The sequence below is a fragment of the Acomys russatus genome, chromosome 26, assembly GCF_903995435.1.
Source record: "Acomys russatus chromosome 26, mAcoRus1.1, whole genome shotgun sequence".
NCBI classification, from domain to species: Eukaryota; Metazoa; Chordata; class Mammalia; order Rodentia; family Muridae; genus Acomys; species Acomys russatus.
The window spans coordinates 53,237,827-53,309,915 of NC_067162.1; the positions used below are offsets into that span (position 1 = coordinate 53,237,827).

At 39.9% G+C, this 72,089-nt stretch overlaps 1 protein-coding gene, 2 non-coding genes and 1 pseudogene across 3 annotated transcripts; 2 read left to right on the plus strand and 2 right to left on the minus strand.

Moving 5' to 3' along the window:
- Nucleotides 1–17,293: 17,293 nt before the first annotated feature.
- On the minus strand, nucleotides 17,294–46,285 carry Ccdc7 (coiled-coil domain containing 7). The gene is made up of 12 exons (XM_051168877.1): nucleotides 46,013–46,285; nucleotides 44,704–44,796; nucleotides 39,560–39,643; nucleotides 34,790–34,810; nucleotides 34,499–34,531; nucleotides 33,722–33,867; nucleotides 30,292–30,353; nucleotides 28,571–28,627; nucleotides 24,089–24,164; nucleotides 19,677–19,707; nucleotides 19,220–19,309; nucleotides 17,294–17,362 (listed from the first exon to the last, which is right to left on the minus strand). Exons 1-12 carry the CDS (start codon nucleotides 46,283–46,285, stop codon nucleotides 17,294–17,296), a joined length of 1,035 nt encoding a protein of 344 aa, XP_051024834.1.
- On the plus strand, nucleotides 32,234–32,364 carry LOC127209726 (small nucleolar RNA SNORA17). The gene has a single exon (XR_007833237.1). It is a non-coding gene; the product is annotated as a small nucleolar RNA SNORA17 (small nucleolar RNA).
- Nucleotides 42,016–42,120, plus strand: LOC127209687 (small nucleolar RNA U13). Its single transcript, XR_007833204.1, has one exon. It is a non-coding gene; the product is annotated as a small nucleolar RNA U13 (small nucleolar RNA).
- A 20,544-nt stretch (nucleotides 46,286–66,829) lies between the features above and the next one.
- Nucleotides 66,830–67,148, minus strand: LOC127209024 (tumor suppressor candidate 2-like; annotated as a pseudogene).
- Between the last annotated feature and the right edge of the window lie 4,941 nt (nucleotides 67,149–72,089).

The window sequence follows — 72,089 nt, forward strand, 5'->3', positions numbered from 1 at the left end:
GTGGGAATCTCTTCTAAGTTAGTCACTCCAGAAAATGGAGCATTAACATATGTGTTTATCAGGTGTGCACATGTCTGTCTCTGAGGGATGGCTGGAGCATATGTCAAGGGAAACAATAAATGTGGGGTTTTTTTTCCCAAATAGGAACAGACACCCAAAGCATCTCTCTGTGGCTAGCCAAGAGTGTGAGAGTTCGCATGACCCTGGATGCCCACTCTCACCTAACCCACCTGATGGTTGATATTTTCTAGTCTATTGATCAATACTATAGAAACCAGCCTGTTCAAGACCAGGTCACAGACAGAGGTAATGGAGAGACTTGTGGCAATGAGACTCTAGTGCAACGGGAAGACACAGCAGAGGTAGCTCTTTATCTGTAGGTGGAACAGGTGGCTCTCTTACTTTCTCTTATGACTGGGAAGAGATGATCTCCCAGGAGTACTCAGTGGGTATCATGTGTATACTGCTCCACTTCATCTTTGCTTTCATAACAAGGCCACTTCCCTGACCAGGAAGCTCTCCCCTGTATGTGGCTGATTAAGTATTCACTATTCTCTTCAAATTCCTCTATCATTTGGTTAAATGGTACCTGAAGAGGGGTCCCTCTCTGGAACACTTTCAATGGTGAATCCAGATGTGCTGCCCAGTTTATGAGCATTTCCCCATAGAATGATACCTTCCTTGACAATATTTTCACCTCTGCTTCTTCGTGTATTTAGGTTTCCTTTAGAAAACCTACCTTATGCACGTCACTAGTGATAGATTCCCATGTAAAAGGCAACAGTTAACTGAGTGAATTAGGAAGTATCCTCTGGTGTTCATAATGGTAACATAAGATTCCATTTATAGATGTGTACCCTGATAAAATTGGGGGAAACATATTTAAACAGCTTCTTCCATAATTATGTCTAAATTATCCTTCCCTATGACAGTTGGTGCCTGGTTTGGAAGGAAGTGGGTCTCTGAGGCTGAGTTCCGGGCCCAGCCACCATGCTTGCTCCCACTGTATCACTGTAGGCTCTTCTTCCCTTAGGCTGTTTGGTCATAGTGACAGGAATGAAACAAATAAAAGATTTTTTTTTATTATTTTCACTTTCTATTCTATTCTAAAGTCATCACTTGTATGTGTTTGTTTTCTTTTGTTTTTCTGTCCATCTCCTGTTCAAATGTGGACATAAGAAAGGGGGCTTCATCTGTTTTTTTGTGCATGAACTCTATAACTAGAAAATACTTGGCATCTGAGTGAAAAAATATGTGCTGAGTGAATGATAAATGAATAAAGTAAACCTAGTCGCTAATAATTTATGAAGGAAAACCAACATAGATTAACTTTTTCTTTTTTGGTATTTTGTAATTTATAATAAGCCTGTGTAGTATTTGGGACCAAAAGTTTCTGTGACAATATTCATAATTATGAAGGTTGGATGTGTAACTCTTAAAAATGAAACACCAAGAAATAGTTAACATTTTCATATCTTGAACATGTGAGTATCAATGTAAAACATTTTAGAAAAGCTAATAATGCATATATGTGAGACAATAAACTATTAAAATCTGTAGTCTGATTAAATATATGTCACTAACTCATTCCTTAAGCCAAAATAAACTGCTAATCATGCCAAGTGCAGAAGAATGTTCTTTATTGCAAGCAATGCCATTATGTCTGCTGAGGTGGGATCTCCTTTCGCTCCCATCCAATCTCAGAAGGTCGGGGGCTTCCAAAGTATTTCACAAATTCTATTTGGATCTAAGGAGTAACCCAAAATGAAGGCTGGTGAATAATATTGTTTGCCATATGCTTAAAAGTTTGAATTTTAAACATATTTAGCAATATCTAAAATATAGCTGTTAATTGGAAATTCTATAGCATATAATAAGCAAAAATGACCTATTTCCTGTTTTATTTCTCACTATTGCCTTTAGTTTAGATCCCTAACAAAACACATCTCTGAGCTTTTCCTTGAGCTCCTTATGCAGATTCTAAACAAGTGCGTGTAGGCCTCATGATCTATACATATGGAAGCATGTTTTATTATATTGTGCAGTAAAGATCAACCCCATTCCCTTGGAAACTAAGTATCATATAATTCTCAGTCTTGCTAAGCTTGCTTCCTAGTCATCTTCTCTGATGTGCCACGCCCTACGCAGCTTCTCCTGCATCCGTCACATCTACCTTACTCTGCTGCGCACGCAGCGAGGACAAGGCTGTGGATTTGTTGCCCTTTTACACACCTTGAACTTCAACAGAGTTTTTGCATGGCACGGAGAGTTTCTACAACATAAGACAAACTGAATGGAAATGAATTAAAATAATCTTCTGGCAATTATGCAATATATTCTTCCCTGATAATATGCTTCATATTACCTAGCAGCTCCGGTGATCTCTTGTTTCACTGGCTAGTCTCTATTATGAGTCTCATTTCTGACTCACTGATAAAACTGAATCAGAGTGTAACATCTAAGAAATTATTTAAAGGTATATAGCAAGAGATTAAGATTTTCTTTTTAAATTTTATTTATTTATTTATTTGAGACAGGATCTCACTCTGTAGCCCTGGATGGCTTGGAACTCCCTATATTGACCAGCCTGACCTTGAACTCACAGAAATCCCTTTGCCTCTCCCTTCTGAGAGCTAGTATTAAAGGCACGGACCATTATGCCCAGCCTCAGACTTAATGCCTTTACTGAGGCTAGAGAGCTGCTATGAGAAATATTTGTTAAATTCAATGTCTCTGTTTTCTGAGATGTGTTTTACCAAGGTAGTTTATGGATTTATTAACAGCAACTCAAAGTTTACTAAGGCAATACTAAATATCACAATTTTTAAAAGTGACCGATGCAGACAGTCCAGTATTTCCAAAGCCTACACTCCATGTTTCCTTAAAGAAACCGCACAACTGTGGTGCGCTCACCACTATCTGAGCATGACCATGACAGCGCCCTGATCTATTTCTCTTTCCACACAGTTCTAAAGATGGTTAGCATCCCACAAGGAGTTTAATTATCAGTTCTTTTTCATATGACCTGACAATGTTTATAATGCTGACCATGCAATTTAAAATTTAAAGGGACATGCTAGAAGCAAGGGAAAAGGAAAAGTAATGTCTAATGTTCTCTGAAATAGAAAAATCACACACTTTAAAGGTACATATATTTTTTAAAAGCACAAACATTAAAAATGGGACACAATACTTGGTAATTGACCTGGTTCTCCGAACTAGAAAATATAAAATGGTAATAAAGCATAGACCCATACACTGCCAGGCATTCTCCTATTCCATGCAAGGCAATCAAAGTAAAAACTGTAAGTACGAGGCTTTGTATAATGCAGAAGTAAAGGCAGCTTGTTTAGATTCAGGAGCAGCTGAAGTCTCTGAAATAATCTGCGGCCCCACAAGCACCTGCCCCGGGAGCTCTGTCCCTTGACTGAGCAGGTCTGGTAATAATCACAATATGCTAATCAAAGAGACTCAAGAGGAAAAATTGTGAGATTTATTTTGATGAATCAAGCAACTCAAATAGTTTCATGTTCCTGTATGAACCAAGACATGAGTGGCTAGGATAATGAAAGACAGACCTTACTGTTCATAGATCTAATCCATTTAATATTTATTGCTTTCTTCAAAATTATAGTTTTTACGTATTACTACTTTACCTAAAGTCTTTTCACAGCTCCTCCTGTTGAGTATTTTATAAAAGCAATAGTTTAACAGCTTTATAATTAAAAATAAAAGTTTAAAAAATTCCACCTCTGAGGGTAAATTTTAATCCCCATGCATACAATCACATACATTTTGGTATCTAAATTAAAAATAAGATTCAGCTTATCACTTTAGAAATCTAATCATACTTTAAATCTGATTCTTAATTTAAAGTTATTTCAGAGTTTTGAGTTTTTGATCGCCCCTAATTTTCAACTTTTGAAATCTAAAACTCCAAACCTTTTCTACTTAAAGTTAGTTGTCCTAAGTAATAACACAAGAACACGTGACGAAATAAAGATTCAGTTTGCTATTTTTACATGTAGGTATATAAACTGATAAAATTATGAAAAGACAGAACAAACAAAAACCGTTTTACCTTTCACCAACTAACCTTTTACTTTGTTCAGTTGAGATCTGTAATAAAGATAAAATTAAATTTACACATAACAAATATGTATAGGCAATGTTCACATTGAGTCACTTAGAAAAAAATGTTCAAAATAATTTTCCTAATCCTACCCTGCCTTAGTGTTGAAACAAGTTCTCATTATGTAACCTGGGCTAGCCTGGAGCTTACTATGTAGACCAAGCTAGTCTTGAATTCAAGAGGTCTTCCTGCCTTTGCCTCTTTAAGTGATGGGATTAGAGATTGCATCATCACACCAGGCATCAAAATAGTTTTCTTAATATAACAATCATATAAGTCAAATATGCTACAAAGGCTAAGAAATTATATTTTGGCATAGGAAGAGATTATGGAAGAGCTGACCCTAAAACTGTATTTCTTTATTTTTAAAAACGATTTATTTGTTTATTTAGTTTTATTTATATGAGTGCTCTATCTGCATATATGCCTGCATGCCAGAAAAGGGCACCAGATCTTGTTATAGATGGTTCTGAGTCACGATCTGGTTGCTGGGAATTGAACTCAGGACCTCTGGAAGAGCAGACAGTGCTCTTGACAACTGAGCCATCTCTCCAGCCCAGAGCTGTATTTCTTAATTAAAAGTCTATAGCTTTTAAAAGGTAATTTTAGTAAATAAAAGTTATTTTAAATGTATCTCTTACTACATGGTTTGTTTATCATGCTAATGTAATAACATAATGCTTCTTTTAAATTTTATTTTATTTTAAATGTATATTGAGAATGCATACTGCAATATTTATTGAGGTATCTGATCAAACTGAAACCTGTGCCCCAACAAGTGGGATTTTATTAATAGATGAATTCCTTTGAGCAATAATGGGAATTTTTCTGCAACATAGATTTGATGTTAAGTTTTACTCTAGGCCTGAATACCACCTAATTTTGCTTCTCTCATATGAACATTTTTACTCACCTGTAGCAAGACTTCTGACCATTCACCAAACTGGCTTACTTTTTTTATTAGACACTTTGTTAGCTTGCTTCTCTCAAGTTTTCTTCAAGTTAAATGTGACAAATGGAAAGTTCCTCAAGTCAGTCCTAAGTGCTGAGGCTGAATGCTGTACCCAAAGCCACTCCCCTTGCACCTATGCGCACCACCACACCTTTAATCTCAGCACTTGGGGAGGCAGGCAGATCTCGGAGAATTCAAGGCCAGCCTGGTCTACAAAATGAGTCCAAGACAGCCAAGGCTACACAGAGAAACCCTGTCTACAAGCAAGCAAGCAAGCAAACAAAAGATTCCATATGCCAGGACACATGAATGACAGCAGATAAGTCTCTCCAACAGACACTGGCCCTGGTTTACTGTCAGTGATGCCCTGGTATGACCAAGCTATTTCACACTTAGTGTCTGTTGTAAGAGTCAAGCAGGACACTAATAGGACACAATGGTTTTCATACAGCCATTTACAGATTATGGCCAAGCTAAAAAGCACCAGCAAACCCATGCAGTACAGTGCTACACAGTGCTCACAACATACATAAGCAGTTTGTGAACACTCTGCCACTTTATACTCACTAATTCTTTAAAGTGTTACTATATCCCATTAACAGATTGGCAGATAATTGTTTTGAGTTCCTGACAGAAATAATGGCAATCCTGGCCCCTTACTTAATTTAAACACTATAAATTTTTATACATTACACTTTTACCTAAAATCTTTTTGTGGCTCCTCCTGTTGAGTATTGGAAGCCAAACTACTAAACTTGGTGCTCAATTCAATCTACTTTCAGCATGCTGCCTCTCAACAGATGACTGTGCTCTCAGCCTGGTATTCATACCAGTGATGGACTCTTCTCATGTCTTGGTATGGTCTTGCCATAACCAACAAGGCATTAAAGAATGAAGCTTTTCTAATGCAGGGTTATGGTAAGATTGAGCACATGCCACTTCCAAGATCTAGCATGTCTCAGTGTCTCACATCTCTCTGACTTTGCCTTTGCATTGTTGCTGCTTTTTCAGAATTTGTGAAGCTGTGAAGAAAGTGTTTTAAGGATGGCCTTCTGTGATATTTTCCTGGCACTCTCACAACCTCCAGGAGTATGTACATACATTATCTCTCAACTTTGAAAAGCGGAGTTAATCCACTTGGTAAAACAATAGTTTAATAGTTTTATAATTAAAATTAAAAGTTATAAAAATTCCACCTCTGAGGACAATTTTTAATTCCAATGCATTTCTCTAAACTGCTGGTGTTTTAGGCTCTAGTTGTATAGAAAAAAACATAAAAACTAGTAGATCTACGGTATTAGAAGGGTATACTGGAAACAGGACAATTAATACCATAATATCAAAGAATGAGAGGAAGTGTAGAAAATCCATTTATTTCTTAAATGAAAATTTAAGGCTTTTAACTAGAAATAATATAACAAATTTCATAAAATCTCACCACACAGAGAAAAATTAGTTAACATTTTTATGTATTAACTTTGAAATTATTTCTAAATATACATAATAGTGCATACAATACATTCATACCTTTATCTTCCTTAGGGAAGGCTCTGATCTTTAAGTGCCAAGGCTTGTGGCACTAACAAGTCCATGTGGGTCCTAAGGCTAGAGCAGCTAAGGCTGACACTGTGACTGTACTAAACCTTAAATATAGTCAGAACCAGGAGACCCAGCTAAGGCATACCTGGATCCAGGCCCACAAATTTGAGATAATTGTGTATGCTGTTTGGGCATACACAATTCTGTGGGAATTTATTATGTAGCCAACGATAACTAACCGAAATTGTACTTTTCTTTCTACATCTCTCTCTATAACTAGAAAATTTTTAGAAAATAAGGGAGAAACAGCACAAGGAGCAAACTAGGAAAGCCTGAGCATGATAGAATATGTAGCATTTTCTGCTGACCTAGAGGCAGTCTGTGTGGCTACAGCGGAAGGTACACTTTAGTGTACAGATGTGAGCATCGTCATGAGAGTTATGCACAAAGACCTGCAGGCCAGTCAAAGAAAAGCTCAGACCCTGGGAAAGGGTCAGACTCAAGCAAGCCAGAACAAAGCTCAAGAAAATGTTTTAGTGTCAGAGATGAGAGCAAAGCTTCTGAATCCATAGTGCAGCAGAAACAAAATAAAATATTCTTTAGAATTCTTCCTTATAATTTTGCAATTATATCGAATTTTATCCATTTTAAACAGATTATCTTTAGTTTTAAAACCTTATTTTCTTCCTGTTCTCAAACAAAAGCTTAAATCATCATCCAAAATTAACTTAAAGATGGTATTTAAAATTGACAATAAATCCACATATCAAAACTCCAAATAAATAAAAGCAATTTATGCAAATATAGTAAGAAAGAATATGAAAGTAAATGCACCATACACTGACTGACTGTTGGGTCAGTTTCCCCTCACCTGGTCTCGGGTCTGCCTTTGTCCACCTGACTGCGTGACTCTGCCTGTTGGTTGGGTATGTTTGGGATCCTCACCCGTAGCCTTTGGTTTACTGACAACCCCTTCTGACTTTGTTTTACTCTTCCCTTCTTTAGACATCTCCGTGTCTTGATGTAGGACATTGCTGAGTTGATTCTTATTTCTTTCAGCTTCCTGTTTGTGAGAAAGCAGTTTGCCATATTTCAGTCACATCTCCCCCACCAAAGCACATACTTCAGGAATCTACACAACATTCTCTAACTGATTCGAGGAGGTTAGGTTAAACAGTCTAGTATAATTAATCTAGTCAGTCTAGCATGATTAACAAAAGCTATTTGTAGGTTGGAACAAAAAAAAATTTTAAAGGTCTTCTAATTTTATCTTATTAAAACAAAGCCCAGGTATTTTCCCAAGTTGCTATTTTCAAGACCATGATTGGCACCCCAGAAAGACTTTGAATGAGGGGTGCTTACAACACCAACTATCAGAATTTCTTCTACAAAGAAAAATATTTAAACAAAACTCAGGCCAAAAAAAACCCCTCTAATTACATAGAAAATCACTCAACATTTACGTGTTCTTATAGATATACATTTTAATTTTACATATATAAACATATAATATGGTTTTTTCATTAAAGTGTCATATTCTTACAATAAAATATATATTCACAAAAATAGGTAACAGAATATATTTAGTAAAATGACATTATTTAATTCGCAAATATTTTACCAGTGAACATTTTGGTCATTTCACACTTTTTTTCTATTAAAATTCATTCCTCCTTAGCTGGGCGTGGTGGCACACACCTTTAATCCCAGCACTCGGGAAGCAGAGGCAGGTGAATCAATGTGAGTTCGAGGCCAGCCTGGTCTACAAAGTGAGTCCAGGACAGCCAAGGCTACACAGAGAGACCTTGTCTCAAAAAAACAAAAAAAAATTTTTTTTTCATTCCTCCTTAATTGAAAATTTCTGTGCCTTTTTAAAGATAAAACTCTATATTTGAACTTGATAAATAAAACAATTACATTTCCCTAAGACCTTCACTGTATATTTTCTTCCAAAATAGCAACAATTCATGCTAATATAATAGAAGTATGGGAAAGATTGTATATTTTGGCATATATCCACAAATATTAGTTATTTTTGTTACTAAAGTTTTAGCAAAATTGTAGAAGAAGAATATCTATTGTTAAAGTGAAATTCAATAGTCAGTGACATTGACACTTTTGTTTCTGTGTGTTTTTTTTTTTGTTTGTTTGTTTGTTTGTTTTTTCGAGACAGGGTTTCTCTGTGTAGCCTTGGCCATCCTGGACTCACTTTGTAGACCAGGCTGGCCTCGAACTCACAGCAATCCGCCTGCCTCTGCCTCCTGAGTGCTGGGATTAAAGGCGTGCGCCACCATGCCCGGCTTGTTTCTGTGTTTTATTAAGCATGTTTGTTTCTGAATCACAAATGGCTTATGTTTCTTGTGTATTTCAAGGAAGTTTATAAAATATCTTCATATAAAATTTTGATACTGTCTATATCCTATGTTTACCTAGACAAGATTCCCGTGTTTATGGCTTTCAGTTCAGGAGTATGCTCCTTCCTGAGCAACACAGAGCAACTAATATTCACAATAGACTTACAAACCAGAGAACAAGACTGAGGACAACTCAGGTCACAATTTACAACCTAAAAGTTGTAAACTTAGGGGAGGCTGGAGAGATGGCTGAGTAGTTAGGAGCCATGGGTCCCTTTCTAAAGGCCTCAGGTTCAAATTCTGTTTCACCACTGACTCTGACTCCAGGGCACCTGGCATCCTTCTTTGCCCTCTGAGGGCACTGCATGCACACGACACTCAGACATACACACAGACAAAATACCCATACGCACAAAGTAAATAAAATAAAACAATCTAATAGGTGAAAACTTAGTAGACTCAAATTCATTAACAATTTGCTTTTGGGCAATAATGCTTAGAAAGGTTTGCTTTAGCAGAGTGTCTAACTTTTTGACAGTGTGATATTTAGTTTTTGTCATTTTCACACAAACTAGAGTCTGAGAAAGAACCTTAGCTGAGGAAATGCCTCTGTCAGATTGGCCTGTGGGCATTCCTATGGGACATTTTCTGGATTGATGATTGATACAATAGGGCTCAGCCCACTGTAAGTGATGTCACCCCTAAGTAGGTGATCCAAGGAAGCTAGCTGATCAAAAGCATCATGCAAGACAGTGAGACGCTTCCCTCTGTGGCTCCTGCCTCTGCTCCTGCGTGAGTGTCTACTCTGACTTCCCTCAATGATCAGAACGTATAAGCCAAATAAATCTTTTCCTTTCCAGATTGCTTTTGGTTAGTGTTTTATCGCAGCAATGGAAAGCAAATTAGGAAAGATACTGACATGATGTTGTCATCACAGTCACAGCTATACTGGGATGCATGCAACCCACACAGGACACTCCTGTGGCTAGACAGTAATACTATCATTAATGTTTATTTGTAAATTTGATACTTTAAAATAATAAGTACTGTATTTAGCCATTTTCTCTAAATTCTTACCCTGGGCAACTATTATATTCTTCTATAAGAACTTTTAGTACTAAAAATTATTAAGTACTATATTATCATTAATTTGAATGTGTACCTGTTTTACATTCAACACTAGAAGTGGAAATGCTTTCATCACTGAAATCTTACATTCATGTTGGATGAGGGTCATCTCCTTAATTGTTCATCTTTTTTTTTTTTTCATAATTTGGGTTTTTGTCCCTTACATCTTCTAGCAGTTTTCTTATGCTCAAAAATAACTGCATCTACCCAAGGCATTGGTGCAGGCCTTTAATCCCAGTGCTCTGGGAGGTTAAGGCAGAGTTCAATACCAGACTGGTCTACAGAGTGAGTTCTAAGACATCCAGAGCTACGTAGAGACCCTGTCTCAAATAAACAAACAATATATGTAAGAAAAATAATTGCATTTTCATCCATGAGCTGATTTCTTTATGCTTCTGTGTTAATTTCGGAAATATGGTAAATTAAAATACTGATAATACAGAACTTTCAGATTGGAAAATTTCTGTTTCTTCACTCTTCATCTATGACCCTTCATGAAATATTACCTGTGCTTCTGTTCAATGTTATCCTAAATCATTCTGATTTTTTGCATTACATTTTCTGAATGAGGTAATTGATAAATATCTTGGGGGAAATCTGTCACTTCCTTAATTACTATTTTATTCTAAAATCCAGTCTCTTTGTTCTTAGCTACTCTTTAAATTATATAATAAATGGATTTTCTTATATTTTAAAATAAAACATCATACAGAATATAAATACTTATACTTTGTGTGTCCATTTATGAAATGTTTATATCTCATTTCAATTTTTATTCAGCTAGAATTTGAGAAAAAGCAGAAAGAGAAAATATACTCATTTTATTAAACTTAATTGGAGTGGCAGGAGTCAGTCTTTCCTTCCTTCCTTTCTTATGGTCATCTGAGTGTGGGTGTGTACACATTTGTGTGCAGTTGCCTGTGGAGTCCAGTAGGTAGTGCTATATCCCCTGGAGCTGGAGTTAAAAACTGTTGTGAGCTATCTGGCATGGGCTGGGAACCAAGCACCAGTATTTTACAAGAGCAGTATGCACTTGTGTGTGTGTGTGTGTGTGTGTGTGTGTGTGTGTGTGTGTGTGTGTGTGTGTGTCTGTGTGTGTGTGTGTCTGTGTGTGTGTGTGTTTCTCTTTTTATTATTTATTTATTTTACATCCCAATTGCAGCTTCCCCTCCCTCCTATCCTCCGTCATGCCCACCCCTCCTCCTCTTCACCTCCGAAAAGGGAGACCACCCATGGATATCAACCAGCCTTGGCATATCAAGTTGCAATGAAACTAGGCATATCTTCTTCGTTAAGGCTAGACAAGGCATTCCAATTAGAGGAAAGGGATCTAAAGGCAGGCAGTGTAGTCAGAGGCAGCACCCTTAACCACTGGGCCATCTCAGAGGAGTAGATTTTACCTTCAGACAAATTGTGTATCAGCAGTTTAAAAGAGATTGCTTTCTTCATGAAGAAAGACTTATTTTCTTTCTGGATTGCTGTTTTAGATATGAATGAACATTATGGTCTATTAATACATTTGCATGCATAAATGATCATGTGCAGCAATGTATTACGTGTAGTGCTGTGTGTGTGTACATATCTATGCATACAGACACACGCTCAGTTTATAAAATCAAAGCACTCATTTAGAAATTCCCTTTAGGCATTCTCTTAGCTTTTTCTGTTGAGAGGTGCACCCCTCACCTCTAAAGCCCATTTCAGTTGTTTCTGAAGGGCTTTCTTCTCCATCTTCAGCTCTTCTGCTTCTTTCTAGGAGGTAAAAAGAGAGAAAAATATTCATTTGAGTACTTTTCAGATTTAATTTTTGTGATTATTATATGTCTCAAATACACAGATTGCCAATATGATGATCTAAGCACATCTCCCTGCGAAGTTCTCCTGTGTGGTGGTGGGTGTCCTTGGAGCTACAGCTTCCTATGGATTTTCCATGCACAAAATTACCATGAATCTTGTAACTTAGAATTATTATGAATGAAACATTTCATTTCTCATTTTCTTTAGGTCTGAAATATTTAAGAAGGATCTCTAATTTTAGCATCAGAAACAGTTCAGGCTTTAGCAGAAATGAATAAGTTACACACTCTGGAAACATACAGTGGATGATGGTTTGAGTACCATACCTAAGGCCCTATGCATGTTTTTGTATGTCATATCAAGATTGGGGGCAATATGTGCCACATCTAACCTGCACACCACATGAACAGAGCCACCAGCACCGATGTGCAACAAGGGTAAGTGACCCACAGATGAAAAGATGGCCTAGGTAGGATTTCTGACTTCATGGCTTTCAGTTTGGGAGTAAAGTTACTGAAGTCATATGAGGCACTCCGAAGCTTACAGGAAGCCACTGTCTTATAATGGATAAGCAAAGGCAACGTCTGGGGCAACCCTAACCATGGAAAGACTCAGTGAAGTCACACAAAGAAGGAAACTGAAGACAATAGCCCAATAATTTTGTATAAAATCTGTCTAAACCTCCCTCTAATTTCTAAACTACATACACAAAATAAGACTCAAAACAACCTTGCAAAAACTAAAAGAAGTAAAATAAGTGGCTGGATAGAGACATAGTTTCCACTCACTAGTCATCAAAAGGACATAGTAGATGCCAGAGTTTTAACACCACACTACTATCAATATCCATAAAACAATTAGGAAAAACTGAAAATGGATTTACTATTAAGACAAAAGAAACCAAAAAAGAGATCCCAAGACACCACTGACTTTAAAATTAGTAAAGAACATTTTTTAAAGCAGACATCGTGACACTCATATGTCTAAGAGTGAATTGACACATATCTCATCAAACAGAAACTATAATAGATGGCCAAATGTCAACAACTGTAGTATTAACAATTATATCATGGTTTAAAAAATGAATGTGTGGATAGAAAAACAAGTTGGCTAGGATAATGAAAAGCGGAAACCACGTAGACCTATCACTGTAAAATATGTAAATACAGAAATAAACCTTTTACAGACATACAAGGAAATGTAGAATGACATCAGATTTCTGCTAACTGCATTTCCCTATAGGTACAGAAAGTGGCAGAAGTATATTTGAAACCTTGGCAAAAATTACATAGTCAAGATGCTATGCATACCCAAACAGTATATTAATAACAGTCAAATTACAATGAATTTAAAAAAGAACAGTCATGTACCCATGACACTAAACCAAACTGTTGAAAAGCCATAAAAAAGAGAAAAGAATAAAGAAAATACCCAAACATCACACAGGAAATAAACAATTTGAAGGCTGTATCTCACCAGAAACACAGAAGTCAAATAAAAATACAAAACCTTCTTTGAAGTGTAAAACGCTTATAAATTTTCTTTAATAAAGCAAGTGTAAGAAAACATTAGAAATCTATAATATTCTTCTTATTGAAGTCGGAGAGGAAACAATATCTATTTAAACAAAACCAAAGTAACAAAGAAGACAAAAAACAAACCTCTAATAACCAACCAGTAGGACCTGGAAACTGGAAAAAATGCATGGCAAAGAGCCAGAATTATAATCAGGTTGCTGATGGGACCCGGCCACCTCAGCAGAGTAGAGTTCCAAAAGGACATGTGAGCCATCAAAATGAAGCCCCTGTGAGGCAAGTCAGAAGTGACAGGCAGAAGATAATTTTGTGTGAATTATTACAGAAATAGAGAAAACATATCTTACTTGGATTTGAAGCATTTCTTCATATGTTTTAAGTTCTTGACTGGGAGATATCTTCCTGTAATTAAGAATAGTTTCTTTTTTTTAATCATGATATTTGAAAACACATAATGTCTTTGCTTTTCCAAGGAATTTAGACCTCTTCTGGCATGCAGGTGTGCATGTAGGTAGAGCATTTATATACATAAAATAAATATTTTTTAAAAAGTAATAGTATTGACCCTCTTACCCCCTTGCTCCCTTTCTCTGTCTCTGTCTCTGTCTCTGTCTCTGTCTCTGTCTCTGTCTCTCTCTCTCTCTCTGTCTGTCTGTCTCTCTCTCTCTCTCTCTCTCTCTCTCTCTCTCTCTCTCTCTCTCTGGGGTACCCCTCCCCCTTTCCTTCTCTCTTCATGCTCAGTTAATAAACCTCATATAATATAATGTCCACTATCTGGTATCTTATTATCTTATTGTCTTATTTCTTATTATTAAATACAAAATTGGTGCCTCATATATTCTAACATCTGTTGCCTTGGTTTCTTATTGTCTCTTATTATCTTACTTTTTATTATTAATTATAAAGTTGGTGCCTGAAACTGGAGATACAAAATCCAACGGGCCAAATTCCTTTCTCTAAGTACTGTTCTCCCATTTCCCACTGCCACAGCCACCTAGCTGTGCTTACCCGGAGCCACCTGTGAGTAAGTCTTCTCGACCAGATTGTCAAGACTGCCACTGAGACCACAATTCTAAGCTGAGATAAATTTCTGCTCTACATTCTAAAACTGGCTCTCCCTGTGCTCACTGTTCAATCCAAAGCTAGGTAAACTACCTGGAAATCTCAACCCCTACCCTTCCTTTCTCTGGGGATACCGTGCACAGCTCTTCCCTTTCTCGGGCTGGGTTACCAAGCACTCCAGGATGCATGTGTACAGCTGCTGCCTTAATTCCCAGAGAGGCCAATCCCACCTAGGGTCAAATGCTGAGCCCCCAGTGGGTCCCGAGGCGCCCTGACCTGCCACTCTCAGTGGCCCAGATTACTGGGCTGGCTGCATTCCACCAGCCTCATGCAGGTGCACACACACACACACACACACACACACACACACACACACACACACACACACACATATACACACACACCCTACCCCCTGGCAGGTCTCAGGGGTTGCTCCATGCCATCCTTAAGGTCAATCACGTGGCTAGCTGCCATCTTTAAGGACAACCACATGGCTGACGCCTGCTTTTTCAGGACTGAGGCTGGTCTTTTTCGCTGACCTACGACTAGGACCGTTCCATCTGGTAAGCGGTCAGATGTAGCTTCTTTCCCGCCGCTGCCGCCGCTGCCATCGCTGACAATCCAACTCATCTGGCAAGCGGTGCTCCTTTGGTCTCTGGTCAGTGCTGATGAGCTACCAAGCAGTCTGTCTTTTTGAGTCACTATCCGTTTTGGGGAATGCCATAAAAGATTACTGGCTTCACCTTCCCATGGAAAATGTCCAGATGTCTGTTCCTCTTAGAACACCTTTGGGATGCCTTCTGGAGAATTTCAAATCCCAACGGCCCCGTTAAGGGCTACATGCCTCTACAACCAAACTTGGACAGATCCAAAACTAACGCTTTTTAACTATTGCCAACAATTGGGTAAAATGGGAAGGAGCTCCTTACATCCAAGCCTTTTCTCTGCTCTCCCAAGAGTTTCGTGTAAGCACCTAGGGTAAAACGGAAGGAAGTCTCCCACGTTCAAACTCTTCTTTGTGCTCCCAAAAATTTGGAGCATTGTCAGCATTGTCTCTCTCTTTATTTTCCAGCCTTTTCTCTTTGCTCTCCCAAGAGTTTCAAATGTACACCTGAAGGAAATTTTCGCCCTAACCTACTAACTTTGTCTTCTGTTCATATATATCTTCCAGTATTCTGCCAGACTTCCTACATCGTCAAAGCAGCTACCCACAGTTGCTCCAGTCCAACCTCACAGACCATGTCAGCTGGATCTACATTGCTCCTCCTACCTGCAGATATTCTTAGACCCTAGACAGCAAATACAACAGCCTGTTCTTCTGGAACCTGGCCAACACTTCAGCCTTTCAACCCCCTGTCACCGCCCTACTGTCAGCAGGAAGTTGTTAAGATGATAACTTCATGCCTTATGAAATGGTGTGCTCCAGACAAACAGCTCCAGGTTCCCCCAGCACCCCTCGGTCACTGTCTGCTACAGGACACCCTGAACTTTCAGGACACAGCTTTTCCTTCCTCTTCACCATATCATCTGCACATTTTGTTGCTGTTGCTTTTTTCGCTCTCTTTTCTCCCTTACCTACATTTATATATTTCAACTTACCTTATATAAGAACATTCCAATGTTTCTCATTTTTAATTACAAGAAAAGGGAGGAATGTTAGAATTCTGCTTCAGTCTGCCTACCTGTGATGTTATTACCTACTGGCCATGGGGGCGTGGCCCTGCCCAGTATATAAAAGGACAGACCTACCTCACCTCTCTACCCTCTTATCTCCTTACTTCCTTTCTCTCTTCCTCTCTCTCTCTCTTCTTCTTCTCTCTCTTCCTCTCTCTCTCTCTTCCTCTCTCTCTCTCATTCATACCCATTCTCTCTTTCCTTCTCTCCCCATGCTCATTTAGTAAACCTCATATAATATTTTTAAAATGTAATAGTATCTTTTATTTCAAAAGAGTCAGTTCTTTGCTTTTATCTTGTGTTTGAGGCAAGCTCTCTTGTTTCTTTCACTGTACTGCATACATGACCTGTTCCTGTCTCCTATCTGTGCCATAAAAGCATTGGGATTACAGACAGGAACAACACTGTGTCTTTTATATGGTTTCCAGGGACCAAACTCAGGTTCTCAGACTTATACAGCAAGGACTTTTAAAAAATTTATTTATTTATTTATTTATTCATATTACATCTCAATTGTTATCCCATCCCTTCTATCCTTCCTCCCTCCCACTTTCACCCTATTCCCCTCCTCTATGACTGTGACTGAGGGACACCTCCTCCCACAAACAGCAAGGACTTTTACATGCTGAGCCACCTCCACAGCCCCTCATACATTAAAATAGCCATTAGACCCATTTGGCTTAAGTGATAAACAAATGAGTAACTTTTCTCAAACTTTGAACTTTGTTTAAAGATTTCATTTTGCTTCTCTAACCTCTAACCTGTTCTGCGTCACTCTCCACCTATAATTCTGTAACAGCTCCTTGTCATTTCCCTTTTGTCTTTTCCCAGTCATATCCTTATTATAAACCTATATATTTGTTAATTTTATTTTTTATTTATTTATAATTTTTTGTTTTGTTTTTTGAGGCAGGGTTTCTCTGTGTAGTTTTGGCTATCCTGAACTCACTTTGTAGACCAGGCTGGCCTTGAACTCACAGCGATCTGCCTGCCTCTGCCTCCCAAGTGCTGGGATTAAAGGTGTGTGCCACAATGCCCGGCTGTTTATTTTATTTTTTAAAACTGTGACTAAGTACATTTTTGCCACCTTAGGAAGGAAAAGATCATATATCTTTATGCCTTACCTTTCTGAATCTTTATCTTTTTTCTTTTCTGATTTTGCGGGTTTCTTGCTTGGAAGCTTTGGTTTCTACAATTTTGAACAAGTTAAAATAAGGGTAGCATAAGTTATAAAAGATGCATGGTAAAATATGCTGTTGAGATTTCCCCTTTACCCTGGGAATAACTCTACTGCTTCAGGGGGAAATTATCTGAATAGAAACAAAGAAAAACTAGTGACATACATGTGCTGTTTCTATTTGCACTTTAAAGGGGGATGGGGGCACTTGCACATATATGCAAGTGTAGAGGTCAGAGGTTTTCCTCTATTGCTCTTCATCTTCATTTTTAAGACTGAGTCTCTCATTTAACGTGGGCTTCGCCATTTTAACTAGACTGGCTGGCCAGCAAGCTCCTGGGATCTGGCCATCACTGCTCCCCAGTGCTGGGGATACAGGTGCACCACTGCACCAATCTTCTAATTTGAATTCTGGGGGTCCATGTTCAGGACGCTTGTGCAGAAAGCACACTCACTAATGATCTCTCTCCATCCTCTGTATACACACATATGCACAGAGTAATTTCATACCCTGAAATAATTAATTTCCTCTGACCATTTTACGGCTCTGCTGTGGTGTGAAAGTCACCTCACTGTGCCACACATAGTGCAGAGTCAGCAGCACACGGGGAAATACGTTAGGGTGACAGCATACAGAAATTCCATTCAGTGACACTTTTAACAACTGAAGTGAATGACTCAGAATACAGAAGTGTATTGAAAAGATACAGCCTTTGTCTTGAAAGAAACCTGAAAACCCCTGTGTAGAGGTTGAACCTGAAGTGAAAACAGGTTTACCTGAAACTAGATGTGACTTGTATGAGATTGTTTGTTGAGAACCATTGAGCTGGTTGTGATGGCTTCAATAGGAATGGCCCTCACGGACTCATGTGTTTGAATGCTTGGCCCATAGTGGCGGCACTATTAGGAAGTGTGGCCTTGTTGGAGGAAGTGTGTCACTGTGGGAGTGGGCTTTGAGGTTTCATGCTCAAGCTATGCCCAGTGTGGCACACAGTCGCCTTCTGCTGCCTGGGGATCGATGTAGAACTCTCAGCTCCTTCTCCAGCACCATGTCTGTCTGTATGCTGCCACAATTACCACCATGATGATGATAAATTAAACCTCGGAAAATGTAAGCCAGCCCCAAATAAATGTTTTTATTTATAAGAATTGCTGCAATCATGGTGTCTCATTACAGCAGTAAAACCCTAAATAAGATTCTGTCAAAGCTGCATTCAACTTGTGTTTGTTCCAATAAAATGACACACAGAGAGGAGTGAAATTCAAAACATGCAACACAGTTGGAACAAATTTGCATCTAAAACCATCATATCATTACTGAACACATGTTTTTAAATTTATTATAAGTAATTCACATTACATCCCAATTGTTATCCCCTCACTCATATCTTCCGGCACCCACCCTCCCTCCCTCTTCTGAGCTATTCCCCTCCCCTAGACCTCTGATGGGGGGCTCCACCCCCACCATCTGACCACAGCCTATCAGGTCTCAACAGGATACCCTGCATTCTCGGCCTCTGTGTGCTCACAGGGCCTCCCTGTCAGGGGAAGTGATCAGGTTGCAGGCACCAGAGTTCACATCAGAGGCAGTGCCCACCCTGGCCATCATGGAGAATGAGTTGTCCATCCACTGTATCTGAACAGGGGTCTAGGTTCTCTTGTGCATTGTCCTTGGTTGGTGCATCACTTTGCGCAGGTAATTAGCATAGACATTCAGAACATTAATTTAGGTTTTAAATTCAGAGGTTCTACAAATTATTACTATTAGAAATGTGTCATAAAACAAATAAATGCCACTTTGATTCCTATCTGTGTGATACTAGGCCTTAGTGGGTGCTACATGGTATTTTCATCACGTGTATTACCAACCTCTGTATCTTTCAATTTTCGTATTTCATTTTCCAGCAGGATTTTCTCCAATATTAACACTTGAAAATCAGCTTCCATCTGTTTATATCTCTAAAGAAAAGTGTAATAATTTCAATTAAAACCAAGCATCTCAGGAATGGTTAATACTTAGTTATTCATTTAAGACTAACTTCACGTAAGCATGAAAAAGAATGAGCCACTGGCATTAACTTCTGAGCTACCACTGGGATTGACATATCTAGGTAAGCTGGAGATTCCATCTTAGTGTTTCAGAAGTGTTTCTGAATGTCCATAATGTCTAGAAAGTAAAAATAACATGCAATTACTTCTAGTTCACAAGCTTGGTGAACTGAGTGAATGTTCATCTCTAGTTACAATGAAAGAAAATGGCCATCTCTGGAGTTTCTCCAAAATTCAAAGACAATGTACAATATCAGATTAAAAATGGTATACTTACTGTCTCAATTATACTCTGATCATTTAAAGCTCTGGGGAAAAAAAACATAAGTTACTACACTATATTAAATATATGCATATTTAAAATTTACATTTACAATTTCTTTCTAAAGATTTTTTTAACAGGTGCCCCTGCTTAGTCTCACAGCCTCCCCTGTTCTTTCTGTAGCCAACAGCTAGACTCCTGCCAGGGTCCTCTCTACATGTATCCACCAACAGGACCCTTTGGTCCTCCTTTCCCACATCTCACCATACCCAGACTTGCTATGTCCTCTTCCAGAGTCTAGCCTGATGAGCATTCTCCCTACCCAATAGCTGTTTTTCCACATCCCACTGGGTCTACCCTGGATCCCACAGCCAGCACCCTGGCCCAGTCTGGCCACCCTAACTTGCAGAAGTGACCTCTAGGCTTCTGCAGGGTCCCATATGCCACATCCCAGCCTTGTCTGAATATTACCCCTTGTGCTGTAGTTAAAATCTAGATGTCTGCCAGGACATAGCCTAACCTACATAATCCTCAACACTCTAGCCTGCTAAGTACCTCTGATATCTTTATTCATATCTTTTCTGTAATCTAACAGATTTAGCCTGGGTTCCACAATCAGTGCACCAGCTTAGTCTTGCTTTCCCAGCCTTCACGGCAGAGGAGCTCTAGGCTTGGGCCAGTCTCCTCCCTACCTATTTGCCATACACAGCACATCCAAAGTTTCCACTCAGACTGATATATTTCCATACTTCCAGATTGTAACAGGAAACACATCCTTTATACCAGCCTAATGTCTTTCATTCACCTGACTTCATTGCATCCAAGCTATTTCCAACCTCTAGACTCAATCCACTCTCATATCTTCTCTCCAACGCTCTACAACTCCAACAAAGCTAATAAACAAGTCCATATGCCTAGATCTTGCCGCAGGAATACCCCAAAATTTGAAAGATCGAGTTAGTATTTAAAAAAAAAAAACTCTGCAAGTTCACCAGGCTGTGGTGGTGCCCACCCTTAATTGCAGCACTCAGAGAGACCCTGTCTTGAAAAACAAAGCAAACAAACAAACCCCCCTGCCAGTCCTGTAGAAATTCTTGCTAATGAGAATATTCTAGATCAGGGGTTCTCAACTTACGGGTCATGACCTTTTTGAGGGTTAAATGATCCTTTTATTAAAGTCACCTAAGACTATCAAAAATCATAAATATTTACATTATGATCCATAGCAGTAGAAAAATTACAGTTAAGAAGTAGCAACAAAAATAGTCTTATGGTTGGGAGTCACCACAACATGAGGAACTGTATTAAAGGGTCACAGCATTAGAAAGGTTGAGAACCACTGCTCTAGATAAATGTCAGGATACAGAAATTAAAAGAACAATCATAAGCCTTTTCAAAGAATTTAAGGGTTTAAAGAAGACACAAGGAAACAGTTCAGTGAAACCGAAGAGAAACACTTTAAGGAGAATGAATGCCCGAGTGATGCTCAAGGAAACACAAAAATTATGCTGCTGGAAATGATGAAAACAATTCAAGACTTGAGAACAGAATTTAATCAGGATATAGAAACACCAAAGAGGACATAAGCTGAAATGAAGATTGAATTGAAAAACCTAAAAGCCCAGTGGAAAGCCTTACAAGTAGAATGAATCAAGTAGAATACAGAATATCAGGTCCCAAAGATAAGATCTAGATCAAATAAGCAAGAAACATGAGAAATTAAACAAACAAACAAGAATCTGGAAAGGAACACACAGGAGTGCTGGACACCATAAAAAACAAACAAACAAATGTGATCTTCAAAATATGGTTATAGATGAGGGAAAAGAATCTCAAATTTATAGAAAGAATATATTGTGTATTGTATGAATGTAGCACCTGTCAATAATAAATCTGATGGCCTACATAGCCTAGGTAGAAAATAGGATGTGGAACATCCAGGAAGGGAAGGGAATCTGGGGTAGAGCCAGGCACGCTAGACTCAGCCAGCAAGATGTGAGAAAGATAGGTGCATGGTGCCTGAGCTCAGGTAATCAGCCACATGGCAGAATGTAGATTAGTATAATGGGTTATTTAAGTTATGAGCTAGTTAGAGAAGAGCCTAGCTATATGGCCTGGGTATTTGGAAATAATTATCTTGAGTCTCATGAGTCATTATTCCAGGAACTTAAGGACAGGAGGAAAAACTACCTACAACACAAATCAATGATATAGGCCAGTTCTTCAACAAAAATTATAGAAAAGGTCCCCTAGCTAAGGAAAGTCTTGCTCATAAAAATATAAGAAGCCCTTTGTCAGATGCAGGGTTGGTGAGGATTTTTTCCCAGTCTGTAGGCTGTCGCTTTGTTCTGTTGACAGTGTCTTCTGCCTTACAGAAACTTCTCAGCCTCATGAGGTCCCATTTATTAATTGTTGACCTTAGAGCCTGGCCTGTTGGAGTTCTGTTCAGGAAGTTGTCTCCTGTGCAAAAGAGTTCCAGGCTCTTCCCCACTTTTTCTTCTAACAGATTGTCTCTGGTTTTGTGTTGAAGTCTTTAATTGACTTGGACTTGAGTTTTGTTCATGCTGATGAATATGGATCTACTTACATCTTTCTTCATGTAGACATCCAGTTAGACCAGCACCATGTGTTGAAGATGCTATCATAGCAGCCTTATTTGTAATAGCCAGTTCCAGAAAACAACCTAGATGTCCCTCAGTTGAAGAATAGATAAAGAAATTGTGGTACATTTATACTATGGAATACTACTCAGCTATTAAAAACAAGGAAATCCTGAAATTTGCAGGCAAATGGATGGAACTAGAAATAATCATCCCAAGTGAGTTAACCCAGAAGCAGAAAGATATACATGGCATAAACTCACTTAAATTGGACACTAGCCCACAGAGATGCCCCTGAAAGTCTTCACTTAGCCGGAGATTGGGATAGATACTGGGACTTCCTATTAGGATTCTAGGTGTGAAAGGTAAGGAAGAATGGGGAAATAGAAGGATCCAAAGGGTCCTAGAAACCTACAAAAAGAACATTATGATGGGCAGATCTTGGCCCGGGGGTCCTGCTCAAACTATGGCACCAGCCAAGGACAATATGTGCAGTAAACTTTGAACCCCTACCTAGATCTAGCCAATGGACAGGAGGTTCTTCACAGTTGAGTGGAGAGTGGGGACTGACTTTCACACGAACTCTGGCGTCCCATATTTGACCACCTCCCCTGGATGAGGAGGCCTGGTGGCACTCAGAGGAAGGATAGCAGGCTACCAAGAAGAGACTTGATACCCTATGAGCATATACAGGGGGAGGAAGTCCCCCTCAGTCACAGTCATAGGGGAGGAGAGTAGGGGGAAAGTGGGAGGGGGAGGTATAGGAGGACACAAGGGATGGGATAACAATTGAGATGTAATATGAATAAATTAATAAAATATATATTTAAAAAATAGAAAAAGAAAAAACACATATCAAAGCTGCCCTGGAGATAAGCCCTATGAGGTGTCCTGGGTGTGGCTCCTGCAATTCAGATACCCTTGGTTTAAAATCCCAGAGGTCTGGGAGGTGGGGACTCACTCCCTGTAGCTCCCTGTCCTTGTCTTTCCCTTATCATTAAGCTTAGTAAATTAAAATCTAGCTCTTCGACTCTTGACTGTCTTTATTTTAACCCAGCGCGGTTGGTTACCTGGCCCTTTACAAGCCCGAGGCTCCCTTCCCCTGCTGGAAGGGACACAGACTCCCATTGTCTCAGTCCCTGCTAACTGCAAGGCCACCCTGAACTCCCTCAAACTAGGGGATCTGACCAGAAAGCTCCCTCACTGCCAAGGAGGCCTTCCTAGTGACCGGTTCTCAGGACAGCCTTCCTCAGCTAGCCTCCAGAAGACTGAAGAAAACTCTGTGACTAGATTCTCAGCCCAGCCTCCCTGAGAAAGGAGCTCACACCCTTAGACTCATGGGTTGAATGCTTGGCCCAAAGGGAGGAGCACTATTAGGAGGATTGGCCTTATTGCAGGAAGTGTGCCGCTGTGGCAGTGAGCTTTGAAGTCTACAATACTCAAGCTATGCCTATTGTGGCACACAGTCCCCTTCTGCTGCCTACAGATCAAGATGTAGGACGTTCAGCTTTTTCTGCAGCACCATGTCTGCTGCACACTGCCATGCTTCCACCATGACAGTAACGGACTAAACCTCTGAAGCTGTAAGCCAGCCACAATTAAATGTTTAAAAAGTTGCCATGGTAATGATGTCTCTTCACAGCAATAAAATCCAAACTAAGACACGTACATACATACATACATACATACATACATACATACATACATACATACATCTTAGAGGTCAGCTTTTGATGGTGGCCTCATTTCTTACTTATGTCCCCAATGTTTCTATTCTATGCTCAGTTTCATAAGTAGAAAGTAAGAAATAATTATTTCAAAGCTTACCTCTCTAACATACTTGTCTGATTTTCAAACATTTTAATCATCACATTCATCCGATTAGTCATTGAATAAGGAGTTTCTATTACAAAAAATATAAAGGTAATGTAATGGCTGAAGTTATATGACCATACAGTTCAGTGATATGGATGGGAAAACTAAATGAACATAAAAAGGTGACATAATACTTTCAACCACATTTATCTTATTTTATTTTATCTTATATATCATCTCTGGCTTTCAATAGAAAATAGATATGATACAAGACATACCTAGATGAAAAAAAAAAACACAGTCTGCAGAGATAAGCAATTATCAACACAGGATTTCAAATACAACAGATCTTTTTAAGTTATCAGGCAGGAATTTTAAACAACCAATTAAAAGTATTTGTTGCCTAGGGGAAAACTTGCAACATATAAGAACAGTTGGATAATATAAGCAGAAACTCTAATAATTAAGTAAAAAGAAATGCTAACCCTCTACCACACTACAACAAAGAATGTCTTATGACTGCTACAGGCAGTAAGTAAAAAGTAAATAAAAATAAATAATGCAGGGCTGGAGAGATGGCTCAGCAGCTATGAGCACTGACTGCTCTTCCAGAGGTCCTGAGTTCAGTTCTAAGCAACTACATGGTGGCTCAGAACCATTTATAACGGGATCTGATTCCATCTTCTGATATGTATGAAGATAGAGCACTAATACATAAACTTCATGAATAAATAATTTTTTAAAAAGGTCAGTGGTGGTGAACACCTTTAATCCCAGCACCTGCAGAGACAGGCAGACCTCTGAGAGTTTGAGACTAGCCTGGTCTATAGAGCTAGTTACAGGACAGCCAAGGCTACAGAAAAACACCCTGTCTTGGTAAAAGAAAAAGGAAAAAAATAATGCAGAATAATCACTGTTACTCCTTTGCAATCACTTGCATTGTGCCAATCACACTATGTGTTTTCATCTATGTAGGCTCTTTTTAAAAAAACTTATTGATTCTTTGTGAATTTTCACCATGCCCCCCAGTCCCACTCATCTCTCCATCCATTCATATCAGCCCTCCACCCTCCACCAAAAAAACAAAAAAACAAAAAAACAAACAAAAAAACAAAAAACAAAAAACAAAAAGAGAATAAAAAAAACACCTCACCCAAAACCAAAAAGAAAACAAAACAAAAAGACGTCTTGTAGGAGCTGAAGCATGCTATAACACAGTGCACTCTTTTGTCCACGTGTCTTTACTTGCAGATGTTCATTGCAATGGTTCATTGGTCTGTTTCCAGGCCCCTGACCTCTGATACACTATCAATACTGGATCCTGACTGGGACTCCTCTCAGTTACCCTGTTGTTTCCCTGGGTCATGGAGATCCTGCAACTTTGGATCTGCAGGGCCAGGTGGGCTCTTTTAATAATCATAATAACCAGGTAGTGCTCTATTGTTGTCTAATAAATATATCTACTCTATAGGGCACTGTAGGGATAAAAAATGTGATTTAATACTTGTAATTCTTTAGAAAACAACCTGCATGTTTTTAGGTAATTCTTAAGAATATTTTCCAGACCATTAAAGCAACTTGCTTGAAAAAAGTCAGTGAGCATGAAACTATCATTGGAAACTTCCCAAGTGAGAAGCAAATGAGATAAAAATGTAACTGAGAATCTGGAGACAACTAAGAAAAGATATAATATATGCCCTGTGTGGTAACCAGTAACAAAGGGCAAACAAAAGAGCAATGCAAAGCGATAATGATGACACATTTTCTAAAATTAATGACACATGCCAAATCATGTATCACTTTAAAATGTTTTGTTATCATTCTATTGTTATGCATGATGTGTTTATGGTGTGATTGTGACAGGGTTTGAGTGCAGATAATTAGGCACAACTTTGTACAGTCTGTTTTCCTCCTTCCACTATTGCATGGGTTCCAAGGACTGAACTCAGATCACCAAGCTTATGCAGTAAACACTGCTGAGTCACTTGACTGGCCTGAAGCTGAAAATAACTAAATAAAAACAAAGTCAAAATATTTTCCTAAACATTGTAATAATAGTCAAACCTCAGAAAAGTCAAAGATGAAGAGAGAAAAATCTAAAGAAGTCAAAGGGACCAAAATAACATCCTAACCCCAACCCTGGTTTAAAAAAAAAAAATGAAAACACTAGACTTCTCTCCTCTCATACATGCAGCCAGAAAAACCATCCTTGCATGTGAGAAGTCCCCAGGAACCCAGAGCTGCACTGCAACCCAAAGCTTCAGTGCCACCCTGGATGCCCAGTACTCAAACATAAGAGCAGATAAGTTTACAGCCCAAGGCCCTGGTCCAACTTCTGCTGCATGTGTGATTACATCCAAGAACCTGGCTTCAGGGCCAGTCTGAAAGCATCTGCAATGCAGACGCCAGTGCTTCAGATGAAGCAGGTACATCCTCACTGAGGTTGCTAAGGAAACAGTAGCTCAGAATACAGTAGCATCTGGACCTCACAGTCACAGCTAGCCCTTGCAAACCTAAGGTATAGAACCCAAATCCATGTACAGTCCACAGGTAGCGTGCCTCAATGCTGGTGCTACCATCATTATGATCATTGCCAAGAGCCGTTGTATTGGGGAAGTTCAGAAGCATGTAGGAAGATAGTCTGGTATTTTGCAAGGTCTGTACCATGATGTACGCCCCCCCGAATTGCTTCCAGCCTCTGACACCCCTTCTTTTTGTGCTGCTGCATCTCTCAAAAATCTGGCATGGTGTGAACCATCACTTTCTGGGTATTTACCCACTCTGATTGAACAAACCTCCTATGGGATCTTTATGAAGATTCACTGCTGTTCAGATTAGTTAATTCCTGATAATGGAATTCCTGATTTGATTCAAACAATTTTAGAAGTTAAAAAGTTAAGTAGTAGATAGAAAGTTTGCAGCAGCAATAAATACTTTTGTGGACCTCCAGAAGGCTCACTAGGAGACAGGCTTGAGTCAGCGTTGTGGCTTCAGACAAGCATCACAAATACTGGTATGCACTGTAAATATAGGCAAGTTGGTTTGAATTTCCCATGAACCCAGAATATAATGGGGCTTCCAAGATATGTCTAAATTAAGTACAAACCTTAGTGTCAAAAAATATGAAGTGTTTCATTGTAAGTCTTTATACCTTGTCAGCTTATGGTATAAATCACTGTGATTCCAAATTTACTTTTTATCTTGGAACGTAAGACTAGAAAAAAAATGTTTAGCTTAGTAATGAAATGTGTATGTAGTCACTAGAAATCCTGCCATTGTCACAGTTCAGTCTGCCTCTGCAGAAAGTCCATCTGACTATGAGGTAACTCTTTCTCTGATGTAGAGAGCTTTTCCTCAGGGCATAAGAGGTGTAACCAGAACAATAAAGTTTGCCATTCACCTCATTCATTTTCTCCCTTGAGTGTTTGTGTTTTATCTCTCTCTCTCTCTCTCTCTCTCTCTCTCTCTCTCTCTCTCTCTCTCTCTCTCTCTCTCTCTCTCTCTCTCTCATTTCTTATTCCCTGTAGGTCCGCAAATCAGTTAACAGACTCAGGGCTTCACCATCAGCAGGCATACTTTATTTAGCCTACCAGAGATCTCTGCAAACAGGCCTACACAGTTCAAAGAGCCACCTTTTACAATTCCCTGCAGTTTTTGGCTAGAAGCTGCTTTTCACAGCCCTGAGTGCAGGAAAAAAGGTAGTCAGTTTAAGTTTTCCTCCTCAGTGGTAGAGCAGCCTTTCTAAGCCTCAGAGAGAAAACCCTGTCTCCTCTCCTCTTCCCTGTACTTACTGGCTGCCTCTTTCAGTCTCCAAATTTAAAAGATTTTTTAATTTAGGTGTAGAACACGAAAAAGAAACATCAGTCACTGACTGACCCCCCCCCAAAGAGAGAAAGAGATGTCAGTCACCAGTGTAACTGAGCCTAAATCTCCAAAGCTGGACTTTGACAGATCACCCCGCAAGCTATATTGTGGACCAACAGCTACCCCACTGCTGTAGTTTCCCTTGGGTGAGAAATCATACACACACAGAGACACACACACACACAGAGACACACACACACACACACACACACACACACACACACACACACACGCACGCACACACACGAGAATTCTAACAGCCTTTGCTACCAAAAGCCTCAACAGGTACCCCCTGCAGGTGCCTGCATATGAAGGTCCCTTCCATCGTCACTAGTACCGCAGACTACAGAAAGAGCTTCAAGGACACTGAGCTGTTTTTTGGAGCCAAAATGGGATACATGAGACCCTTTCTTTAAAAAACAAACAAACAAACAAACACACACAAATAAAACAGACAAAAATTCTTGAAAGCATCAACAATGAAGAGGCTTCTTACTACGGTGGTGTGGCTGAGAATGTTCTCACATGTTCATGTGCACACTTGGTCATCAGTTGATGGCAATAATTAGGAAGGATATGGAACCTTTAGGAGGTGCTAACATGATAATGTTTAAATGAATAGCTGCTTACCTCGATCAGTTTCAGAAACAACTTCAGATTCTAAAGCTGAATGGGACTTTATGAACTCTGAAATAGATACAAGTATCTGCCATTATACATGTTGCATAGAAACTCTATGCACGAATTGGGTTCATAGTCCACATTTTTAATTTTAATGATTCACGCAAAAGAAAGATGAAATAACAGCTTCCAATATCAAACCCTCGCAATCAGGCACATGGGCTATGGTCACTGGATGAACATGGATAATGACCGTTTACAGATCCATTATTTTCTCACTGGAACATCTTTTTTGCGTGACACTGCGGATCAAGCCCAGGTCTTAGCATGGTAAGCAGGTGCCCTGCAATGCGCCACACTCTCCCATCACCTGTTTCCTCTTCTACTCATTTCTTTTTGTCGATAGTAACATGAGCATCGCATCGTCTTTTCTCTTCGTATTCAGTCACCAAGTTTTGTCAGTTGCATCAGGTAAATACATTCTAAACTGTTCATTTCACTTCCTTTTATTAGTGATATAATTTGTATTTATTACACAGTTAATCTGCATTGTCATTTCACTATACAAGATCTTTAACAATTCCCTGTTAAATACTAAAAATGTGCAAAGGATTTAGCAAACAATCAGTCCTACAAACAGGGCCTCTTTCAAATTTGTGCTGCCGACCTCTTTACATTCTATTACTCCAGTTTTAATTCTCTAGTTAATGCTGTTTTTTTCTCCTTGTTATTACCATCTCAAATGACCAATATTTTCCTTCTTCACTCAAATAAATCCTGTTCATCTTTTTTTGTTTTCTTTTTCGGTTTTTTTGAGACAGGGTCTCTCTGTGTAACCTTGGCCATCCTGGACTCGCTTTCTAGACCAGGCTGGCCTCGAAGTCACAGTGATCCACCTGCCTCTGCCTCTCAAGTGCTGGGATTAAAGGCGTGCACCACTACACCCACTTAATCCTGTTCATCTTTTAAGGTTGCACAGTGTTTATAACTTTCCTGAGATAAACCAATTTGTGGTCGCACTACAACATTAACAGACCATCATGTATTACTGCATGTTCAAATGATTCATAATGTGTGTGACCTTGAAAACTCCAAACTTGATGAGAGCAACAACCAAATCATAATAGCATTCATATTTTTATATTATTTATTTTTATTTTGTGTGTTTGAGGATTTTGCTTACATATATGTATCTGCACCATATGTGTGGTATGCCTGCAGATAACAGAAGATGGGCTTCCATCTGCCAGAACTGGAGTGACAGAGAGTTGTTAGCTGCCATGTAGGTGTTGGGAATCAAACCTGATCCTCTGCAAGAGGAATCAGTGATCGTAACTGCTGAGCCATCTCTTCAGCTTGGCATTAATTTTTTATGTTTCCCAAATCCAAACAATAATAAAACTTGTACAGAAATATCAAACTCCCCACTGAACAGTGTCTTCAGTTTGTCATTGTATAATTTTAAGTGTAAAAATTAAGCTTTAAAAAAATTAAACTTTGAGACGGGCATGGTGGCGCATGCCTTTAATCCCAGCACTTGGGAGGCAGAGGCAGGCGGATCGCTGTGAGTTCGAGGCCAGCCTGGTCTACAAAGTGAGTCCAGGATGGCCAAGGCTACACAGAGAAACCCTGTCTCGAAAAACCAAAAAAAAAAAAAATTAAACTTTAAATATCAAAGTGTTAATATACTTAGGAAACTGTATACAGTTCAAACATTTATAAAATATTACCTTCAATTTGCTTTCCCACAGCTTCATAATTTTTCATTGATTCTGATAAAGTCTTTTTGTCCCTGTTAGGAGTGCCAATAAATAAAACATATCTTCATTAGGAGTTAAGTTACATGCCCCAGTAACTATAATTTACAGACTAGACATATGAAGTTGGTGGAATAAAAGTTAGCATATCATTTATCATTCATTCATAGTTACTAAGATAAATGAATAATAAGGCCATTCTACATCATAAAGGACAAATTCTATAAATTATATATTGAAGAATATAATTAAGCACACCAATAACATTTAGAACTAAAATAAGAAAACAAATCAGTAGAAAATGCTAATACGTTATCACTTGGTGTAGTGTGTCTTAGCTTGTCCAAGCCTGAGAGTGGACAACCTGCTCCAACCCTGTAACTGTGTACCCTGGAGGCAGCTGCTGTGCCTCTCTGAGCTCCAGGGTCTTTAGCTGCTGAAATTTACATATACTAGTGCCTTTCTCTTAAAGCAGTTACTAGGCTACCAGGAGTTACTAAAAAATGCCTTGTGTACAGAATAATTTAAATATCAAACTAAAAGGGGCTGGAGAGATGACTCAAGGTTAAGAGCTCTGCCTGCTCTTCCAGAGGTCCTGAGTTCAATTCCCAGCAACCACATGGTGGCTCACAACCATCTATAATGAGATCTGGTACCCTCTTCTGTAGATAAAGCACTCACGTGCAATAAATAAATAAATTTGGGGGCTGGAGGGATGGTTCAGTGGTTAAGAGCACTGCCTGCTCTTCCAAAGGACCTGGGTTCAATTCCCATCACCCGCATGGCAGCTCACACCTGTTTGTAATCCCAGTTCCAGGGGATCTGACACCTTCACACTAATGCATATAAAATAAAACTAAATAAATTATTTTTAAAAATCAAACCAATATATTGTTTCCAAATAATCCTGCCTAACAACAAAGATCTCAAATGCACGTACAGAAGACTCCTAATAGCACTGACATAATGATATTCCCTTCATTCCTGTAAACTTGTTAATAATACAGAGAAATCAGATCAAGAGATTGCATACTGAGCGTTATCCTCTTTCAACTCTGAGTAGTTTTTCTTTTAACAATATAAATGTACTTTAGCCAGGTGGTGGTGGTGCACGCCTTTAATCCCAGGACTCGGGAGGCAGAGGCAGGTGGATTGCTGTGAGTTCGAGACCAGCCTGGTCTACAAAGTGAATCCAAGACAGCCAAGGCTACACAGAGAAACCCTGTCTCGAAAAACCAAAAAAAAAAAAAAAAAAAAAAAAAAAGTGCTTTATATATACTTGATGAAAACCAGTGGTTATAAGTATAATTCTAAACTTGGTTTTATAGTTTTTAAACAAACATAGATTTTTCTAGTAGGTCTCACTTGATCAACTTCAGACATACCAGACCCAGAAACACAATATTCTCTCTCATCTGTGGCTTCTGGATTCAAATCCTCAAACGTGAGCATACAACATGGAGTAATGATTAAAATCAGGAAAGTATAAAGGGACCATAAGCATGGGGTGAGTGGAATGAGAAGGAATAGCAGGAAATAGTAATGTGAAATAGAAAATGAAAAAATCATGGAGGAGCTTCAACTAGGGAGGAGGGAAGGAAGGCTAACACAGAGGTGAAAGACAGATGAAGAAAAAAAATAATACCAAGATTTTTTTGATAAATCCTTAAGGAATCATATTATTTTATATTTGTCTAAAGTGATAGAAAATAAATATAATTGTATGTGTATACATCTATCAATAATCTGTCATCTATCAATCATCTATTATCTATCTATCTATCATCTATCTATCTGTCTATCTATCATCTATCTTTCCACTTACCTACTTACCAATCTACCTATCAGGAAGTTATGCTGCATTGTGACAAAGATCCCCACTAGTGAGGTAATGGACTTTAAGAAATAGTCTACCCCTGCCCAACAGAGGCGTTGCAGGTATGGCTGCCATGTTGCATGTGCATCAGTAGGTGGCAGAAGGAGAGCGGCTATGTCTATGCTCAGTGTTTGATCTGGGAACATCCGAATGATTAGTAGCCTAACCCTCCTTGACAAAGCCAAAACTGAGGGGCCGGAGAGATGGCTCAGTGGTTAAGAACACTGCCTGCTCTTTGTAAAGGACCTGGGTTCAATTCCTAGTACCCACATGGCAGCTCACAACTGTCTGTAACTCTAAGATCTGACACCCTCACACCAACACACATAAATTAAAATTAAATGAAAATATTTTATTAAAAAAAGAAGTTTAAAAAAGAAGCAAAACTGAGATCACTACTAGTTTGTTACCAGGGGCCCAGACAGGGAGTTAACCTGAGATGACCACCAGTCTTGCTATACTATGTTCAAGTCCAGGAGGAATGAGCAGGAGACTAGCATGGGGCCATGTGGGCAGTCTGAGTGAGAAATGAGCCTAAGGTGACCACCAGGCCAGTGCTACTCAGGCCAGGGGAGGCAGACCATGCCCAAGATGACCCCTGCCCAAAGCCACAACACAGGTGAGGCATAGCACTCTTGAGACCACTCCTGAGAAGACTCCAGACACTCAGAGATCACATCATAGCTCCTTAATCTCTTTCTCAAAGAACGTCTCAGAAAAGGGAATGGAAAGATTGTAAGATCAAAATACCAGGAAGTCTACTGTGAAACAGTGCCTCCTAGAAAAAGTTGTATAAACAAGGGTGGAGAACAATGGCAGTAACATGAACATGTTAATGTGGAAGGTGGAAATTTTTGCAGGGTCCCACCCCTAAACAAAGAATTATGACAATTATTGACTGCTGGGAGAAGAATTAGCCTGTCTCAGAGATGAGCCCCCTTGATTAGCTGTCCAGTGAGCAATGGTCAGTCCTGAATCTATATATACACAAGCAACAAAAATAAACTCAGCACACTGTAAATATATATCTGTGCATATATATACACATGTATGTATGTATGTATGTATGTATGTATGTATGTAACAATACAGAAAAAGAGGTTATTAACTCGAGGAGGGCATGGAAAGGCACCTGAGAGGATTTGGAGGGAGAAAGAAGAGGATGTGATATAATTCTATTTCAATTAAAAAATATTTTTAAAGCATTCAGAAGCATGTTTATAATCCAAATATTTTAAATATAAACAAAAGTTTTAAATGCTAGCTTTGTATATTTGTTTAGTACTTAAAATATGTTTAGTGTGATCCAGAAGGCAATTTGTTTTACTAAATTGAATTTGAATACCCACATGTGGCTAATGTCCACTGTACTGAATAACATCATCTCAGACTATTAAAACTTTAAGTCAGAAAAAAGCAACTAAACATTTAGATATCATTTAGAAGTTCTTTGTAAAGCAGTAACATTGAGTTAGCTTGCATCCAATGCTAATTACTGATTTTAATTAATCCTTATAATTCACTTACATGCGTTTAGGCAGTGTGGAGCTCTTTAGGCGAGCTTTCAGATCTTCAACTTTATGCATTAGCTTTGCTATTTGTGCAATGCTTAAATTGACTGATTTATCATCTGATGGAAGATCTCTTTCTAAAATACTTTGGTCTTTACCTATCTAAAGAAACACAATTGACCAGTTACTGCAGATTCATTTTGATCTCATGCCTCAAAAACATTTCATTATTACCTTTATCAAATATGAATAGCTTTTACTTAGTCTTATATATAGCTATCGCCAAACACTAATATAATTATTAAAATATAGTGAAGGGCACTTAGCTATCAATAGAGCTGCAACTTACTCAGGATACTTACATGTCAAGCTGGTATTTACTATTTTGCTGTATAAAATTTTTAAGTAAGGCCAATAACAACAAATGCAACTCCAAATATTTACAAGAACAATTCTAAATTAATTGTTTCACTAAATTTTTCTAAGGAAAAACTGACAAATTCTCATCACTTTAATGCAAATTAGAAAAAGAAAGTGAGTAAATTTTTCATTATTTTTTTAGGGGAAAGAATAATCCAATAAATCTTGTTCTTTACAGGATTAATTCAGAAAACTTATTTGCAAATTACTGATAAACATTTTTGCTACCAACTAATTATTTTTCAACATAAATCAAAGTGCTACTTTACAATCAATGGTTATTGAAACATTTGACTTATACATACTTTAGACTGATTTTCAAATGGGTCAAATACTTACTAATTAATCAAGAGTTATGAAGTGTTATATTTACCTCTTCCATTTGGTTGACTTGTTGTTGAAACCACTTCATTAAAAAGGAACAAAAATGATAGAGTTAATACATCTGTCTGTAACCCTGAATCTGCCAAGAACTATTTCTGACTCACGCATCACACAGGGTTCAGAATGGGGCTAGTGAATATACAACTGCAAAGAGAAACTTAAAAATATCTAGCAGCAACCATGAAATGCTGCAATTTCAAAACTTAGGACATCTTTGCTTACTATGCATCTTTCTCTTTAGTTTTAGTCAATTTAAGCTGCAATTAATTGAAACACATACCTTAAAAAGAGACTCCAAAATCTAGAAAACAAAATTTAAGTTAGTATATTTAAAGATGATAAGTGTCATGCAACTCTTTCAATTTCAAATAAATTTGATAAAAGTATGATTTATATTGCTAAAATAACTACAAATCTATAGTTCAAAAGCTATAATAATGTCATAGTTATGGTGTTTAGTCCATTTCGTATATACAACTACTTCTAGAAGAAATAATAGATTTTCACTCTACAGGATTGTATTTGTAAACTCCCAACTTACTCACATCTAATATTTTGTTTGTGAAATGAGGTTTCCAGAAGAGAGCCACACCTGTGTTGTATGTCTTACAAGGTGTGGTTAACTTACTGAAACACAAACGGTGGTGGAGATGTGCAATTTCAAAGGAAAATCATCTTGGACTATCTTAGCTTCCAAATAGTCATTTGTTGTCAACCTCTGTGTGACTTTATATTCTTGTAACTATTAGATTGATCAGTTTCCAATGTACAACCAAGATCCATAGGTCCCATCAACTGAAAGGTTCAGAATGCATCAGCTAACATCTGAGGCCTACAGCAGAGATTTCCCCACTGTGCCATAATCTGCCTACTTGATGTTTCCAGAAGAGTATTTGAAAAAATACTTTATTTATAACTTTCTTGTTCTGTTAGTATAGAAACTTCTTGATTTATTCCAAGACATTTTTTGAGATATTTTTGAGGTGATTGTAAATATTGTTTTCCTGTTTTCTTTCTATGTATGTTTGTCATTTGTATATAAGAAGGCTATTGACTTTTGTGTCTAAATTTTGTGTTTATTTATTTTACTTAATATGTTTATGAGTAGAGGTTTTTGGTGGAGTGTATTTGTTCTTTTATAGAGAGAATCTTATCATCTGCAAATAAAGATATTTTAACTTCTTCCTTTACACTCTAGGCCATTGAATCAGATATTTGGTGGGGCCAGCCATCAGCTGGTGACTTTAAGTGACTGTTCTTTATGCTAAAGTTTGAGTTGAGCTAAATTGTGCTTAATGGAGCTGGAGCTTAAAACAACTATATGAAGAAAATCTTCCTGAAGACAGGATTACATGTTTATCTTAATTACTTTTATATTGCTGTGTCAAAACATCATGATAAAGGCAACTTATGAAAGAAAGGGTTAGAGCCCATGATGATGGACCAAAGGCATTGTGTCAGGAACAGCCTAGAGCTCACATCTTGATCTGAAAGCAGGAAGCAGAGAAAGCACACTGAGAATGGCCTGAGCTTTTGAAATTTCAAAGCCACCTTTGTGACTTACTTTCACCAATAAGGCCATACCTCCTAAGCAGTTCACCAACTGGGGACCAACTTTTCAAACACTGCCTATGTGAGCTGCCCTCATCCAAACCATCACATGCTACTTTATGGCCCCCAAAGATGTGTTCATGCCATAATGCAAAATGTACTTATTCTAAAAGTCTATAATTTTTCAGTCTCAACACTGTTTAAAAGGTCAGCATTCAAAATCTTTTGTTAAACTCAGGGCAATTACTTAACTGTAAAATCAAAATGCATATTACATACGTTCAACATACAATGGCACAGAATATACATTACTATTCCAAAAGGAAGGGATCCACTCACAGTGAGGAAACACTTGACAAATGCAAGACAAAAACATAGCTGGGCAGTCTAAATCCTGTAACTGGTCTGAGGTCAGAGGGCTTAGCTGGCTCCTGGATTCCAGTTCTTCTTCCTGCAAGATCTCTCCTCCTCCTCCTCCTCCTCCTCCTCCTCCTCCTCCTCCTCCTCCTCCTCCTCCTGCTCCTCCTCCTCCTCCTCTTCTTCTTCTTCTTCTTCTCCTTCTTCTTCTCCTTCTTCTTTTCCTTCTCCTCCTTCTTTTTCTCCTTCTTATCCTCCTCCTCCTCCTCCTCCTCCTCCTCCTCCTCCTTCTTCTTCTTCTTCTTCTTCTTCTTCTTCTTCTTCTTCTTCTTCTTCTTCTTTTCTCTCTCTCTCTCTCTCTCTCTCTCTCTCTCTCTCTCTCTCTCTCTCTCTCTCTCTCTCTCTCGATGTTCCACTCCACTTGCAGATATCCCAGGGCTCTGACACCTCTAACGTCTTGAGGGGCTCTCCAACACAATCCAGGCTTTACTTTCAGTGCTTCATACAATGGGCTCTCAAGGCCTTTTGCCCTCTCAGGGCCTTTATAGACAGTCTCCCCTGCCATGCATTGTCTGGTCTCAGAAGCTTTCTTTAAGCATGGAGTAAGATTCTACACCCCTTTATTCATGTATCCTTCATGACTTTAAAGCCAGAAACAACATGGTTGATACTACAAAGTTCAGCTGCCTGCTTGGGGATGGAGCCTGGCCACCTGACTTACAAATGGAGCTTTCATCTATTGTTTTTAAGAGTAGGAAATGTCTTAATCCCCTTTCTTTAACCAGAGAAGGAAGTTTAGCTGAATAAGGTCTTTCCCTGAGGATACTTCAGGCCTCTCTTCAACGCCTTTACTTCTTTCTGTAGAGACCTTGGCACCAGCATTAAATTTTCTGGTGCACTTTTTTCTTTTAAAACTGTAAATTTTGTATTGTGTTCTGCTCTATTGGCTCTTTTTCCCTTTAGACCTACATAAGAGTGATTACTAGTAGCTGTGGTGCAAAGTCAATAATAGGGCGCCTTGAAATCTCTTCCATCAAAGAATTCAGTTCACTATTTTTTAACATAGCCTCAGGGAAATTCTCAGGCCTTGGGCAGAAAGCAGCCACATTCTTTGCCAAAATGTCACAGAAATGGCTCCTAGTCCAGTAGCTTAATTTGTTCTTCTCTGAAACCATTTGAGCATGGACACCACAGTCAGTATGCTGACCCTAGCCCTGAGTCCAAAGTCCAATAAATTTTTCATTTTCCTTTAAATGCCATGTAGTAAGGTCTATCACAGCAATGGCCTACTTCCTGATACCAATTTCTGTCTTAGTTGCATTTAAATTGCTGTGACAACAGCTTTAAATATGTTATCTCCATGGAAAGCGTGTAAGAGTCAGAAGGGATGAAAGACACCAGGAGAATGAGGCCCTTTGAATCAATAGGCAAGAGGCATGTCAACTCAAAGCCACAGGGCCTGAGCCACGGCACAGGGTCTCAACAGGTCTGCACCACCCTCTCAGTATATATTGTAGCTTTCAGTTTAGTGTTTTTGTGGAACTCCTGAGTATGGGAACAAGTTGGTCTCTGATTTTTGTGCCTTCTCTCCAGCACTTTTCCTTCTGTTGGTTTGCCTTGTTCAACTTCAACGTGATGGTTTTTATCTCATCTTACTTTGCTTTCTTTTGTTGTTCACTCTTAGAAGCCTGTTCTTTCCCAATGAGAAACAAATAACGGAATTCTTATGAGATGAGTAGACGGAGGGGAAACTGTAATCAGGATATATGGTAAGGGAAAATAATCTATTTTCATTAAAAGAGCAAAAAAGAAAAGGGGAAATTATAGATGCTTTGCACATTACACTTCATTTAACATTCTCTTCAATATTTCTCTGTCTTTTTAAAGATATAGTGGCAAAGCACTGCATAGAAAAGAGGATTAGTGGGGGGATGCAAATTGGTTATCTGGGGCGTATGAAGCTAGTCTGAGCTGGAGGTTCCACAGCATGGTGAATGTAGCAAATCTTCCCCACTTTTCTGCTCTGAAGTGGTTATTCTTACAGTTACCTGAATTTGAATTAATATTAGTAATTATTATTTTCCCCAACACAATATTTGTATTACATATTTGGGAAGTTCATACAATGCACCCTGATCACACTGCTTCTTATTCCTCCCATCTTGTGCCCCACTCACCACCACCCCAAAATGAAGAAAAGACACTTTTCTTTTTTACAATTTATTTTTATATTAAATACATTGGTGTTTGTGTGAGAGTATCAGATCCCCTAGAAAAGGAGTAATAGACAACTGTGAGCTGCCATGTGAGTGCTGGAAATTGAACCCGGGTCCTCTGGAAGACCAGTCAGTGCTCTTAATCACTGGGCCATCTCTCCAGCCCCCCCCCCAAATACTTTTCAAATTGAAAAACTCGCAGTCTTATTCTAGAAGTCTCCATTATTTTTTTTTATTTTTTTTTATTTATTTCACTTCTAAAAAATAATAACATAATATAAAATACTAACTTATCAGGGAAAATAATGATATATAAGGAAAAGAAGAAAGTCAAGCAAATCTGTGTAATAGTATATTTTTTTTCATACTGGAAAAGAGTACTATGGTGATCCTTTAAAAACCTGACTTTGTTTTTTTTAATATTTATTTATTTATTATTTATACAGTGTTCTTACTGCATGTGTCCCTACACACTACAGGAGGGCACCAGATCTCATTATAGATGGTTATGAGCCACCGTGTGGTTGCTGGGAATTGAATTCAGGACATTTGGAAGAACAGTCAGTGCTCTTAATTTCTGAGCCATCTCTCCAGCCTCCTGTCTTTGTTTTTAACATTAATCTGAACATGATTTTGATAATACAAACTTAATTTTTAAATGAAAATAAATATATAGATCTTATTTTAAAGTACATATGACTGTATTGATACTGTATTTAGAGAAAATATCCATAGGTATAAATCCATAGGTATAAAAACACTAAGAATAAAGAAATATATTTTAAAAATCTAATGACCTTTGTAATTCCCCAAAGGATTAATTCTAGGCTAATATTGCTGGCTGGATAACACATCACAAATTCTACAACCAATACAAGCTCTCAAAGTTTAAGAGTTCACTTACACTGGGCACTTGGAATACTTACATTACGTTCTTCCTTAACTGCTTCCTCCAGCTGAGCCGCAAATTGTGAACAGCACAACAAAAAAGCATTCATATCATCACCAACCTTCCAAAAAGAACAAAACAGAGTTACTTTCAATTTTAGAACCCACTCGTATATCTACTTATTTCTTAATATATTTAATTGTATTTGGAAAGTATTTTAATTTGGTGTAATTTCTGTCCCTTCAAACATGGATGGCAAGAAACCATGTTTCAAATGTTATGCCACCAAACCCTCCTAGAAATGAAATGTGGAAGGAAGTAGAGTGATTACACACAATATGTTTCTCCTCTCCTTATCTATACAACTGCAGAAACTATAGCATCCCACCCTTACATTCTTGTTAGGATGGTCTAAAGAAAATAACTACTGTGTGTATATTATTGCACATGTTAGAAAGATAATATAGGGTGCTGGGCATGGTGGTGCACACCAGTAATCCCAGCACTCAGGGAGGCAGAGGCAGATGGATCTGTGAGTTTGAGGCCATGCTAATCTACAAAGAGAGTCCAGGACAGCCAAGGCTACACAGAGAGTCCCTGTCTTGTAAAGAGAGAAAGGGGGAAGAGAGAGAGAGAAGAGAGAGAGAGAGACAGAGAAGAAGAAGGAGGAGGAGGAGGAGGAAGAGGAGGAGGAGGAGGAGGAGAGAAGAGAAAGAAGAAGAAGAGAAGAGAAAGAAAGAAAGGAAAAAGAAAGGAAGGTAGGTAATGTAAGATCGTGGATGCATCCCAGTGGTATAGTCCAGCAAAGCCACGGCCCTCGGTTCTAGCCCCAGCATCACAAAAATAGAAAATAATGTGAAGTACAACTTTTGACTGTAAATATGCTTGCCAAAATTGTGGTCTTTCAGTGTTATCTATAAGTAGCCAATAATCAATACAAAGCAATGATTAAATATCTTCTGGTAGATACTTATATATGAGAAACCAACCCATGTTAAATCAATCTTACATTTATTTCCAGTTAAGATTCTACAGAAGATATCCTCTGAACACTTCACTTTTTAACATATTCATAGGAATGAAATTGATGAGGCAGGAGATTTCATGTTTCAGCCCAGACTGGGAAAATTAGTAAAGCCTTGACTCAAAATGTTTAAGGTATAATTGTGTATGTGTATATATGTGTGCCTGTGTGCATGCATGTCATACTAAACATGTGGAGACCCAAGAACAGAAGTTGGTTATCCATGTGAGTTCCAACAATTGAACTCAAGTCATCAAGCTTGGTGTCAAGCACCTTGACCCACTGACCATCTTGCCAGTCCTCAAAGATTTAAAGAAGTGGTAGAGTACTTCTCAACCACGCTTTAGACCATGAGTTCAACCCTTAGTACCAAAACAAACAAATAAAGAACAAAAATTAAAAAAAAAAAAAAGCCCAACCCAAAACACTGGAAAAACCACTCAAGAGAGTTGAAAAATAAACTAGAGAAGAGTTCCAAATCACAAATATAAAGATAGCTCATTCCCTTCCACCTCTACACACAATTACCACAAAATGGTTATCAATTTGACAAGGTTTGTAGTTTACCCAAATAAGAGCGCTACAACATACAGACAAACACAAGAGACTTGAGCAGATACGCTGAAAAGTGACAATGATAGCCTGTGTACTTTGTAATTTAAGCTAGCTGAGAAGGATAAAAGGTTAACTTGGGACACAAAATTGGCAGGACCAATGGTCTTCGGGGCCTAGAGAAACTGAAGAACTGCTGTCATAAATATTAAACAGGCTGCAGGGAAACAAAAGAGGCCATGGCCACTGAATAAGTTCAAGAACCAACACCTTGTTACCAATGTCTGAGATGAAATAGAAAGCTATTTCAGTGGAGGAATAAAATTCAGTGAAATGAAGTGCCATGTTATAGGGACAGTTCAACACAGATAAGGAGATCATTAAGAATTATTACAATGGAGGCTGCAGAGATGGCTCAGGGGTTAAGAGCACTCGCTGCTCTTCCAAAGGACCCAAGTTCAATGAGCAATAACCACATGGCAGCTCACAACTGTCTGTAACTCCAAGATATGACACTCTCACACAGATGTATATACAGGCAAAACACCAATGCACATGAAACAAAAATAAATAAGTTTTTTAAAAAAGAATTATGACAAGGGAGTTAAGAGAAGCTGGTTACTACTTGCACACTATTAGTTGCATATTACACATTGATTCTCTTATATCAACAAGACTTTTTAGTTATTTACTTACTTATTGGAAATAGCAATATATATCGACTACTACTACCTATTGTGATGGCAGCTAAAAACTTCCAGTCTCAGCCAAGCGTGGTGGCACATGTCTTTAATCCCAGCACTCAGGAGGCAGAGGCAGGCAAATCAATGTGAGTTCGAAGCCAGCCTGGTCTAGAAAGCGAGTCCAGGACACCCATGGCTAACACAGAAAACCCTCTCTTGAAAAACGAGAGAGAGATCCTTTTTTGGTTCATAAGCGTGATGATTGGGTATTCACGCCTCTGCGTGACATGTGCCGCCCACTAAACCTTGTTACGACGTGGGCACATTACCCGTCTGACGTAAAAAAAAAAAAAAAAAGAAAAAGAAAAAAGAAAAACGAGAGAGAGAGAGAGAGAGAGAGAGAGAGAGAGAGAGAGAGAAATTTTGCAAATACAATAGTCATATGAAATTATAACAAAATCAATTTCAAAAGAATAAAAATGAGACCAAGTAAAAGGTGCTGAAAGTCAATGGAACAAACCACACTGCTGAATAATGCTGGTACTAATACCCCTAGAAGGGGGTCAAAAGTGTCACTTAGCAAGATGTAAAAAGAAATGAGATGCCTGATCTCCAGCGCTACTGTCACAAAAAGAAAAAATAAAAATTAACTTCCATATTTTTCAGTGAAGGTACAGAAAAGGGGACAAAATAGAATTTGAGAAAAAAATAGAATTTGAGGGCCTGAATTCCACAGAACAACCCCAAAGTATCAAAGAATCCAAAGGCAAACAAACCCACGTAAAGTGGGTATGGAGGAAGCAGATGGTCTTGCTTGTATACAGTCTCAAAGTATGCTGCCACTGACAAAATTTGAGAGATGAAGAAAAGCCAGCTAGCCTTCAGCAGTCACATATCCTTCCAGGTTGTTGCATAGTCTTTTCTTCAGAATTGAAAATTTACCTCTTGGATAGAAGAGGAAGCTCTAAGACTCAGGAAGTGAGAAAAATTTACATACTCAACTATCCTCTGAAACTTGGAGGACTATCAGACCCTTCCTCAGTGTTAGATAAGCTCTAACAATTTGGTGTTGGGGGGGGGCAGTAAGGAGACTCTGATTCGTGAGCTGAGTCTCGCAGGTGTAAGTCACACAGTAATCAATGTCCTTACACTACCCAATAGTACAACTCAGCTGAAGAACTGCGTGGCAGTAAAAACTGGTTTTCCACTTCCCACGCCAAGGATGAGTCAGGAGGCTAAATGGAGAGAAAAATGTTGCCGCCTACCTGGTAGAAGTAGATGGCTTTTTAACTTTTTTAGATAGTGTTGCTGGGGCTGAGCATGAAATTGCTTTTAGCCTTGCCTGGCCACAGCTACTGGAATGGGACAAGGACTTTTTTTTTTTGACCACTGTTATCCAATACAACCCCAAACCATCATAAGTCAAGATAAGAAAATAAAAAGCATTCTGAATAAAAGAAATTAAAGTGTCTGGTGAGGCTGACATAATTATCCCCTCAATGAATCGGCATAAAGTTCTGAGAAATAAAATGTACAAGACCTAAGACCACCCCAAGCCATGTGCTTGTCACTCCTCTCAAGTGTATAGAAGCTAAAGTTTTAAGCATCATGTCATTGACAATCCCTCCAATCTGCAAGACAAACAAATCATGTAAATGATGCAAACAATGAGCAAATTTATATTCCGAATGAAATTAAATAAGACATAAAAATACAGATATTAAAGAGGCTTATAGGAAGATGTATTATTAGATAAAGCCCAAATCAATCCATTGTAGAACTAATTATAAATAAAAGGATAATATTGTAGCTTAAAGAGTAAAAACGGAGGCTTGCAAAATGGCTAAGAGAGGAAAAGAACTTTCTGGACAGGCCTAATGACCTGAAATTTGATCCCTGAATCCCATGTAAAGTAAAAGAAAAAAACTAACCCACAAAGTGGTCCTCTGGCCTCCACACATATGCTATGGCACATGGAGTTGTTCATCCCAGATAATAACAATAAATAAATAATAGATAAGTAAATAAATAAATGTTAAAAAGTTAAGTGCAAACATATATAAAACAGGGCTGGCAAGATAGCTCAGCAGTCAAGAGTGCCTGGTGCTCTTGGAAAAGACTAGAACTCAGTTCCCAGCACCCACAACTAGTAGCTTACTACTTTCTGTCAATTTAGCTCCAATGTCCTTTTCTGGCCTCTGCAGGCACCACCACATTTATACATGCAGACATGTACACATATGCATAAATAAAAATTTAAAACACCTCAAAATGTTAAATAAGCAAAAAAAACAAAAACAAAAACAAAAATTACAACAAACAAAGCCCAACCAACTTAAAGAGAATCATACTGTTATTTTAATACCCTCATTACAGAGAAATCTGCAACAAAGGTATGCACAAAAATCTCAAAAACCTTTTGTCACCCACTTTAAAGTCTAGAAGAGAATATTTTTAATTACATTTTATTATTTATCTGTGTGTGCGTGGGGGTTGGGTAAGGGGGTTCATGTTTGCCTGCAAAAGTATACACATGGAGGTCAGAGTGCACCTGGTAAGAGTTGGCCCTCTCCCTCCACAATGTAGCTCTCAAGGACTAAACTCAAGTTGTCAGACTTGGTAGCAAGCACTTTTGCCCACTGAACCATTTCCTGGCACAAGGAATACTTTCTTATAGCCAACTCAAGCAAAGTAGACAAGCTGATATTTAAAACTCACCACAGAGGCAAGGCTATAAAAAGCAGACTACAGATAATTAAGGCAGGAGGAATGGGCTGAGGCTGGAAACAGTAGCACACTTTTGTCAAATGTCACAAGAGGATCTTTGTGCAAATATTGATCCATTCAGTGTGTGTGGATTCTGAAGGCAAGAGTTACCCCTTCAAGTATTTAATTTATTTCATTTGCATTATATACACTTACAGATAAAGATAAGTCTTCCTCCGCAGGTTTCACTCTTGCTTTTTCTCCATCTTCACTGAAAGCTCCATAGGTGTCTTCCAAAGAAGAAACAACCTACAAAAAATAATGCAAAGCAAGTTGAAATTTCATAGTCAAAATACAAAAAAAAGTTACAGCCTGATCTTATAGATGTAACTTTATTGCCAGTGGCAGGAATGTAAACTTTGTGCCCTTTACTCATCCATCACACAGCATCAAAAAGATGCCCTGATGAAGTGTTTGACCCTGTTTCCTAGACACAGGGATGCTCCAAGATTCTATTTTCTCTATGTGGATGCATAGCTAAAAGAGAGGAGAGATGTCTGAATAGCTGAAGAAAGCAGAGTTTTCCACATAGTCTGATTTTCCTTTGAATATCACATTTTTTAAAAAGGTAAAGAGAAGACAGCAATAAACTTTTTTTAATGACAGGGTTTCTCTGTGTAGCCATGGCTGTCCTGGACTTGCTTTGTAGACCAGGCTGGCCTCAAACTCACAGCTATCCACCTGCCTCTGCCTGCTTAGTGCTGGGATTCAAGGTGTGCATCACCATACCCAGCTGAAAGCAATAAGTTGTAAACATTCTCCACGATAGCAAACTGTCACCTATCAGGTATCTTCGAAGTATGATGAACTATAATGTTTTTATATTGTTGTCTTCCCTCCTATGCTCACTTAAAAGGCTATTTACAATTTGACTGTCAATCATTATGTAAAAGAAACTTAGAGAAAATATTAAGTACTATAGCCTTGCATTTCTTGTTTGAAGTGCAGACAAGAATTATTCAGCTGGCATGAGATTTCAAGATACCTATATCCACAAAACCCTGCTTGCAAAGATGGCCTTAGCCTGGCAGTTAGAAATTTTGTTTTCAGGAGGCTAGAAAGAACAGTCTTATCCAAGACAGTGTGCTTTATGTTAAACTCCTGCTTTCCTTGGGATTCTGAAATTCTAATATGTGCTCGACAAAGAGCACTTTAAATTATCACCCCTCTGGGCACTGAGTGTCTAATGGCTCCCTGTGTCACACATTCTATTTGAGTTGCCATGTTTCATTGCCAGAAAAACTAAGCATGCCTCACATAACTTCAATCAGAGAACATTCCTGTAGCTTTGGCCCTATTTCCTTCTGATCTCCCTCCACATGCCTGATGTAATAAATCTTATTGATACGGTGAAATACAGAGTCTATCCTAACTATAGCTGATTCTTCTGTTGCCCAAGAGCAAATCCTCTAGCTAGTGATCTTCTTGGGAATTACCCCAGTAGCACACCCAGCAAATATCTTACCATCTTCAGGTGTTTGACAATCTTCCGGACCATTTCATCTTCTGTTATTAAGTCCTTTGTTTTACTTGATGGTATTGGCAAGGCATACCGTACAATTGATTCTCCTGTGGGTGGAGACCCCAGGACCATTGGTTCAATTTTATCATGTGTTGGCTTGGCATTACGATTTTCTTTTGGCTTAGGTGATGAATTCAGTAGTCCTTTTTTATAAGGTAATTCTGGAACACTTGTCAATTTCTTACTAATGGTTGATGGCTGCTTTGTTCGTTTCATTTTTGTGGCTGACTTAGTTTCCAAATTACATGTAAAAATCTCAGCACCTCCCTGTGAATAAAATATTAATGGATTCAAGGAAAAATCTCACACTACCAATTTATCAACAAAATTAAGTTATTTAATGAAATTCATATACTATGTATTTTATCGTTGTAGTACTGTATGTAGCAGGCTGTTCAGAAGACATTGTTATGGTGTGAATACAAGGAGCTCTGTAAAGGCTCATATATTGGAAATTTGTTTCCCAATGATAGTACTCCTTTGTGAAGTGACAGAAATGTCAGGAGGTGAGGTCCAGTTGGAGGAAGTTGATGAATGAATGCTGACTGTGAAGGTTTACGCCTGGTCTCCAGCTTCCTCTGCTCTCTGCTTCCTGTCGGCTGCAGTGTGACAGCTTCACCCTTCATATGCTTCCCACATAAAGCTCTGCCTTTACCACAGGCTCAGAAGCGTAGAGCCAAGTGACCAGAGGCTGAACCCTCTGAGACTGTTAGCCAAATGGGCCATTCCTTTCAGCAGGCACTCGTGTCAGGTAATTTGTCACAGAAATGCAAAAATAGCTGAAACATATATCAAATCTCTTCTGGGAGGAGCTGTCATTATATTTTTTGGCTATTTTAAATGGCAAGTAAAATAAAACAATGGAAATATTTAAAGTCAAGTATACAACCTAAAAGTGAAAGACCCATTATTAAGCTAAAACATACCATTTACACCGTCATTCCCGTAAACCAGTCTCAGAGAAGCTAATCCCCGGACAACATGAAAAGGTAGGAAGTGTTATAGTTGGGATTTCAATAAAGACCAATTTTTCTGTATATTTTGCTTCTTTTCTATACTATTTGCACCAAATGATATCATTTTTGTCTTCAAAATGTATCACATTTCATATGAGTGAAAGATGAAGTAAGTGAAACTATTTCAGATTTGGAATTGTGACAAGAGTATCTACTATTACAGAGAAAATCAATCTAAAAATCAACCTTGGATTGCAAAATAGAGGGGCTATCCTGACAAGAAGTCAAGATAAGTTTTGAAAATTGACTCAAGTCTGATTTGTATATGGTAAATTTAAGAAGAAAAAAGACAGAAGCAACAGTAAAACAATGTTCTGGGAGAAACTAAAATTCTATTCTAATTTTTTCTATAATGCACATCTCCATATGTAGCATTATTCCAGAAGCTATACCGTGGTAAGGAAAACACAGACTAGACAGGCTCCTGCTTTCACTAGTGTATTTCCTTCTTTGAAACTTGATTAAGACTGGGAACAATGTCTCCTCCTAAGGAATGTGAAAAGATATTTCAAAACATGGTGATTGTGGATACAGTGGTAAAACTAAGATACAGTAACTTGGCTTTGTGGCCTGACAGTCAGCACACATAGGCTAGTGATTATGCACTATAAATGGGTATAAGTGGTGTTTTTAAAGACTCAAATGGAAATAGTGTAAATAAAAATGGGCAATATAATTGATGATACCTCGAAGATCTGGTTGAAATGATATGATAGAGAACAGCATAAAACATAAAAGCAAAACAATACAAAGGAAAAAATAGAGAAATGAGGAGCAAAATTAAGTGATACATTGATTTCTATAAATACAGATAGATAACAAGAGCTCTAAAGAAAAAGAAATATGGGGGCTGGAGAGATGTTCAGAGGTTAAGAGCACTGGCTGCTCTTCCAAAGGTCTTGCATTCAATTCTCAGCAACCGCATGATGGCTCACAACCATCTATAATGAGATCTGGTATCCTCTTCTGGCTTGCAAGTGTACATCCAAGCAGAACACTATATACATAATAAATAAATAAATAAATAAATCTTTTTGAAAAAGAAATATGAAATATATAGGAAGGAATATTCAAACAAATGATAAAGAACAAATGTCTCAGACTTAAAGAGTACCAGAATGTACAGTTCAAAATATTCTCAGAGTACCAACAGGAAGCAAACAAAATCACAAAGTACATCAGAAAGAAATGTAAGGTAAAAGAGAAGAATTAAAAAAATCTTTCAGAAAAAATGTGAAACCTTAAAAATAAATAAATAATAAAAGAATGTGAAGCCTTAAAAATAAATAAATAAAAGAATGTGAAACCTAAAAAGGATACCATTGATGATATGAGGGTATCAATGGAATCATTTAATATTTCTTCTCACAAGATAATATAGTTTTATTTGGATTTCAAACAGATTGGGGGCTAACAAATAAATGTGTTTTAAGGAATAAACCAACAAAGGAGAACTAGAGTCCAAGTCCCTGCCACCACCAGCTCAGTTCAAAGTGCTGAAGGAATCAGGCCTGAATGGACTGTAGTGGGAGTGGCCTGTGCTGGTTGTGCAGTTTCTCGGGGATGGGATGCTCCACACTAGGACTACTTCCAGCCAGCCATGTGGCCGTCACTTCGCACCATCAAGAATCCAGGCCTGGCTAGCAATGCTATAGGTTCTCCAGGCACAGAATAACTCATCTTAGTTTGGTGCTTTAAATTGGGCTGTTTTCAAACTCGGGAGAGTGGCCACAAAAAGATGATCGATCTCAACCAGGTACGTAGCCTCAGCATTTTCTGGGCATTCAGGCAGTGTGGGGCTTGTAGTAGCTGGGAGCTTTCTCTTGTCACCTCTCAAGCCAGGAGTAGGGAGTTCCCACTGCTTGTTCTGCAACTTCTCTTTTCCTATTCAAAACCAAGTTTCTTCCCCTCTGTACTGGAAGTCCTGTCTCCGCACTCTAAAGTCCGTCCTTCCCCAGTTCCTGCAGTGCTCCCAATAATACAAGGCTGAGACTTTAATTTCTGACTTAACTCTTTTCCTTTTAGTAGATAACAGTTGACCTTATCCTCTTACTAAGAGATTTATTTACCCATTTGGATCATCTCTATGTGACTTCCTCACCCATCTGGGCTCCCCAGGGGATTAGTTAGTCTCACTCTTGAATGGGAGTAATCAACAGAATCCAGGAATTTCCCTTCCTGGAAGGCAGCTCCCAAGTCAGCAAAATAATTGAGTGTGAGGTATGAGCCTGGCATCTCTACTCACCTTTCAAAGAAAGATTAAAAAAAAAAATCACAAAGAGCTTACTGCAACAAGCATACCTGCAGATGATTGGAGAAACCCAAGAAAGGCTCAAACAGCTATTCTGTGCTTAACACTGAGCCTCTGGATTTAGGCTCCAGTACAAATCAGGAGAAGAAGAGAATTCCATGCAACTAGGAACCATTCATATGTCAAGGAAGACTACTTACAGCTGTGCTGCAAGATCTGTTATTCCCTGTGTGCTTTCATCATCTTGAGGAAAGGCCTGAACTGTATGTCATTTGGCTTGGTGTGAGTGCACTTTGCTCTTAAGGAAGATCTGAATGCCTTCATGGAAAAATTAGAACAACATCATCAACAACAAAAATCTAATCAGAAAGGCTCACTCCAGGAAGTCCTCTAAGATAATACAGGACTTATGAACAAATAAAAACAACCTGAGAAAGAAAATGGGGAGCTGGGCTCTCATACAGTCAAGATCAGCATTGCAGAGATGAGTGTGCAGACATTTCTGTTGACTTCTGAAGTAAGCACCTCAAAACCAATGCTAACTTGGATATACACTTTGCTTGCCTACCACTGTAAAGGGACTTCAGAAGAGTACAGTTTCCACTTGCAATGTCTTAAACAGTGTTCATCTTACTGTGGAGGCAATATGGAAAGCTGAATGTACAAAGTGGAATTATGGCAGAATGATATGAAGAGAAGTGTGACAAGATTATTCCATCACCTTCAGCCACACCTAAACTTGACAATAAAATCCCAGGTAATAAGGTAAGTTTGGCCTAAGAGCTGAAAGTAATTCTGAGTGGGAAATGCCAGTTCTGGGATCTGGTTCTTTGTTCCTAGTTCTTATTTAATCCCATTTTGGGAACCACAGACGTCCTGTCAGGATTTTTTCTCAAATCTTCTTCAAGGTTTATATGCATAAAAAATTTTCAGCAGAGAACTGCATTTCCCTTTGAAGTGCCTCAGTGGTTCTCAACCTTTGTAATGTTTCGATGCTTTAATACAGTTCCTCATATTGTAGTGACCCCCAATCATAAAACTATTTTATATGAATTTTAAGGCAGTTCTTTGACATATATATAGGTAGTTTATTTATTTTATGTATAAGTCCTCTACTTGCATGTATACCTACAAGCCAGAAGAGGGCATCAGATCACATTATAGATGGTTGTGAGCCACCATGTGGTTGCTGGGAATTGAACTCAGGATCTCTGGAAGAGCAGACAGTGCTCTTAATCAGTGAGCCATCTCTCCAGCCCCCCATAAAACTATTTTCATTGCTACTTCATAACCATAATTTTACTACTGTAATGAATTATAATATAAATATCTGATATGCAGGACATCAAATATGCAAGCTCTTTGAAAGGGCCATTCAACCCCCAAAATGAGTCTTGGGCATTTTTTTCTCTTGTTTGTTTTGTCCAATTCTGTTTTTCTATATTATTCTCTTCTGTTATTTTTTTTAGATGCATCTTTGTTTTCTAATGAAAGTGAACAAGAAAGAATGTGAATTTGGGTGGAATGGAAAGTTAGGATCTGGGAGGAGTTAGGGGGAGCAAAACCCATGATCAGAATACATTGTTTGAAAAAATTCTATTTTCAATCAGAAATTAGTGATGGCATAAAATGAACTATTTTAATAAAGGTTTTAAATACTTAGTTTTTCAATTATGTTGGGCATAATTTCTAATGTAAGCAGAAAATGCTTATTGATACAACTGTGGATTTAAAAATGAAAGTAGTAAAAAAATAATTTTACTTGTGAGCTTTGTTTGTTTGTTTGTTTGTTTTAGCACTTCAGCCAACAAAAGATATTTCTAGTAAAAGGTACAGAGGGCACCTAATTGAAAATTAAACATGTGACAAGGATGTACATTTCGAATATGTGTGAGAAAAACATTTAAGTCTGGTGTCTGGAACATGAATAACAAAAGCAATTTCAGTAACTCGAGAGACTTAAACCCCCTAGACACCTGGCAGAGAGGAATTAGAAGGAACATGAATATGATAACTCTAGAAAAATTAGCTAAGATATGGAGAGAGGACATGTGGTCAAAGGGAGTTTCCTAATGTGAAAAAGAAACAAGTTTCATGTTGCTGTGCATTGAAATGTGTTCTTCTCCAAATGTATTCCTAACTTGTGAATGTGACCTTGTTTTGAATTAGGGTCTTTGAAGATGTGATCAGGTTGACTTCATGTTAGATCAGAACAGGCCCAATCCAAACGCCTTCTTATACAAAGTAAACACATAACACAGAGAGGAGAAGGTTCCTGCATGGGAGGCAGATCCTGGAGTGACAGGTCTAGAAGACAAAGGAACCATCAGAAATGAGCAAAGCAGTACACACTCGGTCTAAGACTCTCTGGTAGGAACCTGACCTGGGAACACCTTGACTTTGAACTTCTTGCCTAGGAACTGGGTAGTGATTAACTTCCATTTCAAGACACAAAGTCTATGCCACGCTGTTATATTATACTAAGGAAACACACACTAGGATATAGGAATGAACCAATGGAAAGTACTTGCTGACTTGTAGCGATTCAATTGCTAGACACATACTCCCTGAGAAACAAGAAAGGACCTTAAATATGGCAGTTATGCATCAGGACTCATCGATGAGAATGCTCTTGCCAAGAGCCTAAAGTGCACCCTTACATTTCAGGAAGGCAGCGCCTCCCACCTTAGAACTGTACCTGCTGAGGCTGTTGGAAGTTGGCTTGCTAGGCAGCTTGGCTTTGGGGAAGCAGGCTGTAAGATGAGAATCTGTTTGCCTGAGAAAGTTGTTAATTCCGAGTCTCCTAGACCTCTTTGGGAGAAGCCAGCAAACTATTCAGGCAACAGCCCTGCCTCAGTACAAACTGACATTTGTGCTGAAAGGGAAAGGTGGGCCTTTGCGCCCAGGGTGTTAACAACCGACCACAGGGCTCGCGCCTGGCCACCCCGATCCCGTGCGCCCAGGGGATCAGAAACGATCACAGGGTGTGGCGCGCGACACTTGGCTCACCAGGATACCTCATGCCCATATATGAGGCAAAGACCACAGGACACAAACCTCCAGCTCTGCCGCTGCCCGAAGTTCTGCCTCCTTTGTGCCCTAGCAACTGCGAAGAGTCAAGTATGGGTACACAGAAGCCTAAAACACCTACACTACACTCAATATGTTTAAATTAAAAAAAAAAAAAAAAAAAAGGCAACAGAGAACTTGCGGTGCCCAGTCAGCAAATAAGGAACAGTGGTTCTTTCCAGAGTGGAAGAAGTGAGAGAGTGATCGACATAGGTTTTTGTAGAAAACAACACAAATACAGTCATTAAGTAATTTCTTGTGGGGGCTGGAGAGATGGCTCAGTGGTTAAGAGCACTGACTGCTCTTCCAAAGGACCCTGGTTCAATTCCCAGCATCCACATGGCAGCTCACCACTGTCTGTAAGTCCAAGACCTGACACCCTCACACAGACATACATGCAGGCAAAACACCAATGCACATACAATAAAAATAAATTAATAAAAAAATCAGTGTTCACCTTTAAAAAAAAAAAAGTAATTTCTTGTGCTAATGACTATTGTCAGGAGTAGCCCTGATGCTGCATTGTCATTATGAAATTGTAGATGTGAAGCTTTAACAGCTGCTGATATTCTAGAAAAGAAGAGATGCTGATGTGTAATAGAAAATGAACAGAGCATGAATTATATTGGAATATCAAGTCTGAGGTATCAAGAGTGTCAGTGACTTGGAATGTGTGCCAGCATTGAATAATTATTTGTTGATGAATGAATAAGCAGATCTTTATGCCTGATAAAGTATGCTAGACAAATATTCAGAATATAAAATATTCTGTTTATTGAAGTTTTCTGTGTAGAAGTTTTGCTTTTCAAGAACCTTTGGAAGATTCATAGGCAAATACTGGTCATTTATAACCACAAAAGATATAAAGCTTAAAATACTTGACAATAAGCATTATTCGCAAAGTATATTTTGAAACACATGAAAAAAACCTAGAATTTCTGGTTAGAATGTGAAATATCCCCCAGAGTTCATGTGTTTAAACACTGAATCTCAATCTGACAATGCAGTTTTGCAGCTGTGCAACTTTTGGTAGATTGAGCCATTTTTGAGAAATAGTTTGCTGTCAAGTATCCAAGGTTTATAGTTGTTGTAAGTTTCTATTTAATCTCAGCGTTCTGACCTCTAACCCAGTTATCAAGCTAGATTTCCAACACTGGCCCCAAATGTTTCCTACCACAATAGAGTATGTCCCCTAGAACTATCAACTAGAATACGCCTTTCATTCTTTATACGCTGTCAGCCGCTGTCAGAGGACAGTAACTTAAACAGCTTTCTGATGTTCCCTTGTAGGACAGGAGCATATTTTTATTTCATGAATTTTTGAATACTAATGTCAGTACTCACAGAAAACCTCTTATTTATATAAACCCAGGTCAATGCCAGGTGCCAGCTTATTCCTACTGAGATATATGGTTCTTATGGAACTGTAGTTACAGATCCTTGTGAGCTACCATGTGAGTGCTAGGAATTAAACTAGTTCTAACATTGGTCTTAAAAACTGAATGATATCTCCAGCCCTGCCAACACACGTTCAACAAAATAGAGTAGAATGCCGTACACAAGAGATTTGGTATAGGAGGGCCAGATTTGACCACAACTGCATGCTTTGTAGTTAGTCTAAAAGAGATATTTGGATTTTAAGTGACAGAGATGGGAGAATGGGTCAGGGTCAGGGTCAGGGTCAGAGTCAGGGTTAGTCACTCTGTGAAGATTTTTTTTCTCTTCTCCAAACAGTTTCCTCTAGCTATCTACCTATCTACTCTTTGTTTGTTTGTTCATCTAGCTATCTATCTACCTATCTACTAGTTTATTTATTTACTTATTTATTCACTTATTTATTTATTGTTTGTTTATCTGCAGGTGCACCTGCAGGTCAGAAGAGGGCACCAGTTCTTCTTCTTCTTCTTCTTCTTCTTCTTCTTCTTCTTCTTCTTCTTCTTCTTCTTCTTCTTCTTCTTTTTTCTTCTTCTTCCTCTTCCTCCTCTTCCTCTTTTTCTCCAGGAGCTATTTTATCTATTTATTATTTATTATTTATTTATTCATCTAGCTATCTACCTATCTATCTACTCGTCTATTTATGTTTGCCTATCTGCAGGTACAGCTGTAGGCCGGAAAAGGGCACCAGCTCTCTTTTTCTCCAGGAGCTATTTTATCTGTTCGTTCGTTCATTCATTCATCCATTCATTCGTTCATGTTTATCTATCTGCAGGTGCACCTGCAGGCCAGAAGAGGGCGGCAGATCTCTTCTTCTTCTTTTTCTTCTCCGGGAGCTATTATTTATTTATTTATTCGTCCATTTATTTATTTATTATTCATTAATTCATTATTTATGTTTATCCATCTGCAGGTGCACCAGATCACCTTGAAGAGAGATCCAGTGTTTGCTCCAGAAATAGCAGACTGCCAGGGTTTTCGGTTTTGTTCCAGGTCTGATCGCAGACAGGCATATTGTCTCTCTTGAGGCATGCGGAGAGGTTGGGGGTGCCGTTTGAGACAGGCTGGCTGGCCTAGAACTCACAGTGATCTGCCTGCCTCTACCTCTGGAGTGCTGGGATTCAAGCAAGGTATGTGCCACCACACCTGGCCTGCAGGCCCTGCTTTTCGAAAAGATTGAAAATCAGGCACCACACAAAGAGTCATTTGGCTAACCTTTGAAGACAGTACTGTATACTTTCCCTTAGGAACACAAAGTTAAACGCAAAGTACGCAGAAGGAATGGTATAACAAATTAGGATTGCTTACATATAGAAAAAAATCCTTTTCTTTCCCTAGCCTTCAGTTCCATTATTTTCTTTTTCTTTTCATTTATTTATTTATTTACTTACCTATGTTTTGTTTTATTGTATTTGTTGTGTTTTTTTATTTCTGTGGGTGGGGTTTGGGTTTTTTGTTGTTGTTGTTGTTGTTGTTTATTTTGTTTTGTTTTTTGTTCTTTGCTTGCTTGTTGGTTTTTATCGTGAGCCGAGTGATCTCACAGGTAAGATAAAAGTTTTCCAACATAGGGAAATTCACAACAGTATTGGCAGAGTCAAGAAGAACTCTAAGGCCAACCTGGCCTATGATTCAGTTACAGTTTGAATGGAGGGAAAGGACGATATTGCAATAAAGAATTGTCCCTTACAGCTGTGCATGATGAAGCATGCATGCCTATAATCCCAGCACTCAGGGAGGCAGAGGCAGTTGGACTCTCAGGGTTAGGTTTGAGCGGGGACTCTGTGAATTTGAGGTCTGCCTGGTGTACAGCCAAGGATTTTACACAGAGAAACCCTGTCTCCGGTGCAGGCGGGTCAGGGGAAGGGAGGAGAGAATTGTCCCTTCCTTGAGGCCCCTGCAGGCCCACCCCACTGGCTAGCACAGCAACAAAGGGTGTGCCTCTGTTCTGCAGACCCTGGAGGACTGCCTGTCCTGAGGAGTTTATGCTGTTTTGCCGCATCCCTTGCTCTGCTTGTTGCCCTTGCGGTCTTCACCCCCTCTTAATCTATGACTTATACGAAAACTCGAAGGGGGCAGTATCATTGGCACTTACAGTAAATAATAGTGAATGCCAAGAGCCACCCTGTTAAGGGAGCTCACTAGGCATGTGGGCTGTCTAGGAGGTGATCTGGTGTTTGCAAGGTCTTGTACCACAATGTACCCCCAAACCGCTTCCAGCCTCTGACATGCTGTCAGGAGCCATTGGTTTGGGGAAGTCCAGTAGGCATGAAAGATCTCTGGAGGTGATCTGGTATTTGCAAGGTCTGTATTGTGATGTACCCCAGAATTGCTTCCAACCGCTGACTACCCTGTCAATTGTGTTTTGCTACATCTCTCTAAAATATGGCATTAGAGCCAGGCATGGTGGCTCATGCCTTTAATCCCAGGGAGACAGATCTACACTGTGAGTCTAAGGCCAGCTTGGTCTACAAAGCAAGTCCAGGACAGCCAGGACTACATTCATGGCCAGCCCAGTCTACAAAGCAAGTCCAGGACAGCCAAGATTACACAGAAAAAGCTTGTCTTGAAAAACCAAAAGTAAATACATTGGGCATTGGTGTAAACTGCTATTTTCTGGGTACTGACCAGCTCTGATTGAGCAAACTTTCTACAGGACTTTATTGAAGATGTACTGTTTGTTATTCAGATGAATTAATCCCTGATTATGGAATTCCCGATTTGATTCAAATAGTTTTAAAAGTTAAAGTTAGTTTATGGCTGCAATAAATACCTTTGTGGACCTCTGGATGCCTCACTAAGGATAGCCTACTAGCAGATTTGTGGCTTCAGATAAGCCTCCACTGCAGATGGCACCACGAATGCTGGTATTTTCACCATAAATATAGGCAAGTTTGTTTAAACTTCTCATGTATGAATGAAGTCACCTAGAGATGTCTGAATTTACTCTGTTTCTTAGAATTAAAGACAGATAAAATTGTTGTCCTGAGCTCATTATGAACTAAGAGATAGCTGGATAATGTATAGTTAGGTCTGTCTGAAAAGATAGAAAAGTTGTTTTTCAACCCTGGCCACTCAGTACCTTCCGAGATGGCCTCAGGGCTGTTCTATGCTTTCTGAAAGAAACCACACCCTCATACCTGTTCTGAACACCTGACAGCACATGGTGTTCCAGGCTGAGCTTTTGCCCCCTCTGGGATAAAATAACTAGTACTCAATCATTTTAAAGGGCATTCTTAAAAACCAACCATGGTCCAACAACTCTGCTTAACCACCACTTCTGCTTCTGTAAGAGTATAAAAGACCTAAGCTTTGCTTATTCGTGGTCTCCAGCTCAATAGAGCTTGGTAGACCCCATCACAATGGATCAATAAAGTATCCCTTGCTGTTTGCATCAGACTGGACTCTCGTGTCTCATTGGGCTCCAGAAAGTAGGACCTAGCCCCCAGGTTTTACATGTCCTAATTGATAAGTTGTATACTCTTGTAAGTTTCAGACCCTATTAACCTTAGGCCCTGTCAACCTTTGTCATTCTGAACTCACTATGAACTTATGTAATGGATACATAGATAAGAAATGTTTAGATTTAAAACATGTCACCTGTTATATTTTAGAATTCATCTGTTTTTGTGATTAATTGTACTCTTTTGACTATGAGGTAATTTCCTTTTCTCAGAGGTATAAATACCGTATTCTACAATAAACGTGGCTGGAGAATTGGGAAGCTTAACTTCAGTCAAAGTAGAGATGCCTGACTTCATCCACCTCTTCTCTTGAAAGTTCTCTCTTGAATGTATGTGCTGAAATTGGGAAACCTGACTTCAGTTGAAGTCAAGATGCCTAATTTTATCCTCCTTTTCTCTTAAATGCATGTGTGTGAGTGGTTTACTTTCTATTGCTCTCTGTAGATTCACAAATAAGTTAGCAGACTCAGGGCCTTCAGCCTTCTACTGCTAATAAGCCTCAGACTACACCAACTGATTGGAGATCTCCAAAGAGGCCTACCTACAGATCACAGAGCCTCCTTTTATGACCCCCTGTGCTGTTTCTAGCCAGAAGCCACTTTTACAGCCTCGGCCATAGGAAATTTCTGGTCAGTTCAAGCTCTCCTCGGCAGCAATACAGCCAGTCACTAGAGAAGAAACCTTGGGCTCCTTTCTCTCTCAATCCTGATCTGTTGCCTGAGCTATCAGCTCTGACCACCCAAGAGATGAAGCGAACTGGAAGGGCATCTGTGTCCAGCACCTGAGACCCTACCCTGGACCTCTCCAGAGCTGTAGGCGGCCGTTAAAAAGTGAGTGCTTGATCTGTTTCAGGCGTTGCTGCTAGAGCACATTCATGAGTCCACCACCACCCTTGGAAAGAATTTAGAGATTCCCACGTGGTGGCACATTAGTCCAGCCTGGTCTACAAAGCAAGTCCAGGAAAGCAAAGGATACACAGAGAAACCTTGTTTTGAAAAACCAAAATAAAAAAACAGAAGCAAAAAACAAACAAACAAAAAAACCAAAAACCAAACCAAAACAACAACAATAAAAACAAAGGATAGAACTCAGAGATGTAGATTGTTTGCAATGATGACTGCCCTTAGAAAGAATTTAGCAAAACTGATTGTTTAGCAAGTTTGAGATTCAGAAAAGTACACTCTTAATAGCTGAGCCTCCCTCTGTTCCCCCCCCCCCGCCCCCGTGTGTGTGTGTGTGTGTGTGTGTGTGTGTGTGTGTGTGTCTGCATAGTCAGAGGAAAGCTCTGTTGAGTCTATTTTCAACCTCTAACTTTTAAAAAATGTATATGTATGAGGGTTTTGCCTGCATGTATTTCTACGTAACACATGCATTCCTGGTGTCTGAGGAGTCCAGAAGATGACACTGGATCCCTTGGAACTGGAGATACAGATGCGTGTGAGTTGCCATGTGGGTGCTGGGAATTGAACATGGATCCTCAGGAAGAGCAGCCAGTGTTCTTCACTGCTGAGCCATCTCTCCACCTGCTGTCCTACTCTCTTCTTGAAAGGCCTTGGGTCATCCTGGTTCCTTGCCCCGCCCCTCCAAGCCCCGCCCCCAAGGTCACCGCTCCCTTTCCCTGGGGAGACCCGGTGAGGGCGGCGTGTTGAGGCCTTGGGAGCCCCAGGCTCTAGACTGCCTGACAGCAAGAGCGGCAGACTGTTGCGCTTCTGAGGGACCCTTCCAGGATAGCTTTGCTTTAGGCTCCTGGTGCCAGCATCCGGACTCAGGGTTAGTAGAGCAGAGCCCCCGACTCCGCAGGTGAGTAGGGCCTGGGAGAAGGGCTGAGGGGACGGGAGCCGAACGGGGCGGACGGGTGCCGATTGGGGCGAAGCTGGACCAGACGTGACCCAGGATGGCTGAGTGGGGCCTCGGGGTCCGCATCTTCGCGCGGCGTCCCGTACACAGTGGAGCGGACGCCTGGGATGCGGACTTGGCGCTCGGAAAGCCACGGTCCCAGTTCTCTTCAGCTCTCACCAGGAGCGTGGTCCGCACTGAACTCAGCGCGCTGGTGGGGTGCAGCCGCGGTCCCAAACTTTGACCAGCTCCGAGCTACCCGGGCCGCCAAGCTACCGCCTTTGCCCTCTTTTGGTGAGGGGAGGCCAGAGGCGACCCCAGCTTGTGTCTGCGCTCACCAGTCCCCTTGGAAGACCTGGGGAGCATGCTTGATTGGGAGCACCTGTTGGCATTTAAGGCGCATCTCTGCTGTGCTTCGTGAAGACGTCCTTTCCATCTCTGGTTGTATTACCAGTTTGCACTTAATTGTTCAAAACTGGGACACCTTTCTCTGGGGCAGAGAAGCCTTTTGCATCTGTGTGAGAGTTGTCCCTGTCTGTTTCCTAGCTCTGTTACTTTGTTGGGCACTTCCGAGGCTGGCCCATCAGTAGTTGAAAGGCAGTGACCCCGTATTTGGGTTCATTCAGGATAGTTGTCCAAGTTCACGAATCCCACGGTGGGAGTCCAACTCAAGGTTTCTCTCTCTCTCTCTCTCTCTCTCTCTCTCTCTCTCTCTCTCTCTCTCTCTCTCTCTCTCTCTCTCTCTCTCTCTGTCTCTCTCAGACACACACACACACACACACACACACACACACACACACACACGAATCAGGTGCTCTCTGTAGCTCTTTGGGGCAGAAACAAGGAATGATTCACTGTCTTCTCTACAAGATTTAGGCAAGCTTTGGAACCAGTGGGGAGGTCCGGAGAGGTCCAAAGCACATAGAGGGTCTGTGAAGATGGTGTTTCTTCTTAGAGGCTTTGGCACAAATTTCCAGGTTCTTGATGGTAGATTTACTACTTTTAAAGCAGGGGGAGATGGGAGAGAGAGAGAGAGAGAGAGAGAGAGAGAGAGAGAGAGAGAGAGAGAGAGAGAGAGAGAGAGAGAGATAGCAAGAAAATAAATGGTCTTTTCAACGGAACACTGAGCCATGCAGTGTATGCACTGTGTGCATGAACAGGTCCGAATGAGAAGGAACATGCCTGTGGAGGAAGTTAGGACAGAAGCCAGCTTGCCTCTGCTGTTCACTTTACATCTGTTAGTGCCTTAAACTTTCTACAGATCAAGCTAGTCTGTAGTCATTTGCCAGACACTGATGCTTTGATGGAAGATAAACCACATATGTGAAGGTGGTCCTAATAGGAACTTAAATATTGCTGTGAGGGATATAGTCCCCTTTAATGATTGTTACATCATAGTTCAGTGAATCACTGATGTCAACAGTCCACCCTTCTAACTTTAGAAGAGTTACTTTCAGCCAGGGCATGGTAGCACACGCCTTTAATCCCAGCACTTGGGAAGCAGAGGCAGGTGGATCGCTGTGAGTTGGAGGCCAGTGTGGTCTACAAAGTGAGTCCAGGACAGTCAAGGCAACACAGAGAAACCCTGTCTCGAAAAACTGAAAACTAAAAAAAAAAAAAAAAAAAAAAAAGAGTTACTTTGTCCAGTTATGTGTAGTGCATGATACTTACTTTCATTGCATTTGGAGACATGCTAATTACCTTCTGGGACATAAGCCTGGGTCACTCACTGACAGCTGGTGTAAATACCATAGAAATGGCATCTTTACCGATGTTCAACAGAATTCTAATGGTAAAGTAAGTGTGTGGATGTGATGTGGTGGGTGATCTTCTCTAAATGGTCAGGATAATCCATGTGACAGTTGAGACTTTAAACTGCATGAGGATCCCATCTGAGTGCCCCTTCCTGCGTGGACACCTGCCCTTGAGTGATGCCCAGGTAAGGCAGCAGTGAGATGCCTCTCCTCTGCCCGGCTCAGTAAACATCTGGAAATAGGATATAAAATCTGGGACATTGTCTTGTCCTTGAACCTGAGCTCAAAGACTCCTGGCCTGGAAGAGTTTCCTTTTGCTGTGCTTTGCTGCTTTTCTATCAGTTTTGAGTGGCAACAACTCTGGGGCTTGGGTTTACCTGAGTACTTGGCCTCGAATATGAATTGGAAATATAGGCCCAGGGCCAGAAATGTTTTTACTCACAGCAGGAGGCTAAAACTTTGGATCAGGCTCTACCTGGAGCTATTGGAGGGTGACCTCAGTAGCAGGCTTGGCTTCCCCATGCCCATCCTCCTGGGTGACCCTGAGCCTACTGGACTCTGACAGCTCTGTCTGAACTGACAGGGCTGTTAAGGGGCTGATGCACCATGTGGAGTCAGTCTCCCACCTGTGGGGCATCTTTCCATCACCTGCTGAGACTTAGGTGCTGGAGAGCATGTGAGGTTCTTGTTTCCCAGAGGCTGCTGTGTACTCCTCCCTGTATTCCACTCACACTGCGTTTCTGGAAGAAACCAGAGTCCTACACATCATTCTGACCCTCCAGCTTGAGAAGACTGCTGCTGTGGGTCACGTGTTTTTAGTGCGTTCTTTTGTATCTCCCTAGAGAAAAGCAGTGTGTTTTCTTTGTGAGTGATGTGATACAGTCTTGAATATCCCAGTTACTAACCTTCTCTGGGGTCTGCTTCATGTAATAAGTAATGATTTTGTTGTGTTGGAGTCTCTCAGAGAGGGTCCCTGTCTATTAGGGAAATGAAAGGCTCTGGGTTGTTAGGTCTCTAAGAGTTCTGCACATACAGGTGTATGTCAGCTGAGATGCTGTGGCTGCCAGTGATGGAAAACCTAGTTTAGTGCAGTGTATGCAAATGGGAGGTGACAGGAAGACTTGAAGGTGTCAGCTGTGGCTGAGGTTGCTTTAGTCCCTCTGTGCACAGCACTATGTGGACGCCTCACTCTGCAAAGGGGGAGAGTTGGCTCCTGTAACTTAAGAGCAAGGAGTTTGGTTGAAGAGAGGGCGCATTGGTTGAGAGTACTTTCTGCCCTTTGAAAAAATGTATTATGATGATGATGATTTATTAGCATGGCGTCCTAACTGTAATCCCCTTGCTCTTATCTTCCTGTTCCCACCCTCCCTCCCTTTCCATTCTATTTCCTCCTCCAACCTCTGACAGGTAGGGTCCTCATCCCCAACCATCTGACCACAGCCTACCAGGTCTCATCTTGAGAGCCTGCATTCCTTTCCTCTGTCCTCCCACAGGACCTCTCCCCTCAGGGGCAGTGAGCAAATCAAGGGCACCAGATATGTTGTCAGAGGCAGTCCCCTGCTGGGAGCCATAATTCAGAACGGTGACTCAGTGAGTGCAAAGGCAGCCTTCTGCTAGCCAGAACCTGCTGGGAGGATCCTTTGTGTTGTTGTGGAAGCTGCCACACCTGAATGTGTGAACTACCTACTGCAGAGATAAGACAGAGGAACTTGGGCAGAGAATCTCCATAGGCTCTGCTCTCTTCCCAGCTCCCCCTGAGGACTTGTAACGTTTCTGTTACTTCTGTTACGGGAGAATTTAGCAGGATAATGCTTCCTTTATAGGCTTCCCTGAGGGCAAAGTGGGATGGAGTTTGTAGGCAGGTGTCTGATGTCCATATAAACCTTGCATCAGAGGTCCTCTACCTGGCCTTCTTGTCTCTGCGTTCTCTGTTCTTCCCCCATCTGCACTCTTTCTTTCAGGTGAACCCTGGTTTGAAGTTGTCCCATGGGAGAGGACAGTCCCCCACTCATCTTCCTCCCCCTGTGGACAGTGGGCTGTCCATCATCTACATCTGAACAGGGAGTCTGGGTTTTCTGCTTGCAATGTCCTTGGTTGGTGCATCCGTTTGTGCAGGCCTCCCTGGGCCCAGATCCACATGCCTCAATAGTCTCCTTGTGGAGCTTCTGACAACCCCCCTCCCACATTTTCCCATCCCTCAACTCTTCAATACAATTCAAAGCTGTCCACCCAGAGTCCAGCTGCATGGCCCAGTATCTGTCCTGATCCCCCACTGGGTGGAATCTCTCAGAGGACATCTGGGTTGAGCTGATATCCACTTATAAATGAGTATATACCATGTGTCTTTCTGAGTCTGGGTTACCTCACTCAGGATGATCATTTCTAGTCCCATCCATTTGCCTGCAGATTTCAAGATTTCCTTGTTCTTGATAACTAAATAGTATTCTATTGTGCAAATGTCCCAGAGTTTCTTTGTCCATTCTTCAGTTGAGGGCCGTGATTGGCATTTAGTACTTGGTTTGTTTTTTGTTTTTTGTTTTTTTTGTAAATAATTTGTTTTGTGAATGAGACCAAAAGAAATTGGAATTAGGGTGTTGGATGTCTTTTGCTCTGCGTTTTTTAGCCTAGGAGGCTTGTATTTCAAGCTAACAAGTTAGGTTGCCTATCTTTTATATGAAGGGTTCAGAATTCAATATAGGGCTCAGATATTGGGGTGCAGCATCCTACTAGACCCAGTTCTGGTCTAGGCTGACAGCAAGAATGCTGGGAGGCTTGCAGAGCAGAGCCAGGGCAGCCTGACAGTAGGAGCTGTGAAGGAGAGATAAAACTGTTTTTATGATCCCAAGGGTGGGATTGGAATGGTCTTGTGAGAGAACAGGTGAGGCTAATCCACTAGAAGACCAACCACCTCGTGCGTGAGTTTGATTGGTGCCAGCTGACCTGTGACCAGACTCAGGGAGGAGATATATAAATGTGCCCAGAAGTGGAGGTGGTGCCTTGGGAGACTTGGGATAGTTTTGGCTGTTCAACACTCCACTTCCGAGACGCTCCTAGCTTCTAGGCTCTGGCTCCTGCTTGCTCCAGGTTCCAGCAGAAAAAATCCTGCTGATTATGCCAGGAGAATCATTCCTTGGAACTGATACCCTTACAGTATTGTCATTGTGTTCTTTACTCCTCTTTTCCTATTGTTTTGGTTAGTCGGGTTATAAGTGACGTAGGTTCGGTTAATAAGTTGTAATAACATAGATTGGTTAAGAGAACTGAGCCTACAGAGCTCAGTGGCCTGCAACCTGAGGAGTGGGAGGACCAGTCTCTGCAGGGCAGGGACACTAAAAACCAGGAGGGTGACAGGGAAGAGACAAAATCTGGATGGCGCTTGAAAAGGTTTAGGGGAACCATGTGACTGGAACTGAGGGATAGTGGGCGGGTCTTTATGAATATGCACTATTTCCTTCTGTGGATGGGCAGCATGTGGGGGCAGGTTGTTTACAGAAACCCAACAGCTCTCCTCAGACAGTTTACTGGCTGTTGCCTGGGCCACACAGTCACCAGTCAGCCTGGCAGCCTGGACCCTCCTAGGTCAGAGGGGCTGTGAGATGGGAAATGGAGTGAGAGGAGCTGTGTGATTTCCTCAGCTGCCTTTTTGGTTTTTTGAGACAGAGTTTCTCTGTGTAGCATTGGCTGTCCTAGTCTCCCTTTCTAGACCAGGCTGGCTTTGTACTCACAGTGATCCATCTGCCTCTGCCTCCTGCTCTTAAGGATGCCACTATCATAATTCTGTTGAGGATATCTTACCATTGTCTGGTAGTGGGTTTATTGTGAGTTTTTTTGGTTTGTTTGTTTTGTTTTGTGGTTGCCAGAATAATTTTTATAAAATCATCTCATGGAACATTTGCAGTATGCATATTTAGACAGTGTATTCACTGCTATAGCAGTTACAAATCTCCTCAAATTCAAACTCACCCATGCTGTCTTAACTCCCCTGTTCCTCTGTTTGCCTATTCAAGAGTGTGTCTTTTGTCCTGGGGAATAGGCATCCACAGAAAGCTTTGTATATGTTGGTCATATGTGGAACCAGTATATATTTGATTGAATCAGAAAATATATTTTATAAAGCACCATAGTTATGGTTGGAAACATTAACATCTTGGATGTGAGCACAGCATTCAGAAATGTGTCTTTAAGCTTAGTTATTAATGTTATACCTTGGGTCTGATGAAAACTAAAGATCTGGCTGGTCCAGGGTATGGTTGAGGTTTATTCTATGCTGTGTTCATCCTGAGATTCCCAGGAGAAAAACCAATTTTACCACTTGATCAGGTACTATTATAAATAGTAAATATTGACCAAGAAATGGACTTTGGTCAAGAGCTACAGGGGCTTATGAATACAAACCTATATGCCACCATACTTTCCCCTGTGGCTTTGTTAGTTTTGAAGAACTACAACTCCCAGCATTCCAGGTAGCAAATCTGGTTCTTGGGCAGGTGGTATTTGCAGTTCAATTTTGGGCTTTACAGTATGAGGGAGAAAACAGCCAGATGTATCTAGAAGGGTCCAGACTGAGCCAGCTCGTGAGAGGACCAAGAGGGGAGGAGATGGGTGACAGAAAGAGAAAGGAGGAGAGACTAGGGTTTAGAGAGGAACCACGCAGCAAGAAATCACCTCTCCAAAAATGTCTCCTTTAATATGTTAATCTCAGGTAGCCCTTTGTCCTTAGTCTCTTTGAGATCCCAGCCCACTATGCATGCTGTGAGAACTTGACATCAGGCCACACTGTTGTTATAGATAGAAAACTCACTAAAGATTACAACAAAATTAGAATACACCTTTTGAGTGGTTATGATGGCTGACTTAAATCAGAAAAATGTCTCCTTGGTTCAAGGAAATCACTGTGCCCGTGCACATGTGGCCAAACTCTTGTTTTTAAATCCTTGGCTTGTTAACACTGAGTTTTTTCACTGTAGACTTCTTGCAGGAGTGGGAATGCCTGGACCCTGGCCTCAGGGATTTTTTTTCAGAGACCTCCTGTTGTAGTGATGCAGCAGTCTGGATTCTGTGGGTCAGAGTCCAGTTTTCTTGCAGTCTTCCTTCCTCCGGCTACCTGAGAAAATGGCTCTGCATGTGTGTAAACTGTATGTGAATGAGTTTCACATCTCATAGACTAAGTGAAATCCTCAGTGAAGAAGAGACATTTTTATGATACTTTCTCTTTCCTTCATGGTCATCCTTTTGGCAGGTGTTAGCATTTTTCAGTTTTGTTCCAATAAAGTGCTTTGCACCTCTTTCCCATGGGCGGGTCTCCTGCTGCTCAGCCACATCTGCTCACCTGTGAGTGACAACTAAGAGCCCTGGATAGTGAAGACTGAGTCGATTGTAGGAAAGGGTCCAGGTATGTTAGACAGATTGAGCATGGTGTGGGGTGGCACTGAAGTGACAATAGGAACAGGACATGAAATTGATTTTGCAAGATTCAATTTCATTAGTGATTCTGGAAATTTTCACTGAGAATAATGTTAGATGTGGTAAAATGGATTCCCCATTATAGGCAGTACATTAAGCATTCAGTAGTTCCCTGTATTTGATTAGTTTTGAGTCTCTAAAATAACTGTTGCCCATTGAAAACAAAGTCTCTGACCCAGACTTGGGTGTGAACTGAGCCATTTGTGCATGTAGCAAATGTCATAGTGGATTCCTTTTTAGGGCCTGAGACTTTCCTTATCATTTTCTTTGGTCAGGTTCCAAGTGTAATCTGTATATTTTTCCCCCTCTGCAATTACCCTCATATTGAACCAGAAAATCTTCTATTACTAAAAATAATTTTGCCAGTATGGCTCCAGTGGGCATGTTTGACAGACTGGGATTGTAACACACAGGATCCAAATTGGGATGTGACCACTGATGACTCTGCCCTCCTCCTCAGTCTGCATAGCTATTTTTCACATTGTTAATGGTATTACTATGTAGTCCAAGATATGGATTTGGACCGGGGAATCCAGCCTCACGATGCCCTGAGGAATCAGATTCTTACATATCCGCCGCGGCTCGGCTCGCTTCTGTCCCTTCTTGGTGACAATTGCCTCCTCATAGAACTCGTGAGCCAGATCCCCATCTTTATCATAGAGCACGGAGCTCTGGCGCGTGAATATGAAGGGAGGCACCACTCCGGCACTGCACCAAAGATTGCTCAGCGCCTGCCGCCCTGGTAGCAGAGGCAAAGGGCCAGAGGCCCCGAGCTTTGGAGCCGTTGCCGCCCATGTTGGCAGTGGACCCGTGGCTGCTAGGCTCTCACAGTGCAGTGGACCTGACTATGCCCTGCTCTGGTCTCGACTTGCAGGTGCCGCAGCTGCTGCCTGATTCTTTGTTTTCTTCTCTTTGTTAATCTATTTACTTGATTTCGAGTGTTATGAGTTCCTTTAGCTTTTGTTAGTTTGATAGCTCTCTGTGGAGGAACATTTTTAATTGTCTCTTGAGCCTAAAGGTTTGCCTCTCATTTCTTGGCAAGTCTGTGTTTTCCAGTTGTAATCATCAATGTTTGGGTTTTTGTTACTTGAGTGATTGACATGATTAACACATTGGCTTTGGGTTTTTCATACTTTCTCATATATTAATGTCTGTGTCCTAATTAGCTTCAGCTCTTAACATTTCAGACCCCACAGTCATGTGAGGGAGCCTCATTTAAGGGCATGCTCTCATCAGAATGTCTGGTTACTATGTCTGTGAGAGATTGTGTGACTGATGATTACTAACTGAGATGTTTTTGATAAGAGCATGGAGCAAGTTAAAACAAAAAATGGTACACAAAAAGTGATTTTGCTGTTGCACAGATCCTGGGAAGTTCTCTTTGGGAAGAATGTGGAAAATATCAGAAATTGAGCTTAATCGGCTGTTCCTGTAGGACCTGGAAGGTCCGAGTGTTTTGAGTAGTTCAGACAAAGGAAGTTAAGGTCATAGGGATTTAGCAGAAAATAGACCCCGGGAAAAATTTAGCTAGAGGACATTTGTGTGATGTTTCTTATTCTGCTCATGCCCTGAGACAGAATTGAAAATCAGTGGGCTGATTCTTGGATGGAATATTGAATCTTTTGAATGGTTAATACCTGTGACTCTCTCAGGACTACAATTAAAAAAAAAAAGCAAAACATGGGCCAGAAGTAAACACAAAGTCTGCGGTTTGTAGAGTAAAACAGCCCAAGGCAGTTTCAGATAGCAGTCAAATGCTGAAACAGAGGCCAGACTTTTCAAGGAGAAAAGAAAGAGGGCCCTTGATGTGGGTTGGAAGCCTAACAAAGTGCCCTAAGGGTAACACTTCCTCCTCCTGCTGAGCCTTAAATTAATGGAAAGAGTATGCAAAGTGATTCCTAGTTGCAGGAAAAAACTTCATATAAAACCTGCTGCTATTGTGGTCCAAGCATGGCAGGGTCCATCCTAACTTAGAAGCCAATCTTGACAGGATTGCCTTATTGTGTTGTTTCTGGAAACAGGAAAGATGCAAAATTCAAATTTATGTTTGGCAGCTTCATAGTCCCAGTGAGGAGATTGTGAGAGTTCATTGCATTGAAGCTGTGAGGATGAAGCCTGGGTTGTATTTTGAGACCACAAACAAGATGTTGAGACACCTAAGCCATTGAGAATCTGCATGGAGAGATGCAGATAGGGAGTGGAAGTAGCCAAACTGAGGGATGTATGAAAAGGTACAGGAACAGGGCCATCTAAGCCCTTTGACATGAAGATCTATTTGTGTGAGACAGAGCTGCAGGATTTGGTGGTTGCTCCGCTGAGCTTTTTGCCTTGGTCTAATCTCCCCTCACTGTGTACACATTCCTATTTACTGAAATGAGAAGGACTATTCTGTGCCATTGTATGTTGGAAAGATAGAACTTGTGTAATGATTTCATAAGATGTGTCAATCAAGAGATTGTCATAATTGTCAGAAGCAATTTTGGACATTTGAACAGTGTACAGGCTGTTGCTTTGGACATTAGAACAGTGTACAGGCTGTTGCTTTGGGCATTTGAACAGTGAACAGTGAACAGGCTGTTGCAGATTATTAGGATCATTACAATTAGACTAAATGCATTTGCACCACAGGATGACCATGAGCCTATAGTGACCAGGGTGAGAATGCAGTTGTTTGAGTCAAAAAGCTCCTAGATTAGAGATTGTCTTTGAGCACTTGTCTGGCCTTTGTGGCTTTCTTTGGGGAGCTTATGGATGCTTTTGTAGGAGGAGCCTTTCTAGATTCTGTTGGTGTGTTGTGTACAGTTTACTCTTGTTCATTCAAATGCTGATTTCTCTACCCCACTATCTAGTTTGCATTGTGATGTTTACTTCAAGTATACCTGGTGTCAAGTTTGTGTTGACATGTCACCATTTGTTCTCTTTATTGCTAATAAAAGTCAACTAGCCAGTGCTGAGCAATAACAGACACTAGGGTGGGACATCCTGGTCTAGTGAGGGGAGGAGAAAGATCAGGAAGGAAAGGAAAGATGCCTGTGGATAGGACCAGGAAACACCAGGAGAAATGAGCAGGACCATGGAGACAAATGGGAGGAAGATGAACTAGCTTGGAGGCTTAGGATAGGGTAATTATTGCTTAGTATTTAGGATAGGGTAGGGTAATTATTGCTTAGTGTTATGCTCTCTGCTAATTGAACAGATCCTCGTCTCTCTGTGTGGTGTTTTTGTTAAGGAATAAGCACTGCTTATCTTAAAATTATAAATATTAATAACCATTCAACAAGATTCCTTATTGGGGATGAAATTTGGTTGTCTATAGACTCAATCCATTTCCTGTTCTTTGTGTCTACTGTGTTGTGGTTGCAACTGATCAGTTAGCTTCCTTCTCATGCTGTCATGCCTGCACCAGTATAGACTCTATCGCTAAATCACATAAGATACAGTAGAAGCAATTGCTACCTAGTGCTAAGCTAATTTGCTAGTCTGGTGTTTTTATGTTTTTAAATTTGTTATTCCTGTTTCTGTTTTTGGAAACAAAGTTTCTCTGTATAGTCTTAGCATTCCTGAAAGTAAGTATGTAGACCAGACAGGTGTCAAACTTCCAGATCCCCCTGACTCTGGCTCCAGAGTACTGGGATTAGTTTGGGCCAACATGTCTGTGTTTTTTTTTTTTTTTTTAACTTTTATTTTTTTTTTTTTAAAAATATTTATTATTTATTCTTATGTATACAGTGCTCTTCCTTCATGTACACCTGCAGGCCAGAAGAAGTCATCAGATCACATTATAGATGGTTGTGAGCCACCATGTGGTTCCTGGGAATTGAACTCAGGACCTCTGGAAGAGCAGACAGTGCTCTTAACCTCTGAGCCATCTCTCTAGCTCCCTGGTTTTTTTTTTTTTAAATAAAGTTAGCGGAAGTTCTTGGAATGTAGGTTTTTGTACAAGGAAGCATATGCTGTTGTGCTGATCTTCATCCACATCTTGAATTTTGAAATTTGGCAGAGAGTGTATTCATGATATTAATACGACCTGAGCCTTCTGAGTCATTGCACTGCAGGTGTGTAACATTCTTCCTACATGTGTTTGCTCTAAATTTTTTGAATGAATATGAGTATTTTCCCTGTATGCATGAACATGTATATCGCGTGTGCCTCCTCTTCACTGCTGTCAGGACTCCTGAACTTGGAATAATGAATAGTTGTGAGCCCCATGTAAATAATGACAATTGATCTCAATTATTTTTTCCTTCACTTTTCTTTTTCTTAATTTATTTCTTATTTTTATTTTTGGTTTTTCAAGACAGTATTTCTTTGTGTAGCCTTGGCTGTCATGGACTCACCTTGTAGACTGGGCTGGCCTCGAACTCATAGTGATCTGCCTGCCTCTGGCTCCCAAGTGCTGGGATTAAAGGCATGCACCACCAATGCCCAGCTTACCTCAATTATCTTCAGTAGCAGCAAGAGCTTTTAACTGGTGAGCCATCTCTCCTGCCCTATTTTGTTTATTTATATTGCTATTTATATTTACTACATTTATATTGCTATTATTTCCTCCTGTTCATTTATAAATGTTTAAACATGCATTCCCTTTTATTAAAATATTACTAATCTTACAGTGTAAACCGGGGTACCTCAGGGTTAAGGAAGATGAATATCAAACAGGAGTGAATGCATAATTCTTTGTATGAACTTCAGTAAAGACCTCTGAGTTCTTTCTGTCTTTTTTGTTTGTTTGTTTGTTTGTTTGTTTGATTTTTTTTTCAAGGGAGTCAGGATCTTAATATGTATTTCTTGCTGTCCTGGAAGTCATGGCATAGAACAGGCTGGCACCTGCCTCTGCCTCCTGAGTGTAGGGATTAAAGGCATGAGAAAGTGTACCCAGCTTGCCCATCATTTCTGTAGTTAGTAATTGTTCCTACAATTTCTCTGATGTGTGATCTGTGTGCTCCTCTCTCTCTGTTTGTTAATTGGCATTTATCTTGCAAGGCTATTTCCTGTTCAAAGGACACAGAAATGACAAATGCCAAGAGCTATGCAGGATTGGCAAAAGCAAGCCTGTGAACCTCTGGAGGCAGCCCACTCATTTTCACAGCTGTATCCCTGGTTTAGGAAAAGCCTAAGTGATTTTGCCTCAAAACTGCTTCCTGTTGCTACACTGTCTTTCCATGCTTCTCTCTTGTGTCAAGCATATGCATTATGTCTATTTCCTGCACAAGCTTATGAAGGTGATTATATAGTTCCTGATAGTGATTTCTGAATTGAGTCAAGTAACTTCTAGCCCTTCTACAAATTGGCAAAAAACTGCTAGGAGTTCTGCGAACCACATGAGTTACACCAGAAAGAAAAACAAGATTGAAACACATTAATGATTAAGGGAATGCATTCATTCTAAGTTTAGTCTAGGCTGAGTCCTAGGTGTTTACCACAATAAGAAAGACCATATTAATATAAAAACAAAGAACAAATGGTTTTCTATACAAGACAAGACAGACACCTGTTTCTTGATAACAACCTTGATACCAAAAACTCTTGCTTGGAACATATAATGTACATATGAAATAAGAAAAAGATAAAAACTTCTGCTTGGAACTCAGTGAGCTTATAGATAAACTATTTAAACTTTAATGAGCAAAAAAATGTCTAGTTAGATATAGTTCTAATGAGATAACTTAAAATCAATAGTCTTACTGTAATTTCCCTTCTGTGTAATGATTGTATAGGGGGGATAAAAATCTAGGA

Excerpts from the sequence above, each read along its gene's own strand:
- Ccdc7 (XM_051168877.1), bottom strand. The coding sequence starts at position 46,285 with ATGAAACGAACAAAGCAGCCATCAACCATTAGTAAGAAATTGACAAGT. Across the intron at positions 39,644-44,703 it reads AGGAAGACTTATCTTTATCT|GTTGGTGATGATATGAATGC; the intron begins GTAAGTGTATAT and ends TCTTTTTGGAAG. Across the intron at positions 19,310-19,676 it reads ATCAGAGTATAATTGAGACA|AGATATAAACAGATGGAAGC; the intron begins GTAAGTATACCA and ends ACTTTTCTTTAG.